This window comes from Rhinatrema bivittatum, chromosome 15 (assembly GCF_901001135.1).
Source record: "Rhinatrema bivittatum chromosome 15, aRhiBiv1.1, whole genome shotgun sequence".
Lineage (NCBI taxonomy): Eukaryota > Metazoa > Chordata > Amphibia > Gymnophiona > Rhinatrematidae > Rhinatrema > Rhinatrema bivittatum.
In genome coordinates this window covers 49,503,858-49,555,665 of record NC_042629.1, presented here as the reverse complement: position 1 = coordinate 49,555,665, position 51,808 = coordinate 49,503,858, and the positions used below count along the sequence as shown (strand labels likewise).

At 45.5% G+C, this 51,808-nt stretch overlaps 1 protein-coding gene across 2 annotated transcripts; it reads left to right on the top strand.

The window, feature by feature from the left end:
* The first annotated feature begins 2,537 nt into the window (after nucleotides 1–2,537).
* Nucleotides 2,538–30,456, top strand: CD101 (CD101 molecule). 2 transcript variants are annotated; one of them, XM_029578977.1, is made up of 9 exons: nucleotides 2,538–2,694; nucleotides 8,393–8,773; nucleotides 9,912–10,319; nucleotides 10,800–11,189; nucleotides 14,001–14,393; nucleotides 15,917–16,312; nucleotides 24,184–24,591; nucleotides 25,419–25,817; nucleotides 28,500–30,456. In XM_029578977.1, the coding sequence occupies exons 1-9, from the start codon at nucleotides 2,652–2,654 to the stop codon at nucleotides 28,745–28,747; spliced, it is 3,066 nt and encodes a 1,021-aa protein (XP_029434837.1). In that variant the 5' UTR covers nucleotides 2,538–2,651; the 3' UTR covers nucleotides 28,748–30,456. The 2 variants fall into 2 exon arrangements, with proteins under 2 accessions (XP_029434837.1, XP_029434838.1); XM_029578978.1 differs by having other exon boundaries at nucleotides 2,539–2,694; nucleotides 8,396–8,773.
* The last annotated feature ends 21,352 nt before the right edge of the window (nucleotides 30,457–51,808 follow it).

Sequence of the window (51,808 nt, the reverse complement as noted above, 5' to 3'; positions counted from 1 at the left end):
TCCTACGAGCACACAGAGAAACATTATTTACTGTCCTGTCTATGAAGATACAACCTAGGATTTACTTCCTTCTCAGGCATAACATTCCAGACTCAAAAAGGTTGTTTTCTGTCGTGCTTATCCTGTCTTTCCTCTCCAAGTAATATCCCCTGACTGCTAGGGCTAGCCCAGTGAGTTAGTGGCAGTGTTGAACGCTGTCATGCTTGAGACTGGGGCTGGTTTTCCAGGCATCATCTGGGGTTAGGAGTGCTTCAGAGACAGCGTCTTCAGGGCCCTGGGGAGGGCAGTCCTCAACCATCACGCCATGACCGCACCTAGCGACCAGATTGCTGGTCCATGCACCCCAGAGATCCCCAGCCAAGGCCTGTCACTGTGATGGCTAGGCTAAGTGGTGGTGGGGATTATAAAACAGGAAAATTAACTTGGGTAGTTACGAATGAAGACTCAGGAGTGGGGGGGGGGGGGGGGGGGGGGGGCGGCACTCAATAAAGGCTGTGGCTCCAATTACCTGGAGGCCCAAAGGAAAAGGAAGGAATCACCAGGTAGAAAAGAGCTGACCTTACTGCCGCTGTAGGTTATCTGTTTGCCTGGTAAGAGAAATAAATGCACAGCTGGGTGTGTTACGCTCTTTCATGTGAGTGCTGATACTTCCATTTTGGTAACACCACGGCAGGGGTAGGCAACTCCACACCTGGAGTGCCAAAAATGGGTCTAGTTTTCAGGAAATCCATAATGAATATTCACAAGGTACATTGGAATGCTTTGCCTCAATTGTATGCAAAAATCTCTCATACATATTCATTGAGGATGACCTGAAAACCAGATCCGTTTATGGCACTCCAGAACAGGATTTGCCTACCTCTGAACTAGAGCTTAGATCGTTTGACTGCTGTAAGGAGGCCCCCCCTACTTAGTTTCTGAAAGGAGGGGTGACCAGCTCCGGTCCTCAAGCATCACAAATAGGCCAGGTTTTCTTGATATCCACACTGAATATGCATGAGATCGATTTGCATGCACTGCTTCTCTTGCATGCAAATCTGTCTCATGCACATTCATTGTGGCTATCCTGAAACCTGGCCTGTTTGTGGCTCTTGAGGACTGGAATTGGCGACCCCTGCAATATGCAAAGGTGTAACCAGATGGCTGCATGGAACTATCAGGCCCATAACCTTAGGGGGTACTTTACTGCATAGAGTCTTACAGGGAATGTCATCCCCATCACAGCAAAGGACCCGCCATATCGTGCAGCAGAGCTCCTCTCACTGGTGGCAAAGAAACTTTTCAGCAGCTGCAAGTCAGCACCAGGCTTAAAAAAGATTTTTAAAAACAAAATAAAATGTAAAAAAAAAAGTCCCTGCTCCCAGGGAGGAGCGCCTTTGCTTGTTCTTTTCAAGGTAAATGAAGGAGACTTCAAATCATTATTCCCGCCAGTCCCCTCCATGGTCCTCAACCTTCTGAAACTGTTCTTGCCACACAGTAACCACAGTCTGGCTCTGCAAACCACCAACTTTCGCTTCCTCCTGATCCAAAGCTGATGAAGCCTAAGCTGTGAAAACCATCCTGGAGATACTCAGGTTCTTTCTGGAAATTTCTGGGTTCTCCTTTTACAAAAATGTCTGGGTAAAACAAATAAGCATGGGTGTAGCTTGCTTATTGCGGCGGTTACTACCCCTACTACCCCTAACTAATCAAGCTAGATATTTCAATGGTGGGGGTGGAAGGGAAATAGAACCAAGAGTTAAGAGAAACAGATAAGTATGAGAGAAAAAATGTGTGAAGCTTGCTGGGCAGACTGGATGGGCCGTTTGGTCTTCTTCTGCCGTCATTTCTATGTTTCTATGTAAGAACATAAGAACATAAGAAATTGCCATGCTGGGTCAGACCAAGGGTCCATCAAGCCCAGCATCCTGTTTCCAACAAAGGCCAAACCAGGCCACAAGAACCTGGCAATTACCCAAACACTAAGAAGATCCCATGCTACTGATGCAATTAATAGCAGTGGCTATTTTCTAAGTAAAATTGATTAATAGCCATTAATGGACTTCTCCTCCAAGAACTTATCCAAACCTTTTTTGAACCCAGCTGCACTAATTGCACTAACCACATCCTCTGGCAACACATTCCAGAGCTTTATTGTGCGTTGAGGGAAAAAGAATTTTCTCTGATTAGTCTTAAATGTGCTACTTGCTAACTTCATGGAATGCCCCCTAGTCTTTCTATTATCCGAAAGAGTAAATAACCGATTCACATCTACCCGTTCTAGACCTCTCATGATTTTAAACATCTCTATCATATCCCCCCTCAGCCGTCTCTTCTCCAAGCTGAAAAGTCCTAACCTCTTCAGCCTTTCCTCATAGAGGGGGGGGGGGGGGGTTCAGCCTTTTCCTCATAGGGGGCGGGTTTAGTAGAGGGCCAGGTGATCTCCCTTTTGGTTTTATCTTTCTTTTTATTTTGTGGCTCTAAGACAGACACCTCCCCACCTTAAAAAAAAAATGCTTTTTTGCAAAAGAGGAAACCGCAAGTGACAGCAGCCTGCTTCCTCGTCTGATGTCAGCCCGTCTGTGACTAGCTCCCGGCAGAGTTATAAAGACGAGTCAGCAGACGTTGCATGCGAAAAGAGATTGCAAAGGCAGCACCTGCCTTCTCCTCTGATGGCGGCTGCTCTACGCCTCATGACCTCACTCCTGGCACTCGGTAAGTCAAATGCAAGATCATGCGGGGAGAGGGCGGATAGAGCTGGGCTTTAGGTCCAGGTTCTGCTACCAATCACTTCTGCAGCAGCGCCACTCCATGTATGCAGTGCTGTGCAGATACACACAGGAAACCGCCCTTGCTCTGTGGAACTTGCATTCAAGTTCATTTCTGCTCTGCCCCTGAGGCTGCTCCTGCTGCACCCATTCACCCTCCCTTCTCTCAGTGACAAAGTGCATTAACTTCCTCAACATACAGACACAAGCATACACCAGAGAAACAGGAGCCCTGACTAGGGCCAGTGCAAGGGTATTAGGTGCTCTAGGCGAAACTTACATCCCGCCACTACCCACCCCATCCCATCAGATCCTCCCCACACACAATTACAAATTATGCTTTTATAATAACAGAATTTACATGAACACCAACATTTAAAGTACAGTATTCTGGGATAAAAATATCACTTACAACATACGTATTATGGGCCAGATTTTCAAAGGGGTACACGCGTAAGATACGCGCGTACCCCCCGAAAACCTGCCCAAAAGTTCCCCCTGCGTGCGCCGAGCCTATGTTGAGTAGGCTCGGCAGCGCGCGCAAGGCCCGGGATGCGCGTAAGTCCCGGGGCTTTCCTGGGGGGGGGCGTTTTGGGGGCATGTCGCGGCAGTGCATCATTTGGAGGCGGGGCTGTAGGCATGGTTCTGGCCCAGGGGCATTTCGTGGGCGTGGAAAAGGCCTTCGAAATGGTTCCCGAGCCTGGGAATCGCACGCCGGCGACCAGCCCAGCGCACACAAGTTACGCCTGCCTCGGGCAGGCGTAACTTGTGCAACAAAGGTAGGGGGAGGTTTAGGTAGGGCTGGGGGGGTGGGTTAGGTAGGGGAAGGAAGGGGAAGGAAGGGGGGGTGGAAGGAAAGTTTCCTCCGAGGCCTCTCCGATTTTGCACAGTCTTGCGTGCGCCGATCCTGGATTTTAACAGATACGCGCGGCTACGCGCGTATCTATCAAAATCCCGCGTACTCTTGTTTGTGCCTGGTGCGCAAACAAAAGTACGCCTGTGCGCAAATTTGTAAAATCTACCCCTATATTTACATGCAGTGCTGTAAAACCCTGCAAAAAAAATAAAAAAAGACCCTTGGAATTGGTATTAGGTCTATTGTAATGTGTGTTAGGTATGGGCTTGGCCCTCAAAAAGTCACAAGTAAAATGAATTACAATTTCAGTATAATAAATTCCCATACCAAAACTCCAATAACTACCAGCACTCAAACACTAGCAGCCCTACTTATGAAAAGACAACACTGCAATTCATAGACCAGGCCCTAAAATGCCAATACACCTACCAATAGTAAAACAGAAAAAGCCAAGCTGCTATAGATCCCTACACAGAACCTACACACTAGCAGAATACATCAGCTCAGTCACACATGCAAAATACAAACAGACCCTCACCAAATGCAGAATAAAGTGACCATAAAGTAGTAATACAAATATGCAGATAAAAACTGAATTGTAAACTGCAACAAGTCACACTATTTATGCAGTGCAACAATGAAAAATCAGAGACATTACAATTTCTCATAAACATCAAGCAATAACATCAAGATGTATAAATCACCAATAGAAGTAAAGCCATACTAATACAAAACTGACAAAAAGAAAAACATCCAATAATTTAAAACTCATATCAATTTTCCAAACACTAATAAAATATTTCAAAACAGCAAACACACCACCACCCAGTATTTAAAATTTTAAAAGGTTAAAAAATTCCCTGCTGTCCATACCTGGGATCTTTTGATTTGCAGATGTTCTGAGTTTGTCATGGATTAGCAGGGGAGAAGAGAGGGGTTGTTGCTCGCAATCCTTCTCCTCTCTTTCATACATACTCACATGCTCAATCACAGAACATGCTCTCATACACATACAGACACAGACATACTCTCACAAACACAGACACACACAGACATACTCTTACTCTCATAGACTCACACAAATAGACATGCTCTCATAGACCCACACACATCTCTCACAAGCGCACACACATACACACACACTGACATACTCTTACTCTCATAGACTCACACAAATAGACATGCTCTCATAGACCCACACATATCTCTCACAAGCGCACACACATACACACACACTGACATGCTCTCTCACACTCACTTCCTACCCTCCTCCCCATCAGAAGTACAACAGCAGCCTCCTCCTTCAGCCTCCACAGCAGCCAGGACTCTGCATCTTTCTTGAGGCCTTGGGGGCTGATGCTGCTTTGCTCCCTGAGCCTGAGGGATGCTGCTCTTCCTACACTTGAATGCCATGCGGAATGGGACTGATGCTGCCTCTTCCTGTTCTGGTTGCAACTGCGTGGCCTTTCCTTTTTCCTGCCCACACAGACTCACCACTTCCTGTTCCAGGCCGCGCGGTGTCACTGCCCCAAGATCCGTGGTCCTCTAGGCAGTCACCCAGTCCGCCTAGTGCTTCCACCGGTCATGGTCCTGATACCGAGCACTTTTTCCAAGTCACTTGGGTGGGGTGGGAGTGGGGGGGGGGGGAGGGGGCTAGCCTTCGCTCAGGTTTCAACCTACATAAATCCTCTCTTCATTGCCTGGTGGTAGCTGGAGAAATAAAGGGAATCTCCAGAGAGAAACCTGAAAATGTCTGGGGTACCATTGACAAAGGGAGAGGATAGGTCCTTTCCTTTATCATATACCTTGCATGTCCTTCTCAAAACCAGCAGCAGCAAATCTGAAAGGGACAGGCTCACTGCTCTCATAAGAGCATAGAGGATGGTGCTAGAACAGGCCCCTAAGGGCCTTCCAGTTTGCTCTGTGCACTGTCTTTATCCTCTCTCCAATTTGTTGTCTGCTTTCCATACACCTTCCATCGCTCTGCATTCTCTAACCTGACTCTGGCTTGAAGCAACACCCTCTGACCACCTCTCTTCTCCGCTGGGTGCTCTCTTATCAAGCATTCTTCATCCATTTGTTTCCATGGGTATCAGATAACCTCAGATGGAGTTGCATGTCATTAAACAAGATGATGGAAGTAATCAGTGAACAACTGGGTTGTTTTTTTTTCCCTCCAACAAATGTACAATTATGACAGGTTTGGCCTCCAAAGCCATGAAAATGCATCCATTTAAATTACACTTAAATTCCAAAACTGACTTGATCGCCAGCCGGCTCCTGGTGCCCAAGTTTATTAAATCGGATTACATTTTTTTGCTATAGCAGAGTATCTATATTTCCCTCTGTCCTTTTTCCTTCTCGTGCAGTAGGACATCCGTTTAGATTTTTTTTCCCCGAGTGCTTTAGCTAAAAGCATAGAAATATAGAAACATGAGAGCAGAAAAAGACCATGCAATCTACCTAGTCTGCCCATCTACCCCAACTGCTCAGCTCTACAATCCCTACCACTCCCTCAGGGATTCCCTAGGCTTGTCCCAAGCTCTCTTGTCTCCACCACTTGAATGGGAGACTGTTCCATACTTCCGCCACCCTTTCTGTAACAAAATATTTCCTTAGATTACTTCTGAGTCTAACTCCTTTCATCCTCATTCCATGATTCTTCAATTCCAGTTTCCTTCCTCTGGAAAGAGACACGCCTCCTATGCACAAGAACCTTAGAGGTATTTAAATGTCTTTATCATATCTCCCCATCCCAACTTTCCTCTGGCATATATATGTTTAGATCTTTAAGTCTATCCCCATATGCTTTACAACAAAGACCATGGACCATTTTCGTAGCCTCCCTCTGGATCGACTCCAACCTGTTTATATCCTTTTGAAGGTGCGGTCTCCAGAATTGTACACAGTATTCCATGTGAGGTCTCACCAGGGATATACAAAAGCAATATCGCCTCCTTCTTTCTGCTGCCCATTTCACTCCCTATGCATCCAAACATCTTTCTGGCTTTTGCCATCACTTTATCCACATGTGTGACCACCCAGGGATCAGGTACGATCACACCTAGGTCTCATTGTTTCATGCATAGAAACATTTCACCTCCTATACCCTACCACTCCCTTGGGTTTTTGCAGCCCAAATGCATGACTCTGCATTTTTTTAGCATTAAATCTTAGCTGCCAAACTCTAGAGCAGTGGTTCCCAACCCTGTCTTGGAGACCCCCCGCCCAGCCAGTCAGGTTTTCAGGACATCCACAATGAATATGCATGAGAGAAAATTTGCATGCACTACAGGTAGTAAGTGCCTCCCTGTGCAGGTTTCCCTCATGCAAACTTTCTCTCATGCATATTCATTGTGGATATCCTGAAAACCCGACTGGCTGGAGGGTCCCCAGGACAGGGTTGGGAACCACTGCTCTAGAGCATTCCTCAAGCTTCATTAGATTCCTCTCCACATTTTCTACTTCTTCCTGGCTGTCCACTCTGTTGCAGATTTTGATAGCATCCACAAAAAGACACACCTTTCTCTATAGTCCTTCTGCAATGTTGCTTAAAAATATGTGGAAAAGAATCAATCCGAGGACCAATCCCTGTGGCACATCACTAGTAACAACGCCCCTCTCCATGGAGTGAATTCCATCTGTCACCTCCCACGTAACCATTTTCTAACCCAGTCAGTCACTTTGGGGCCCATACCTAGGGCACTCTATTTATAAGTTGCCTATGCAGAACTGTCTCAAAGCTCTTAGTGAGATCCAACTCTCTGGTCACCCAATCAAAGAAATTGATCAGATTCATCTGACAAGCTCTACCTCTAGTAAAACCATTCGGCCTTGGATCTGCACTATCCTCTGTTTTAACAACAATTCCATTAATTTGCTCACCATAGAGGTTCCCAGCCTCCTCCTTCCTTCCACTCTAAAGAAGCAAAAAAAAAAAAAAAAAAAAGTCAACTAGCAGAGATGCCAGAACTTCTCTATGTTCCCTTAATACCCTCGGATATATGACATCAGTTTGAATAATTTAATTATCACGCCAAATATGGTGGCAATTGTAATAAAAGCCAACATATTGAAAAATAAGATTACAAAGGAAACCATGTCCTGAGAATTTCCCAGGAAACTCCCAACAGGCTTACCCATGCCTTGGAGGTTGAAAACAGCAGAGAATGTGAAGAGTTAATGGACTAGCAGGAGCCAGGTAGAAGATTTTTAGACTTGTGAACAACCCAGGTATACCAATCTGTGTAAAAACTTGACTCTGGTCCACAGCAATATTTATTGGCACAACTTTCGGCTGTGTCAGTCCATGAGGACAAACCCCTAATGAGAAACAAATGGAAAAAAATAGGACCCACTTTCTAATCTGGCCGATTCCGAGAATTATTTATTTATTTATTTATTTACATCTTTTTATATACTGACCTTCCTCGACAGATATCAAGTCGGTTAACAATACAGCAAATAAATCACAGTACAATCATAATAAAATGATCATAAAACTATAGATCTAATACAATAAAATGAAATCTAAAATTAAGACTAAAATACATTGAAACTATAACTCTAATACAATAAAATAAAACCTGATAAGCTAATGAAATTAATAACTACAGCCTAGGCTTAGGACTATCATGCATATGGAAAATGAGAATAAAACTAACATACCATAAGTTTCTACCCCAAATCGGCACTATTTTATACATTTTAATTTAAACTAATTAATATTAATATTTTTGCTTTATTTCTTTATTTATTTTTGGCTCACGTGTTTGGTTTTTTTCCCAAGCAGGATTGTGTGCGAGCCAGCGAGAAGTAACTATGGAAAAAGGACCCCTCTACCGGGTCACAGGCTATCCCATTACTATCCGGTGTGAGGTCAGTGGCTACCAGGGTCCCTCGGAACAGAACTTCCAGTGGTCCATTTACCGTCCCTCCGATCCGCAGAGGGAGATTCAGATCGTCAGCACTCTGAGACATGACTTCACTTATGCTTTGTATGGGGCACGAGTCCAGCGAGGAGACATTTACATAGAAAGGCTGAAAGGCGACTCAGCGCTACTCCACATCACCGACCTCCTGGATGAAGATGCGGGAGACTACGAGTGTCACACTCCCAGCACAGAAGAGCGATTATTTGGGAGTTACAGCGCAAAAATGACCCTTTTTGGTTGGTATTGACGTCTCCATAGGCGCGCCACCTAATCTGTTATGTTGGTGCACATCAAGGAGGAAGGCGGGGGTGGTGGTGGTTGGGGGAGGGGGGGGGAATTTACGCAGCATTAAGAGAAATGAATGGATCGAGATGTTTTGCTGCCTTAGTGCTAATTCCCCCTAGAATTCTGTAGTGAGTTACTGAGAGGTTTCCTCCCTGGTAAAGTTTCCCTCATGTGCTCCTAGAATCTTTTTGTCTCTCTTTGCCCTACGTCTCTCCCCAACCCACCCCAAAAGAATGACCAACTACTAGGGTATTAGGACTCAGGCTCTGGATCCTGTTTTTGGAACCTGGGTCTCTCTCAGTCACTGAAAGGCAGCTCTATATTTCACCCTAAAATCACCCGACAAACTGAAACCTTCTTTCTTTGTCTTCCTCCTCCACCCATGGAGGGTTAGGAACTGCAGTAATCTCTGTGACAGAGAGAGAAGAGCACAGGTAGCACCAGAATGTCTGATTAGCATCATCAGCCAGCTCCCATGTGTTCTGAGGATTTTCCCTCCTCTGTGATGGCTTTACTTCGCTGCAGATCACTGTGCTTTTACATTCTAGAAATCGAGAAAGGGCATCTCTAAGGGAATACCAGAGCAGCTTGGGCCACTGATGCCTTGCCAAGTTGGTACTGCAAGGGAAGCACTTCCCAACAGACACATCCCTTCACACAGACATCTCCCCAGTCACACACAAACACAAACACCGCCCCCCCTCACACCTACACACAGTCTCTCGCTCTCTTCCCATCTTTCCACACTCACTATTATCTCTTCCCAACTGCAAGAGCTTACAAAAGAAAGGATGTTTCTCATGGTCACTGACAGCTCTTCTGGAGAGATGCCTCCTGTCCTACCTTCTCAGCATGCAAATACCAGATGTACTCGGATACAATTCTTCATTTTTCAAGCATTTTTAAAATCACGCTTTTGGTTCCATTTACATTCCATTTTTAAATGGGAAGTAGAGGCCCTCAGTGTCGTTCCCCCCCCCCCCCCCAAACAAATAACCTTTTTAGTAGATTTGTAATGTTGAGGAAAGGGTAGAGTATTGCGTTGATTAAGGAGTAACTGATTGGTGATTTATTGCATTTGTAATTTAGTGATACCAGACACTCTAATGGCCATCATGGAACCTGGGACCTTTCGGAAGTTGGAAGGAGACCCCTTGGAGCTGACCTGTGAGGTGTCAAAGACAACGTTCCAGCACACCCACGTCTCTCTGGCGTGGTACCTACAGTTAGGAGATAACAGCACAGAGATCCTCTCCCTGTCCAGGGATTTTGTGCTGATGGCAGGAGCCTCATACGTGCAGAGGCTTTCTTCGGGCGACATTCGTCTGGACAAGATTGGGGATACTGTCTACAAGTTATCCATCAGCAAACTTCAGCCCTCGGATCAGGGACAGTTCTACTGCCAGGCTGTGGAGTGGATCCAGGATCCGGAAAGGACTTGGAAAGACATTGCCAGGAAACAGTCCAAGAGAGCAGTAGTAACAGTTACAAGCATAGGTAAGCCGCCGAATCCTCCTGACAGTTTTGAATTGTGTGGTATCGTCCATGCAGCAGGAGCACATGATGTCCCTATGTGATGCTGGGAGGCAATGTAGACATGGACTATTATGTTTGTCATTGATCTGCAAAGCTTTATTAACATAAATCTCAGTGCATATGAGAAAAAAGCATTATAAAACTGATAGAAAATTATTATACATGCACAGTAAAACCTAGCTAAAACTACAGGTGGGCATGCGCACTGATTAAAGAGAGGCAATCTTAGGACGGGAGGGAAACAGCACGTATACATGGCATTTTCAAAGTACATGGCCTCTTGTTAATTTTCACAAAGGGAACAAAGCATGTGGTTTCCCTTGGATAATAGCTAAAAGTGCCCAAGTATCTTGCGAAAAAAAACAAGCTCTTCATAATTGCCTCTCAAAATGTCTGAAACCATATCTTGCCTTTGCTTCTACTGTTTTTTTTTTCTTTCAGGTAGAGACTTTGCTGTCAACATGGATGCCGGTAAAAGCAGCCTCGTCATCGGAGACCCTTTTCACGTCACCTGTTCTCTGAAAGTCCAAGACCTGCCTGCCCGCCTGTTCCAGGTGTCCTGGCTGTTGAATAACTCTGAAATTGCCCAGCTTGACCCCCATGGGGTGCCCACCCTGATAAAGAATGAATATGAACTCAGAGAGAGACAGGGAGGGCTTAGTGTTGTCAGGAAAAGCAAAGAAGATTACGTCTTGAAAATCCACCACGTGGGGCTCTCAGATGAAGGACTTTACCATTGTGAAGTCTCTGAGATGGAGAGGACAGACACGGGATTTACAGTTACTCAAAGCAAAAAATCACTGGATGCCTTCTTAAGTATTAAGCTCCTAGGTTAGTACCCGTCCAGATAGATCTGAAGACCTCTGGGAATCTTGACTGTTGGGTAACAATTCCCAATGGGTGCCCAAAGAGAACATGTGTGCAAAGCTTGTAATAAAGCATTTAAATTTGATATGCTGCCTTGTCATGCAAGACCTCATGGCAGTTTACATAGTGAGCATCCTTCATGGTTTTTCCATAGATTCGTGAACCATGAAAAAAATCACTTTCATGCCTTTTACCCAAAAGGTGGCATATCAATTTGACCTACGTGGAATACATAGAGTTGGCTGGTTGGTCATTATTCATTCATTCATGTCCACTTCTTTGAGATTTTACTTCAAGAGGAGTTTGACCCCTCTAGGACAGGCCCGGCATGACTGGGTGTGCATTCCGTGCATTTGCATGGAGCGGCACACCCGGGGAGGCGGTGGGGCAGTGGTAGCAGGAGAGGCTGCAGGCTGCCGGTGGAGCCTAACCAGCCGGTGGCCGAAGAAAGAAGGAGCGCTGGTGACAGAAGGAGAGACCAACGCGTATGCCCGCGCACAGCTTCCATTCCCTCCCCTCCCCAAGCAGGAAGGTCGGGTACAGGAAGCAAGCTCTCATGGTGGTGCGAAGTAACATGCTGGTGGGGTTCCTACTCCCCACCAGCAAAAGCGATATCCTGCAGTGCTGCTGGCGTTTCCTCCAAGCTGGCTGCAGAAGAAGAGACCCTGCGGTGCCGCTGGCCTTTCCCCGGAGCCAGTAGCAGTTGAAGAGGCCCTGCTCTGCAGCCAGCGGCCAAAGTAGAGGTCCAAAATATGTATGAGAGAGCGAGAGATTGGCCCTGTGAGAGTGAGTGCCTGTGTATGAGAGGGTTGGTGTCTGTGTGTGTGTGTGTCTGTGGGTATGAGAGGGTGCCTGTTTGTGTGTGACTGTGTAAAAGCCTATTTGTGTATCTGTGTGAGAGCTTCAGTGTGAGTCTGTGTGAGAACCTGTGTGCCTGTGAATGTGTCTTTGTTAGAGCTTGTGTGTTTGTGTATGTTTTGTGCCTGTGAGAGCTTGTGTGTCACATATAGGCTCTCACAGGCTCGTACACATGCACACAAACATAATGTATCTATGAGGGTGAGGGAGAGGCAGCCTGTGTGTGTTAGAGAGGGAGTGTGTGAGAGAATGAATGTGTTACTGTGCGAGTGTGTGAGAGAAGATACATTTGTACGGCCCTACCTCCCCCAATCCATGACAATCTCAGGGTGACTGGAAATTAGAAGATTACAGGTAGGGAGAGCAGATTTTAAAATCCTTATTAGTTTTAATTATTGGGTGCAATTTGATGATTCAGCTCTTTTGAAATATTTTTTTTGGAGAGAGGATTTTTTATTCAGCATATTTTTTTTAATTTTTTTGGTGTTTGGGAAATGTTTTATATTCTATTCAGTAACTGGTTTGAAATATTCTTTTCATGAATTTGACTTTATTATTATGATTAATGTTTTATATTTCTTGATTTTATTATTTAATGTTTTCTGAAGAATGGTAATGTTTCTGTTTTCCCATTGTTGCTCTGCTTATAGAGGCTGACTTGTTGTGGGTTCCAGCTCATTTCTTCTCAGCACACTTCTGTTTATACTTTCTGATCTCTTTATTCTGTATTTGGTGAGGGTCTATCTGTGTTCTGCACATGTGACTGAGGTGAGGTAATTTGCTAGCATGTAATTTCTGTGTAGGGATCTATAGCTGCCTGGTTTCCTAATAAGAGTTTTACTGGTGTTCTAGGGCCTGGTGTAATATGTACAGTATAGTATGAGAGGTTTACTATATTGTAATGGTAATTTTGTTTATTCATGGCTTTCTGAGGGCCAAGCCCACATCCAGCACACATTACACAAAGTCTAATTCCAAGTGTCTTTTTTGCAGAGTTTTCTGGTTGGCACCACAGGAGTGCATGCAAATATAATATGCATGTTGTAAGTGCTATTTTTGCCTTGGAAGACTGTACTCTTGAGCTTTTTCATGTATTAAGTACCCGAGGCAAATTTGGGTTTGCCTCGGGTACTTAATACATTTCCTTATCCATGGGTTCGGGGGGGGGGGGGGGGGGGGGCTCGTCAGTTTTTAAAAATACAGATTGCAGGACGGAGCTGGGCTTTATTTGATGGGCCCGGGACAGGCACTGAATGAATCGCGGGGGAGGGGGGGGGGGGGTAGCACAGTAATTTTTCACACAGGGCAGCAAAAAAACTAGCAGCGGCTCTGCCTTCATTCTCAGCTACCGGTGTTTTTCTCTCCAATTTTTATTTCCTCACCCCCTTCAGTGCAACCACAGGTTTTGGTAAGGAGCCACTGACCTTGCTTCCCTTCAGAGCTTGGTACCCCCTGCAAATTCCACTTATAGGTGTCACTATTGGGCAGTGGTTAAGATTTCCTCCGGCTCTCCAGTGTTCCCCATGTCCAGAAGTCTAATATATGTCTCGTGCATGGCACTGCACAGCATTGTCACCATAACTTATCGTGCTGGCCTAAATTGGCAAGTTTGAAGAATGTCTTTAAGGGAGATATGAAAACTCTACATCCTGTTTAACAATAACAAGTATTCACAGACATATAAACAGATATATGATAAAGACCACATGTTCTATCCAGTCCACCCGTCCACACAATTGCTCGGTTCAACAATCCCTCCTACTCCCTCCAAGATCCCCTGTGCTTGCCCCATGCTTTTTGAATTCAGATACAGTCCTTGTCTTCACTACCTCATTTTACACATGTTTTCAATTATTGATCTTTTATTTCCATGCATTCCAGTAGACTAATATGGTACCCATGCTACTTCATTCACAGAGAGCAACTTGAAAGTGTCTCTTAGCAGCAGCAATCCGAAAATAACGGAGGGCGAATCTTTAACTTTTCACTGTGATGCGAGGGAAACCTCCAGCACTCTGTCCATGAGTTGGTATCTTACCAGGGGTAAATTGCAACGGGAGATGATAGCGAACATGGAGCAAGATGGCTCACTGAGTGTGGGCTCCTCCTACCAGCAGCGCCATGTCTACGGCCTCGTAGTGGTAGAGAAAATGAGCCGGAGCACATTCGCCCTTGGAATCTACAACTCCCTCCCTTCAGACGAAGGACGCTACACGTGCCAAGTGACAGAGTGGTCCTCGGAGGCAGGCGGCAGGTGGCGAAAAATGAATGATCAGTTTCAGGACACATCAGTAACAGTTGTTCCTCTGAGTAAGTAGAATAAATGTTTCTCTGGTCCCCATTTTAATTACTGCTTTTTGATGGTAGGAAAGCCTTCTAGTTTGGTACTTCCCAAACTTTTCTCTTTAGGACACACTCAAAAAAAATAAATTGCCCCCATCCGGATGCCTAAAAAGTATGGTCAGGCTTCCATAGTGTGCGCACCTTAAGCCAGACTGCAAGGAGGTGGTCCCAGAGGTGTGTTTAGGTTGGGGGGGGGAGCATATGGCGTTTAAGCAAGGACATATGCTATTTTTCCTGCCACCCCCCCCACCCTTCAGCAGCCTGCACAAAAAGAGCGGGGGAAAAATCACATTGCCGCTTTTCATGCACAAACTTCATGTTGATTTTCAAAGAGCAAGTACCCGCATTCTCTCTCTTTCAGTACTGGAGAAAAGTACTCGCACTTTGGAAGAACATTGGCCATTTGAAAATTACCCCAGTAGCTTTACCAAAAGGTGCCAAGTTAAAAACATTGGAAACCAAAGTCCTCCGTTTTTCTAGAGCACAGGCAATGGCAGAACCAAGCTTTCCCTCACTGTCCCTGCCAGTGTGCCTCAACCCTGCCCTGGAGGAAGCCTCTCAAAGGACAAGAGGCTTAACTTACTCTCCATGCCACCTCGAAGTCTGTGGCCGCTTTGCTGGCAGCAAGGGTGTCAGTTAGTGCCAAACTGTGATGGTGGTTTTTTGTGATGTGGCCACCTGACTGCTGAACTGAGACTGCCAGCTCATTTCATGTAGGCCGCTAAATGGCTTTCAGGTGATTATGACTGTCAATCACTGCCAGCCTAAGCCAAATTGCAACCTAATACTCAGAGACAAAAAGCTTGTGCCATCCAGCCCCCACCCCTGCACAGTTGCCTTTAACTTTATAACAATGCATTCAAAATTAAGGTTAAACACCATTTGCTTTGCATTCTTAAACCGATTAGAAATTGGTTTCTGAGCCTATTAGAGAAGAAATGTGAATGAAGACAGTACAGTGTGTTCTTCACAATATCAACTTGCCTGTTGGACCCACTGCTGGTCTTATTCCTGAGTCTCTTTTCTGCTTTGATCAAAGATATTTAAATATCCCTTACTCCAATTTTGTTTTCTCTATAAATATATGGGGGATGCCTCTGCAAAGAAAACCAATAATTATTTGCACTTCTTCTCTTTGACAGCTTGACCTGTCCTGCATTGTGTCAAGGAATTGTGAGCCGTGTAAGAACAACCAAGAAAGAAATAGCAAGATTTGCACTTAACCAAAAAGGACTAGGACAGGGGAGCCTGTAGAACTGTACTGCTTCTTGCCTGTGACAGTGCATGTGGGGATGGCTTAAGGAGAGAGGCTTATCTACAGCAAAACCTTGGGAGAAATGCAGGACCTAATCCCCTTACAAGAGTCAATTGCGTAAGAGAGTCGGAAGAGTAGCTAGACAGTAATTTCAGAAAATAATGTTTTTGTTTTAAACTTGGCAAAAGAAAAAAAATCCCATGCAAATCTAATTGATCTGCTCCTTTTTGGACAGGTTTGGGCCTAACAGCGACTTTAATAACCCGCACACCAGTAGTCCAAGTTGGAAGTCAGTTTGACCTAATGTGCCGAGTATCTGCTACTTACAGCATGGATGGTGTGCCAACATCCATAACTTGGCAATTTTTGCCAAGTGGAATGGCAGGGGATTATTATCAGACGCTGGTTCAGATTTCCCACAATGGTACCATTGAATGGAGCAAGACATACCAGCACTTCCAAACGAGGACCATGGTGACAAAATCCAAACTGAGGATCCACAGAGCCACTAAGAGGGAGATGGCCAGATACAGGTGTGAAGTGGAAGTAATGAAGAGGGACCTGGGAAACAGATGGATCACAGTAGCCACCGCCACATCCACCTCTTTGATGATAGAAGTTAAACCACAAGGTAAACTCAATTTCTGACATAGAAGCATAGCAGATGCGAGACAAGCATGATTGCCAAACTTGTCTGTATCTTCATTCTCTGCGGTTTCCCGTTAGATGCTGAACAGGAAACAAATCTAGTTGTCACATTACTTTAATGGCTCATCTTGAAATAAAGAGTTAGGATGGTACACATTATAAAACAGGTCTGAGAAATCACGTAAGCTGATTGATTGACTATCAGCCCAATTGTATGGTTATTAAGCATAAATAAACAATAAGGGCCTCAGCTCAAATGCAAGAAGTGGAGTGGGGACACCACAGGTGGCAGCGGTGGTGGTGGTGGTGCTGTGCTCGGGCCATGGAGACTGGGGGGAGGTGGGAGAGGGATGGAGGAAGGAACACTGCTGCTGAAGGGGCGACCCCCTGGTGTCATTAGAGTGGCACTATAGGGTTGAGTTTCCGAAGTCAAGTCTTTCTCTGTCCTTGGCCAACGAAAGGGGCATGTTTTGCCTAGTCAGTTGTCCAAGTGAAAATAATCAGAAAGGCAAAGTAAAGAATAGAAATTGCTTTTGTGTGAACAAAGGTTAATGTTTCAGAGTCTGGAGAACCATAATTTGTCATTTTTCTCTGACCCTCCTACAATATATAATACATTGATGAAACTTGCAGAGATCTTCTCAAATGTAAATGAAACCACTATAACTTGGCATTAAAATATACTGTCTAGTCTAATAATAGCACATACGGAATAAACCAGGAATCTAAAGCTTGCAAAGCTTGACCTTGCCAAATGGCAAGATGGTAAGGCACCCTGGCCACAGAAAGGTCTATAGCCAGGGCACCCTTTACCAGCAGATCCAAAAGGCCTCAGGACCTTAGTCGCAGTCACCTTACACTGGATCCTGTTTTGCTTGTACCATGGTAAAGAAGATGTAATCGCATGTTCCTGCCTCTTCATTCTCCCAGATAGCCGGAGACTCTTCCGCAGCCCCGCAGGAGTTGCTCGCTTTCTCCCCTCTATGGGGGATCTCCGGCTCATCACCCCTTCCCCACACAAATGCCTTTCTCTGCTTTCCAAAATCTGTAGCAATGGATTGTGGGCTGCTGCTGGCGATTTACGAAATTTTCTGTCAGTGTGTTTTTATACTGCTTGCAGGCTTATTTATTTGTTACACTTCTTGTATAACCCACAAAATCCAAAACTTGTGGATCTGTGCTGCTTACATAATTAAAATTCCGCATTTTCCACCCAGTAGATTAAAATTAACAATTTATTAAAAAAAAACCAAAAACATCCAGCCATAAAATTATACAACATATGTTTGTTTAAAGGGCCCATATGTGATTTGGGACAGATTATTTAAATCGGGACACCTCTCCGTCAAAGTCTCACACGTGTTGCGAGGATTCTGTAACTTTTTGTGTCAAAGAGCGCGTCTCTGAGCGGAGCAGATGGGGGCTGATTCCATCCATTCAACCCACGTAGCAACTCTTAAATCAAAATTTAACAAGCTCGGTATCTCAGCGGTAAAATCTAAGCTTGCTCTCTCTCTCTCTCCGGTCTTGCACAGCTAACAAGCTCTTCTGCTGGTCCATCAGACAGCCAAGATCACTCTCTTGTTTCGAAATAAACATTTATTATCTTACATTGCAAAATCCAGGCTAGGACACTTTGGGAAGAGAAGGAATGAGATGTGGGTGCTTTCAAGCTTACCTGAGTATCACTGAGGATTTCCAAATGTAACTGAATTTGGGGAAGGAGCTACAGAAAAATGTCATAGCCCTAGAGTCCCCTGCTGCTGATAAAACACTGTCTCAGGATGCTCCAGATATATACTTACTCCACGCCGTTCGCTTGGACTTAGGAAGAGGTTGCTTTTGACCCAGCCGATTCCTCCTCCTCCTTTTCAGCTCAGTCAGGACCAGCCTTAACTGGGTTTACAGCTCCACGAGGCTTTACCGTAACTAGCCACGGTGATTCCCCCCCCCCCCCCCCCCTCCTATCCAGCGCAGTCATCCTAGTGGCATTCCTCGGCCAGGGGCCACAGACCGTGGAATGCGTTACTGGGGCTCTCCCCCCTCTCCAGCCCTGTGAGCATGGCCTCTCAGCCAGCTTCACCAGCTCGGGCCAGCACAGAGAGAAGGAGCCGGGCTCAGAAGTCGAAACCCCGATACTCTGCACCACCGTCTGCAGCATCATCACGGGCCTCCTTCAGCTGACTCCGCTTTGGGTTTTTTTATGCTTCAGGTACCGCCTAGACTTGAACGACTTTTAAATTTTAAAGTTTTTTTTTCCCAAGGCTCCTGGTGCTTGTTTGGGGGGAGGGGGAGGGTACCACACACCATATGCACTTTAACCCCCCTTCCCCCCCCCCCCCCCCCAATCATTCCTGAGCCCCCTGGGTGCTTCCCTTCTAAGGGAAAAGAGAAGCCACTCAGAGGACAGAGACGCATGACACCTGGGGTCACGGAGCACCTGAACACTAGGATCTTTTTTGTTTTGTTGCTTGGAATTTTCCTGCACTCCCCACAGTACCTAAGATGCATTTTGGTCAGACGAAGCACTCCATCACATCTAAATATATTATTTATGTAGTACAATGCTGTACCAAATAAATCATCTAGCTACCAGCTCCATGCTGCAAAAGCCTCAGCACTGGAGCTTTAAGCCACTTGATTAAAGGCACAGCGCAGGATTCTAACAATAGCACTGGTCTGCGAAGAAAGCTCGTGATAACATTTATATAAATTATTGAAAGATGCTGTAGATAGGCTTTTCAGACCATATGGGTCCCCCTCCAGTTGAAGATAATTGTTAGATTAGTGTCTCATGAAAAATCTCATAACCTGCCAAGAATCCGTCAGAAAGACTTCCCGGTGAATAGCAAGGGCTGGATTTGAACCTGGGATTCCAGGTGATGCTGCCGGCCCAGAGACTGGTGGATCCATGAGTCAACCAAAAGAGAAATCTGATTACTTTTTAAAGGTAAAAGAGTAGCTTGATTCCTATTTTTTTTTTTCACTCCCTTGTGATTAAAGTGACATAATTCAGAGGAGACAGAATCAAGGCACAAAAGATTTTCCTTCAGTAGCCCATCCCCCTCTTTTATTTCCTTCCCTGCTGCCTCCATACAAAGGTAAACCCTAATTTGTGCCTGATCACTCTTTCGGACACATAATCTGCAATCTGTAACTAATTATGTTTCCCTCCTTTTAATAAATTCTGGTTCTTCCTTATTAAGCTGGGTAGAGAGGGACACAATGATTGATGAGGAATACTGAGATTTCTCCCTCTTGGTTTACTGGACTGCAAGTTTGGATAACAATTAGCTTCTGCATTGGCCCTTCACGTGGACATGATAGTCGGCGTATGGAGATAAAGTACTGCATTTTATTTTATTAGAGTTCATTAAAAATTAAATTAGAAATAACTCAGCTCTTTAAACTTAGCTTCTACCCCGGGGTAACGCCCAAACTCAGGCCCCCAGCGGCAAGTGGGAGCCCCTGTGTTTGACTTTGAGATCCAGCTCCCACGCCTGGGATTGCTAGGGCTGTGGGTGGAAGGGTGTCTCCGCCGTCAGTGAACAGCGACACCTGCTGGCCGGTGGATGGATGCGCCAGGTTCCAGAGGGAGCCACAATTGGTTTGTCTCTCTCAGCCAGAAAGCTCTCGCTGCAAAGAAGGGATTAGGCGGGAAAGGGAGTAATATTTAAAAAAAAAATGATGGTAGGGGGAAAGAAGGACCACAGTGTAATAGCAGCAATGTCTGCTACTAATAGTGCTATTATTAAACATTTATATAGCAGTATTAGACACATGCAATGCCTTACATCACATAGGGCCTCATTTTCCATCCGGATCACACGCGATAAGGGACGTTTCGCATACGAAAAGTCCCTTATTGCGTGCGATACCAAAATGGGGGTGGAGTCGGCCCCGGAAGAGGAGGAGTCGGGGCGTCACCGGGGCCGACTCCGCGAAGACGCCGCGGACGACAAAAAGGTAAGGCCCTTTTCACGTCCGAGTTCGCGCCCAATAGCTACACCTTCTATGGTGGCGCAATTGGGTGCGAAGCAGGCAGCGATCGCACCGCGACGGTGCGATCGCTGCCGGCTAGCACAGGCCCGCCCCCCGTTTCAGCCCCCCGCCCCTCATTCCCTAAAGTATCGCAGGCCTGTGCTACTTTAGAAAATGAGGCCTATAGAAAAGGCAGTCTGTGCTTGGTGGAGTTTACAGATTGGTCAAGACAAGAGGGTTCAGGAACTTCACTATTATAAAAACTGGCTAAAGGAAGAAGGCCATGATCAGGGAGAACCAGTTTTTTACTAAATAAAAAATAAAAAAAGAAGTGGGAAATAGGCAGGATTTGGGCTGCTTTAAACAAAAAAAAGGTCTCTGCCTACTGAAGGTCTGAATAAGAAAAACAGGCAATAGGATGGATGGGTTAGGGGCAAGAAAGGAGGGAAATGAACAGATTAGCATTTCAAAGTCTGTATTAACTATTCTACCAATTAAGGTAAGAAGCTACAAACTGGAAAATAAACTCCTGTAAAACAGAATTTAAGACAAATTAGCAAAATTATCAAAGCAGATGCCATCTCTGGACTTGAACAGCACCAATGCATGTGCCTGACCTTCGTAACAAAGTCAAGATTTAAATGTCCGACGTGTCAAAGCACGGAAGCAGAATCTGAGGGAAGTACAGTTTTGTAATCGGGGTGAGACAGCCCCTGCTGGGAGCAGCAAGGTGAATGCACAGCTCCCATGGTCTTCATGCTGTGCTTCCAGCCTCTCCGGGAGGCACGCCACGTCTTTTCTCAGTCACTTGCTGAGCTGGGGGTCCAGGGACAGCAGGTTTTACTGCCCATCTGCTGCAGGGGCTCAAAAAAAAAAAGGTGCACAGTCATTCCAGTCTAAACATCTTTGTCTGCACTGCACAACGGAGTCAGACTGAAAAGCGAGCAGAACGGCGAGGCCTTTGATCATTTCCTGTGGTGGAAGGCCAGAAACAGGCACTTGCATAGCCTTTGGAAAGAAAGTCCCCGTGCATTTCTTCACGCAGCCACTCCCTGCCCCGTTATGCGTCCAACCGATTAAGAGCAGCAGTAGGGCCTGGATTGTGCTTTATTTGATTATCAGTGGATGTGACTTGCTGTCGGGCTGAAGACCTCTCTGCAGAAAATATGAGTCCACTCCCGTTTTTAAAGTACAGTAAAAGCCCCATTATCCGACATGCATGGAGCATAATGATTTTTTTATGAGTCTATTCCCTAAGGACAGGCGAGACTACTGTAAGCTCTTCCTTTCTACGATGACATTAAAAGTTTCAATAGATGTCTATTTTATTTCTGTATATTATGATTGTGTCGTTTGTTGGTAGATGATTTAAGGTCATTTTGTGCATTGTTTAATATTATTATGTATAGCTTTTATTGCAAACAGCTTGGATGTTCAACAAATGGCATCTCAAGATTAATAAATAATAATAGTCTATGCCGGTTATCAGAGAGGCCCCTGCTTCGTGCTCCAGGCAGCAGCCTGCAGGGGACAAGAGGAGAAGGGGTGATCCTTGAGTGGGCAGTGCACAGAACAGAGCAGAGCAAAGCCTGTATTCACCACCACATAGGAGAATGAAACTGGGACTGGTTCAGCGTGGCCCCCGAGGACCTGGACCCGTCTGGCAACCTTACCGTAGTATATCTGGCCCTGAGATGTCGTTAGGGGGTATGATGAGAAGGGTGCCCAGCTTGCATAGCCAGAGATGCACAAAAAAAAGTCTGCAAAACTTAAAAAAATAACTTAAAAAATGCACCTATGAGAGCCATGAGGAATGGAGGCAGAGCCCTTCAACGCGCTCCTTCTAGCTGCAGCCTCCCGGTCTCTAAGGTCCTCATTCAATAATTGCAGCGGAGAGCGGCACCGCTGCAGCGTCAGGGGAAGCACCCTGGTGGCTGCCTGAGTATTCGGCTTCTGCCTGGTGTCTGTGACCCCCTTGGAAGGAGTGCGTGCTGCTCCCAGCACTTTATCACTCTCGCCACCATGGGCAGCGCTCTTACAGGCCGATACAGCATCGTGCGCGGGAAAACGGGTGCTCAGTGTGGGGCGCCCGCTTTCCTAACGCACAGCCCGGCCACCTCTCCTGGGCGCCTGATACTGTATTTAAATGAGGGGCTGTGCTAAAAAGGAGGCGCTAGGGACAATAGCACACCCCTAGTGCCTCCTTAGCAGCGGAAACCCAGGAAGGGTGGCTGTCAGCGGGTTTGGAAAATGGACACTTGATTTTACGATTGTCCGTTTTCCTAACCTGACCCGCCGGCACACTTTTTTTTTTTTTTTTTAATATTTTTTTTAACCTTTTTGGCTCCTCTGACTTAATATCGCAGTATTTTCTGCTTTTCTGTACACTTTTTCGGGCTGCTCAGTGTAAAATGTGTGGATCGGGCGCACATTTTGTTTTGTATCTGGGGCGAATGGCTAATAGCCTCATCAACATGCATTTGCATGTGATGAGCGCTATTAGTTTTGGGGGGGTTTGGATGCGTGCTATGGACGCGCCGAACCCCTTAGTGTATAAGGGGTAGTGGACGCGTGTCCCAAACACGCGTCCAACAGCTGGTTAAACAGCGTGCTCAGCTGAGCGAATTTAAGTGTTTCGGCCTGTTAGCAGGAGAAACCTGTTATTTTTTTAGGGCAAGATAAACACGAGCAAAAGCCTCTGGGGAGGAGTGCTGGGACAGGCTCGGATTTTTAAAGAGCCAGAGCCCCTGCCATGGTACCACCCCCCCTCCTGTCCATGTGCTGGGGAGTGACCCAGTGTTATAATCAAAGACCTGCCCCTGCACCCTTCCGAGGGAGGCCTCCCATCTAACCCAGAAATGAATACGTTTTGCCGGTGACTTTCCTACCGGAGTTATGCCATTTTTCCAAGGCAAAAACCAAAACGTGCAAATGTCCTTGTCATGCGAAGGAAATACGCCGGAAAGTCGTAAGTGCCTTCTTACCTGGGTAAACAGAGTTAAGCCCCCAGTGTCGGCCATACCCGGGTAAGTGAGACTTGTGTGCACGCAATTTTATCCACATAGAAAAGTCCGGGGAAGTAGGAGTAGTTTCGAGATTTGTTTGGGCATGATTTGCATACACTGCATCTTTAAAACGTGTGTGGTATGCAGGCCGCCAATGCCCTTAACGTTTAGCCACATAACGCCAGGATATTCAGACAAATCTCTTGGGCTTGAAAATCTTTTTTGTTTTATGAGGGCACCTTAATTTAGGCACCCTATTGATAATGTACCCTAAAATGTCAATTGCCCAGCAGCAATACTGTGCACTGCTGCACAGGAAAGCCAGATTTAAACCTGGACCCAGCTCCCAGTCATTGGCCCCCGGGGCTGGCGGAGGAGCAGGAACCCTGGCTGCTGGGCATTAGTGGCAGGCTACAGGCCAAAGGAAGCCATGGTCCGAGCCTCTCTGCCAAGAATCACTGCTGGGAGGGAGGGCTAAATAGGGGGAAATGCTGGTAACTGAAAGGAAGGTTTAAAGCGCCCCTACAAACTGCTGGAGCCATAATATCCATTAAGCAGCAGTGACACTGCAGACCATAAATACAACATTTAAAAAAAAAATGCACATGATCATCTGATGGCATCTGTACTGTTTATGTAGCTGAATTTTGTGAAATTCTTCATAATTCCCTAGGATTCCTTGAATCTCCATCGTATTTTGTAGAATTCCCTTTATTATTACTTTAGGGTGGTCCTTCCCGTTGGAATTCATGACAATACTAAATCCGCATCAACTGTTTGCTTCTGCGATTCAGGCCAAGCCTGTTCTTCCATGCACTGGTGATGCAGGCACTATTTTAACCCCCTCTTTCCTTCATTCCTGACACAGAGAGCAGTCTGCAAGTCAGCACGGAGAATAAATACGTGGAGGTGAGCTCAGGCAATGCTGAGGTGGAGATCGGATGCGAAGTTCTGGCTGTGTCCCAGGCAGACCATCAGCTTGCAGTCGCCTGGTATGTCCAGTTGCCTTTGGATCCCGGGCATGCGCTGAAAATCCTCAGCGCGGGCTACGATGGCGTGGTGACCTACGGGCAGAATTTCAGCTCTCCAAGGTTAAGGGCCAAGTACCAGAACGACAGGGTCTCCCAGACACTGTACCAGCTGAGGGTTCTGCAGACAGACAACAGTGACCGCGGGACGTACCACTGCACCGTGGAGGAGTGGATGTGGTCTGAGGATGGGTGGCACAAACTGGGACAGAAGGCGTCTGGCCATACCACCCTAGAGTTTATTGCAGGTAAAATTCCCCTGCTGGAAGGCTCAACTTGTTTGTATCTTGTAGTGGCCTCTTTTGCTGAAAAGAGATGGTACCTTACGTTTTCAGAGTGAAGGAAGTACAGTTTGAAGAAAGGCAAGACAGTTATGTTTATAAAGACCAGCATTGTAAGAGTATTGCAGATGCATGGGAACTAAGGTATCTAATGGTGTGGTAGCATGGTTCTTATTTATAACTGATATATACAGTTTTTTGAATGGATCGGGATTCTAGATTTCACTACTTGCCTTTCCAAACCCAAGTTCAAGGCAAATTACAGTCTGGTACAGAAGATATTTGCCAGCCCTAGAGAACTTACAATCTAAGGCTTGATTTACGAAAGCTTTTTTCCTAAGCAGGATTTGAACCCTGGCTTCCATGGTTCTTACCAATACTGCTCTAACCACTCAGCCACTCCTCCACAACACTGGATCCCCCCCTCCACATAATGTCTCATTACAACATTCTTCATTACATAGGTAGTTTCTAGGAATGGGGCAGTGACAAAGCAAATGGAAAGCTGAAACATTATCTGCTTCCATGAAAAGTAAAGGATATGTTTCATGCTGCACAGTTTGGCTAAATGTACACAAATACACTGCAACTGTGAAAGCATGGTCCAGGTGCAAAGGTATGCAAAGCATGGCACAGAGTTGCAGAGAGGCACAAGTGTGGTACAGGTGTGCAGACATGGCACAGTCAGAACATAGAGCAGTGAACACATTGCACGGGCAAGGGGTCACCTTACAGGAGCCCAGACATGTTATGCAGGTCACTAAGCAAAGTTGTTTACTTCTACTCCTTTCCAGAGGACAAGTTAAAGGTGAACAGAGCAGACAGCAACATTACAGCCAAGGAAGGCACAGATGTGCAGGTGAATTGCAGCTTGGAGAGTTCAGCCCATTCCAGTTCTCTGTTCTCAGTTGCCTGGTTCCACAGGAAAGAAGAATCCACAGTGAAACCACTGCTTACAATCCAGCACAATTCCATGGTGGTTTACGCCGATGGGGATGAGGGGACAGCTGAGAGGCTGCAGTTCAACACCCCATCCCCTGGCAGCTACAGCTTAAAGCTAAGGAACATTGCGATGGAAGACGGAGGCCTCTACTACTGCCAAATCGACGAGTGGCGGCTGGGCCCCAACGGGGTCTGGTCACAGGAAGGATCGGCTTTTTCTGGATACACAAGGCTCATCACACTCCCACCAGGTAACAAAGCTAAGCAGACCGGGGCATGACAACATTTGCTGGCAGTTGAATGCATTTAAGAAGGTGGTTTAGTAAGAAAAAGAATGAAGTTGCTTACACCGAAACTGAGGACAGATAAGGATTATCTGCCCAGTTTCATTCCTGGTGCAATGCTACACACCATGGTTGATCTCTGGCTTTCTTTGCAAGTAGGGAATCCTTTGTGCTTATCCCACGCTTTCTCGATTTCCCCCCATTATAAGTGATTACATCACCATGCAGTGGTCTGTCTAAAATAGGTGGGTGGTCTCAGTCCATTTTCTAGCCCCAAAAACAGCCCCAAAACTAGCATCACAGTTGACAGCAGTTGTTATCCAAGTTGGCATTCAAATGGAGAGGCCAAAGGTTGGAAACAAAATTTGATCTTCCCTTCAATCCTTTGAGATGGTTGTTTCCCACAGCAGGGCTGAGACATATTACTCCTGGAAGAATTCTGCGCTACTGCAGAGCGCAGAATTTGCATAGAATTCCCCCTCCTTCGCAGAATTTCCATTTTCTATGCAGAATTTGGTGAAGATAGAGCAGGCCCCAGTGAGAGTGAGTCTGTGTGTAGAGGTGTGTGTGTAAGACTGTGAGGCTGGGGGAAGTGAGAAAGCATGTTTGAGGGTGCGTGGGTGTGGGTGCCAGAGAGGGAGCCTATGGGAGGAGATTGTGAAGGAGTGTGTATGTGTGTGAGATTGAGAACTGGTGTGTGTGAAAAAAGGATTGTGTGTGAAAAAGGGATTCTGTGTATGTGAGGGAGTGAGCGCGCCTGTTTGTGAGAGAGGGAGCCTTTGTGAGGATGCGTGTTTTTGTGAGAAAGAGAGCCAGTATGTAAGGGTGTGTGAGAGAGGGAGCCAGTGTGCAGGGGTGTGTGGGAGAGAAAGACATAGGTAGCCTGTGTGAGGGTGCATGAGTGAGAAAGGGAGTCTGTGTGGGTGCCTATGCAAGAGAAAGAAGGAGCCTGTACAAGGGGTATGTGCATGTGCGAGAGGCAACCTGTATGAAGGGTGTGTGCGCGCAAGCGAGTTTGAGAGAGAGAGGGAACCTATATGAAGGGGTGTGAGTGTGCGAGAGAGAGAGGGAGCCGGTATGAGGGGGTGTGTGTGCATGTGTGAAAGGGAGCCAGTATGAGCTTGTGTGTGTGTGTGTGTGTGAGCACGTGAGTGAAAGAGAGAGAGGAAGCTTGTAAGAGGATGTGTATGTGAGTGTGTGTGAGAGAGAGGGAACCTGTATGAGGAGGTGTGTATGTGCACTAGAGAGAGGGAATGCGTGCGTGGGTGTGTGTGTGAGCCTTTGTGAGGGGCACTACTAAGAGAGGGGCAAACTGTGGGAGTGGAGATAAGAGTGGAAGGGTTGAGCCTAGAGGGGGAGGGGAGAGATAGTGGCAGGTGGAAGAGTTGGGGCTTGAGAGGGCAAAGTGAAAGGATACTGGCCAGGGGAGTAGGGAGAGAGGGTGGAAGAGACAGACACTCATGCAGTGAGCTTCTAGGGAAATTCTGCTCAAAATATTTAACTCTGCATCTTTAAGTAATAACTTTTTTCTGTACTACATTTTACTTAAAGACTGTCATGTATATTGTTATTTTGACCAGTATAAATAGGCAGAATTTTAAGTTTTTGTGTGCAAAATTTTAGTTTTTTGGCACAGAATTACTCCAGGAGAAACATATGGAAGTATTGTGAGTGCAGAAATCTTCCACTTCCACTGCTGTTCCACATTATGGGCCGGATATTCAGAATTACGCAAGCGCGTCGATTTGTGCGCGCAACCCGGTACACACAAATCTACGCCAGATTTTATAACATGCATGCACAGCCGCGCGCATGTTATAAAATCTGGGGTCGGCGCGCGCAAGGTGCACACTTGTGCACCTTGCGCGCGCCGAGCCCTAGGGGAGCCCTGATCGTTTTCCCTGTTCCCTCCACTCCCCCCCCCACCTTCCCCTCCCTTCCCCTATCTAACCCGCCCTCCCAACCCTACCTAAATCCCCCCCTACCTTTGTTGTCCTATTTATGCCTGCCTCTGGCAGGCATAACTTGCGTGTGCTGGCCGGCTGGAGGTGCACGATTCCCCCGGCACGGCTGCCGTGCCAGAGGCCTCAGTCTCGCCCCGGACCGCCCACGCCCCCTTCCTGCCCCTTTTTCAAAGCCCCGGGACATACGTGCGTCCCAGGGCTTGCGCACATCGTTGAGCCTATGCAAAATAGGCTCAGCATGCGCAGGAGGGTTACGCGCATAACCCTTTGAAAAACCGCCCCTATATCTATTTTGGGGATAAGCATTCTCACTCCATAAATTCACCAGAAAATGATCTAATCTATTCGCAATTCCACTTGTTTCTATTGTTTTCATCTCGATGTTGGCTAGGTTAGGAATCTTCAAGCTGCATGCTGTCCTATGACTGGCTTTCTCTCTTTTAGGAAGTACCAGAAGATGTTTAATGCATTTGCATGTCAACCCTCAATATGGCTAATCATGCAATATTATTGTATATTTTTCAAGGAAAAAAGAAACTGTATATACTTATATTCTTCCTGTTATAGTTCATAATTATTGCATTCCCTTCACTACAGAGGCAACCATGCTTTAGAAAATCTTTAATGTACCTAGAAACATATATGCATCCATTAAGGTCAATGCTTTGTTTTATGTTTTTGGCAGAATATTCAGTCCTCGGCCATGTCTGTTCTTCACCATCTCTGTTCAACTTCATTTTAATATGCCCCCTTCTGATCTTCCTTCTAATGAGTGCTGCTCTCATTTACATGTGTGTGAAGTCAAGACATAGAAATAAGAAAGAGATTCAGCTGAAGAATGGCGAGGGCTTGTGGATGGCCATGACAGATCCCATCAACCCAGCTAAGACTGATGAAAAGGGAAAGTCTGAAGAAGAAGATGAGGAGGATTAGGTCATTTGATTGCTGGATGGAGCTCCTATGATGTGGCCTACCAGTGTTTGTCAACTGTCCAAGGAAATGCATCCAGAAGACCATCTCATAGGTCATCTTGTATGTGGTCACAGGATTATTATGCATAACTCAGTGGGGCAGTTTCAGCTTCAACCGCCATAATCAAAATTAAATATGGCAAACAGTGAACTATTCAAAATGGAAGATGGACAAACTAATAGAATAAATCTGAGCCCCATCCAAACTGGGCCGTGGGAGAACTCTGTGTGTGTGTGTGTGAGTGTGTGTGTGTGTGTATCACATAATCAGAATCTGAGCACCGTACAGGACAAGTCATGAATTGATTCAGATAAATCCACATCATTTGCAAAAGGATTCAGATCTCCTTTTTTTGCCTAGTTTGGATAATTTTTTATCCTGTTCAGATGCACACGTGTGCAGATTTGCACCTACAGTTGCTGTTTTTGGAAGATGTGTGTTACCTTCCAATATGGTGAATATTCACATAGATCAAAACCAGTCAGCAAATCTGCATTTTTTAAAAAAATGTAAATGTAAATCAGTTTTGAACCAGGTCAAAGCTGAGACTGAATAGCCAGGGAAATATTCAAAGCAAGTCAGGGAAGAGTCATCAATCCCTACTTTTCAATGAAGTAGCTTGTTTAAGTACACACCATTATCTGAGCCCTTGTTGGGTCATATTTCTTTTGTGTACATTAAAAGGTGAATTTTAAAAGTCTAGCACCTGTATAAATTAGAGGATACATGCACAAGTTGGGCTTACGCGTGACAACCGAATTTTAAAGTCACCCAGGTGCTTGCACATCTCCTGCTGCGCGCACATCCCACTTGATTTAAAAAAGGACTGAGGTATGGACAGGGTGTGAGTGTTTCAAGGCATGGTCATGTGAAAGGATAATTTTAGGTAAGCTAGCCAGATCCCCGGAAGACTTTGTACTGCAAATAGAGAACTATGGATCAGAACAGACTCCAATGACTGATGAGTATGAATCGATATATTGCATATAATTTAAGTACCAAGATTGTACAAAGGCATGACACTGTCACCATTTGTTCCCTTCATTCCTGAGACTTCCTGGTACCAATGAGCTGATAGACTGTCAAAATAACATTTGCTGGGAAGATCAAAGGCTAAGACATCTGGTGTCTCTAAACACCTGGAAAGATTAATTGCTAAAGACTAGTACTGAGCTGATAATGAGTTAAAACATTTGGTGTCGTTTACCAATTGGGAGATCAAAAGACTAATACTGAAATGCCTTCCTGAATAAAGTGCAAATTAAAACACCTAACTTGCAGGAGGATATATAAGGCATAGCATTTGCTTATTTTAGTTGGATGAGCTGAAATGACCAGAGAGTGTGTCTTTCAGAATCCCTGAGCTCGTAAAGTCTTCCAAGTTTGTATGAACACTGGCTTATATACAAGGAGGATGTATAAGGGAGGTGGTTTTTTTTGTTCTATATTGTTATTTGATTACTGTTCTATCTTTATTTCTGTCTGTTTCCTATGTATTGATTTGTGTACAGCTTACTTGGATACTATATTCAATTTTGATATTACTTTCTTTGCTGATTTATTATCCATATATTTACAACATTTAGTAAACTAAGTTTTGTTTTTGCAATATTTGTTTATGCGTGTTCTGTAACATAATATACCTCTCACGATCACTGCGTACATTTGATGTCAGGACCAGTATATTATGTGATAGTAAAACTTTATTGAATATATATATTGTTGCAATTATGTTTAGAAAAAAGAAGGGTTTACTACAATACATGCCTGGTTGGTATCCTGCAGTACCATGGTTTTCTGTTGCACAGCCAAGTCTCGTGTTACCTGTGATCAGTGGGGAAAAAGGAGATGAATAAAGAGGTTGGATCTATAGAAGTTAAAGTGGCTAAACTTTTAGAGGTAATACGGTTGGAGAAAATAGATGTGAATGGGGATAGGGCATGTTGGTTATTACTTCAGTCTAATGTTTTATAACATTATGAGAACGAGAGATTGCATAGCCAGATTGCTTTTCTTGAAAAAACAGAATAGCGAGTGTGAAGCTCAGTTAGTAGCTTTAAGAACAACCCTTGAATCAGCACAGACGCAACATGATGTAGCAATGAAACAGGCTGCCGTAGTTCTGCAAGATTCAGCAACATGTAGGGGCACCGGTTTTAGCTCAAAGAACGGAGCAGGGGTTACAAGTATCATCAGCAAAAGTGGCTGCTATCATTAGGGGGGATGATATTTGGAAAATGTGTGATAGTGAGGAGGGGACACAGGAGGAAGCATTGTGGGGTAATTCCACTAACAGATTACACCCCCGGTAGTTATTAAACATTAAAAAAAATGAAGCTGTAGAGTCTTCTGAGGAGGAAGAGTCCTGGGCTGGGGATACAGTGTCTAAGGACGCGGGCTCAGAATCGAGGAAAAAGGGGGGGTAAGACAGCAACATGGCAGACAATAACCACAATATGCACTTCAGAACAGCACAGTCAGCAGATGGACTCAAACAGAAAGATGAAGAAAATTTAGGGGACTGGTTGGTGCGTCTTGCTGAATAGGGTGGTGCCTCAGTTTGGCTTAACGAGGAGGACATTGCACTTCTAGGACTAAGGAAGGCTTTGTTTATGAGCGCTCTAAACAAATAGAAGCTGTACCTGATGTTGACTCCCTCCCATGTTTAATCAATGTTATTGGTATGGCCCTGAGAAGTAAATACAGGGACTCAGGCGATTGGCCTGGTCCCCGGCAGCCAGAGACATGGAAAACTATTTCTGAAGGGACAAAGGTCCTCAGGAAATTGAGGCTACAATTAGCAGTGCAGAAAAACCTGTCACTTGATGAGTATGAGGAGATTCGGTTTACATGCAGTGATGTGAAGCCTTTTGTGCAAACGGCCAGCTCAGCATGGGTAGGTTTAGCTTTATCTTTAGTTTGGGAGGTGGCAGATCTGGAGCGCAACAACACGGTTAAAGAATTGATTACTGAATTAGATGTCCTATGTGCACTGGGTTTAGATGATGGCACTGGAGACTGCATTGAAGGGGGAGGAGTCCGAAAGGGCGTTTTTCCCATGGAGATGGAGGATTTGCATAGACCGGCCCCCTACCCCTCCTTATTCAGTGCAGGATCATTTGCATAAGCTGCCCTTTCAGCCCTTTCGGGATCAAATCTGGAGTTCCCTTCTCCGGATGGGTGTTGATGAAAATGATATGGATAGGTTACCCACTGGACAACTGATGCAAATGTTACTAGACAGGCAGGAGACTACGGGCACAGGTGGTCTCTCAGCCCCCCCCCCCCGACTCCTGGACTCAGGTAGCCTCCAGAAGGAAATTGTCCAAGCCTCTGTTGCCAGAATAAAAGAATTTCCCCCTGCAGGAGATCAACGGCCCCATATGAATGTAATTGTTTCATGGAAAGGAGGAAATCGGCAACAAATTAATGCTCTGCTGGACACAGAGGCGGAGGCCACTATTGTTAGAGGTGACCCACAGATACAGGGGTCAGCGGGTGCAGGCTGGCAGGGTACGGAGGTTCCGTAATAACAGGTGTGCAGATTCTAGCGCATTTTATTACTGAGAACTGGATATAGACCGTCTCTTCCTGTCATCATTGCACCCCAGAAAGATTGCGTATTAGGTACTGGTTTTATTAAACAGTTTGATTGAGAAATACAGCGGGGACGAATGGCTATTTGCTGTTTGTGTAGGCTATTTGCCAGATCCCATATCTCTCCCACAGCCCACTGAGGTTCTGCATTCTGACCAGTTTCAAACAAAATGCTCCACAGCAGTTCTGCAGATTACTATTAATGAATTAAGGGAGGCTGGAGTAGTGATACCTGTGAAATCCCCTTTTAACAGTCCTGTGTGGCCAGTCTTAAAACCGGATGGATCATGGCATTTGACTGTAAATTTTCATAAGTTGAATGCGGTTACACTACCATTACATGCTGCTGATCCCTCTAATGCTGATTTGGTACACGCAATACAGGAACACAATGGTACCTGATATGCTGTGATAGATATTAGCAATGCATCTTTTAGTATTCCCCTTGAACCATCTAGTCAGGAAATGCTGGCTTTCTCCTGGCTCGGGCAACGATATACGTTGTTACATTCACCCTCTGCCACAGGGATACATACATAGCCCAGCCATTTGTCATGAAAATGTTGCACAGACCTTAGAAAAGCTGTCATCCCAATTACCATAGTCAGTTAAATTATACTATTATGCAGATAATATCTTATTGCAAGGGACAGATTCCCAGGAAATTGCAGATGCATTAGCTTTAGTGTGTCAGGTGTTGGAAAAGGATGGGTGGACTGTTATTCGGACAAAAATACAGGGACCTAGTCAGGATGTAAAATTCCTGGGTATTTGCTGGCAAGCAGGTAAAAGATGTATTCCTGACTCAGTAATTAATAAGATGCAACAATTGGCAACTCCAGCTTCACAGAAAGAAGTGCAACGAGTTTGTGGTATTTTTAATTTCTGGAGAAATCATATACCTCATCTCTCTCAGTTACTGCGTCCTCTATACGCACTTTGTAAAAAGAAATGCGTTTTTCAATGGCCAGAGGAAAAGCAAAAGTACTTTTGAGGCTGCAAAACTGGCAGTGTTAACAGCTCAAAATGTATTTGCTGTAAAGGAAAATGCTCCTTTTATTCTGGAAGTCTCCATATGTCATAGGGGAGCTGACTGGTCTCTTTGGCAAACAGATGAGACTGGCCATAAAAATGCCATAGGAGTTTGGGGAAAAAAGTGGACCCCTGCAGCTTTGCAATATACAATGTTGGAAAAACAAATATTAGGGGTCTACTGGGCTTTAATTGAAACCAATCAAATTTCAGGAGAAAGAGTTATTACTTTAAGAACACAGATACCTATTATGACCTGGGTAAATGAAGAAAACACTACTGCACTAGCAGGCACTGCTCTTACAGCGAGTCTGTTAAAATGGAAATGGTACATTGCCGGCCGGGTCCGAGGATCTTCCTCAGGCTTAACTAAAATACATGAGGAAGTCATGGATGCCCCTAGTATCACGGATGTACTCCCAGTATTTTATAGCAATCCACCTCAGAGTCCGGTTTTAGAAGCCCCAGCGTATGATGCTCTGACCCCAGAACAAAAGTTATTTGCCTGGTTTACTGATGGCAGTTGTCGATACAGTCAAGGACAAAGGAGGTGGAAAGCTGTAGCAGACCCCCCCTGCCCTCCAGCTACATAAATGCAGGGAAGGTGTAGGACAAAGTAGTCAGCATGCGGAATTAAATGCAGCATCACTGGCTCTGCAAATAGCACAAAATGATGGGGCTAGCCCTTGTTATCTATATACAGATTCCTGGGCAGTTTTTAAAGGGTGGCAAAATGGCATCAAGACACTTGGCAGATTAAAGGCAAAGCACTTTGGGGTAAGGACTTGTGGCCTGAGATTTGGGAACTGTCTCAGAAAATACAAGTTCTTTATTAGACGTGTAGATGCACATGTAGGCAGAGATGATGGAGGGAGCATTCATAAACAGATTGCTGATCAATATACAGCTGTTCGTACTGTTCGCATTGGGGAACACGTGCACGAAGCATCAGGTCATTTGGGTGCAGATAACATGCTGAAATGGGCACACCTTAAACAACTTCCTATAACCAAAAACTGAAGCAGAGCAAGGAGTCAGAGATTGTCAAAAGTGTCAGAAAGAGAAAGGACGACTTCCTGCACCCTCACATGGACTAGCACCTGGAGCCACAAAACGGGGTGCTTTACCATGGGAAGTTCTGCAAGTAGATTATGTGGGCTCACTGCCATCTGGTAAACATGGGCGTACGTCTATTTTGAACATAGTGGATACTTGTCCTGGAGCCTGTCATTTGTTTCCCTTTAAAAGAGCTACTACAGCTAATACTGTCACTGCTTTGAAAACTGTTTTTCGTTTTCATGGTTCTCCACTAGAAATTCAATCTGATAATGGGTCACATTTTTCTGTAAAAACAGTGCAGACTTTTGCCGCCTCTTTAGGGATCTATTGGCTTTCCCATATTGTTTACCATCCCGCCTCAGCAGGGTTGGTGGAACAAACAAAAAGGGTTGGTTAAACAGCAGGTGCGAATACAAGGCAATAACTCCTATGCTGGGTGGGTTTCTAACTTACCTATAGTTGAATCTTATTTAAATGCTAGACCCTCTGCACTTAATGTTCTACATTCCTGGCAACAGACTAAACCTAATAGCATCGCCGAGGCGAAAGCTGATCAATCCTTATGTGAGGGACAAACAGTGTGGGCCCGCTTTCCACTACCATCATCTGACTGGGTCAGAGGCCAAATGCTTTCTTTGGGTCATGGACATACCGCTTCAGTGCTTATTGAAGGTTGAACAACACCTGACTTCCTACCTGTATGTCACCTGAAGGCTACAGAATAACAAAGGCCAAGTGTTCACCAATAATGTGTTCTGATGATTTTACTGACATTAGGTGTCTTTTCCTTTCTACTTTTTAAATTATATATGTATGGGATTGGAAACATTTGGTAACCAATTCAGCAAGTTTCAAATTCTAAATTTGCTCTAATATTGGTCTTAATACACTTTTTAAATTTAATTTTATCTTATTTTATTTAATGTTTTGTATTTTGTATCTTTAATTATTGATTATTAATGTCTTAGAGCTATTTTAGACTTATTTTAAACTACATCTATTTTAGTTGATATTAATCTATTGCTATTTGCATTTTATCATGTTATTGTATTTCTATTTTACCGATTGTACACCATTGTGATGGTTTTATTACTGATGTGACGGTTTAAAAAAACCAAATAAACCATAATATCACGTTATGATGAAAAAGGATACACATTTATTCAACGCCATAAATGCTCTGAGAATATGCAAGTGAAACAAGATGCATTCTTGCATCTGAAGACTTTAGCAGCAAAACAACTGAATTTGTCTGATATGTTCACCTCTTCCTCTCTCAGTGGAAGCAGGATTAATTTCTTTAACTAATCACCCGGTACGTCTCTTAGCTACAATACACAGTAAACTAAATTTTGTATTTGCAATATTTGTTTATTCGTGTTCTATGACATAATATACCTCTCACGATCACCGCATACAGGTCAAGAGATGTGCACATAAATACTAATGTGTCCTTGCATGCGCCCAGGTCCACTGCTATGTAATTTTACTTCTGCTAGGGAGGAGATGTAAGTTTAAAAAAATAATAAAAACAGCCATTTCTGCCATGTTTAAAGGGTCTGGGGTAACTGGGGGAAGTGCAGGCTATCAAACCAGGGCAGGTTTGGAGGACCTAGCTCTTAACTGGGTGAACTGGTGGACAAACTAGTAAAAGTGGCAATGGCATGGATACTGGCCCTTTATAAAATACCCTGTCTTAAGTGGTAGAATCAGGATTTGCATGCCTAGGCAAGCAACCACCTAAAAATTGGGCACATATGTGTGCACGACCAGGCTATTTTATAACGTGCATGCAAGTTATAAAATGTCCGCTTTCTGTATGCGTGCCGAAGCACATGGGCCAAAGTGCACCTGTGTGCCGGTTTGAAAGTTACCATCCCTGTCTTTGCCCTGCTAGCCTTTCCCTACTCTTGTGCTTCTAGCCCCAGACCCTACCCTAGCCATGCTTCTGTCCATGACAATGGGAAAAAAGAGGATGCATCTGGGGAAAGAGATGGGATTCTAGGACGCCATAAGTCCTTATTGGCGACAGGCCAAGTATTCTCACAGGTGTGTGCTCTTTATTTTTCCATTTCTCCCAAATTTGTCCCTTACTATCAGTTGCACGGGCACACACATATCTCCCACAATAGTTCTAGGCATGACAACAGCAATTTTTTGGCCAACAGACATGGACACCCTGTGGTTGACTTTTGGATGTCTTTGTTGAGTGACACTTGGGTGCCTCTGCCATCTTCTGTGGTTGCTTCCATTGTCTGTGCAAATGGATTAAAGCAAAATCCTCCATGCTTGCAGCATCACTGGATGAAATGAAATGATAAAAGACAGCTAAATCAGTGCCTTTTAAAATTCTAGTGCACTGCTTTCACACTTTGTCACCATTCAAAATACTATTCCTTTTGTAGAAGGGGTTGGCTGTAACATTTTTGCCATGAAAGTGACTGGGCAGATATGCTCTTTCACATTCTTCAATATTATTATAAGGAGCAAGGCTCTGTTTTCTGGATAAAGAAATATAAAATAGTCGTCACAATGTTCGGATCTTGGCAACCAGCACTGGCAGTGATAAGGATAAGGAAGAACAAATCACCCATGCAAGTGCAGTTAAAAATAATATATATTTTTTGTTTCCAGAGATAATCTCTTCCGTAGGCAGTCATTTTACTGTAATTTGTTTTAGTTTTCCATTAATTGCTTGCAAGTGAGCATTGCTCATGCCAGAAACTGTTACCTTGATAATTGCTATTTATGACAGAAGAAATTATAACGTGCGGTGCATGTAGAAGGAATGGCTGCCTCGAGAAGGTTCTACAGAGTCTTTTGATTTATGATAAGGTTATTTAATATCTGTGGAATGAGGCATCTGTTAGGAGGGGGACAACGCTAATTGTATTTAGAACACCAGCTTTAAAACAGTAAAATATGCGGAATAATTTTCAAAAATGCTAATAAATGGTTTTTCATAAACACAGTTGCGTAGGCCTTGTGTCATGGAATACTAGGTGGTTGCAGTTAGAGCTGTAGGAACAATGTGTCTTATATAGGGTTAAGCTCCATGTTGTAAGGCACAGCCTCTCTGGGTTGATCCACGTTGGGTAGAAACCCTACCCATGTCATCAGGGAGAAGGCTGAGCCAGTCCTGTTTTTTTTTACCCTGTTGCTACTACAGACTTGCGGTCTGCCTTTCTTGGATTCTGGGAGTGATGAGAACGTCGAGTCCATGGGGATTAGCTCAGCATGTCCTTTAAGACATGGATAAGGTTTTCACTTGACCTAGGTCAACCTTTTCAGGTCGATTACTCTCAAGGTCTTCCTCCATTGTAAATTTTATTTTATTGTAATCTTTCCTTTCCTAGCAAAACTGAAACTGCAAGTTCCCTAGATGGAATGGAACAAAACAATAACGAATCAAACTCTCAGTGTTGAGGAGGACCAAGTGGCAACCCTAGACAGTAACACTAGCCTGGTGTATCACTGCAGTATTCTCGGTCTGCTTGCTTCTTCATTGCTTGGCATGTTAAAAATCGTTTCTGGTTTGTGTTTAACTCATGTGCGTCTACTCTATCCGCATATGTACAATGCAGTGTACACCACTTTTGCTTTATCCACAGTCAAATTCTGTTTCCTTTTTTCTTCTTCTCTGTGTCCTCACTTTATCCAGGGCCACCAATAAACACAGTAGCTTGATCCAAATGCACAACACCATGTAGCAATTTCCCTGTCATTTATAAATGATAGCGCATCCCCAACATTGAATGACAGCTGAATGGTGCTGACTGAGCACCGCAAATCTTCGTATCAATGAAGACTCTTCTTGGGATGCACACAACCACCTGAGCTATCAAACAGAAGGAGACCAAGGCTAGTCTTGCCTTTCTGATCACCCCACCCCCACCACTACCACAATCACAGCTCCTGGTGCACTGTGGCAGAAGCAGAACTACAAATACCACCATGCAGTGTGATAAAGGTTCAAAACCCAGGAATGGTCAACAGACTCTGTTGCATGTGCCGGCTGCGGCAGGCCCGCAGCCTGGCCCTCTCACCTTCCATTGCTGAATCCAGTGTCTGGTTCTACATCCCTTGTGGTGGTGGGCCGCCAGCTCCGCCCTGGGGCCACCCCCGGTGATCCAGCTACTGCGACAAGCTCCTGTGTTTTGCGGTGGGCCTCTCTGCGTGGCCCGCGGAGAGACGCCGTCATTGAGCGCTGCACCCCTCCCTCAATTTATGAATTCCAATTTTCTAACCCATGGCTGTGTGCAGGTTAGGAAAACGGACGCTCGTTAATTGAGCGTCCGTTTTCCTTCCCTGACCACTGACAAGATTTTTTTTTTATAATGCTGCTTCCTGTGGTTCCTCCTACCTAGTATCGGGACGATACTAAGTAGGAAGAACCACAGAAAAATAGTATTTTTGGCTTTTTTGTGGCGGCTTGAAGCGCAAGAAAACTTAAAACCAGTTCTGGTTGGCGTTGTTTTGCATTTTAAAATGTGCGCATCAGGCACACAGTGATTTTTTGCATCTGGTGTAATAGCTAATAGCCTCATCTACATGGCATTTACATGTGATGAGTGGTATTAGCTACGCGCTGGTTTGGACGCACTAATCCCATTCTTGCATTGGGGTTGGGGTGGGCTCCTGTGTGCCCGATGCCATGGAAGCATATGGCGCCACGCAATTTATCCCTAGCACTTCCATTTTAGTCTGGCAGCTCATTTGTGTACTGCATCGGGCGCCCGGGAAAGGGGGATGTACGCACGTTGAAAAAATGTGCGCCCAGTTTGGACACACTTTTTTTCACACTTGGTATTGCTTCGGCCTGTCTGACTGGAGATAAAATGTACTGTACACAATATAATGTTGTGCAGGGTGCTTTTCAGGCATGGAGTTTATTTAAAAGAGTACTAGAGCCAGAAATCTTACGCCCAGCCTGGGGAAGCTTCATTACCACAATGAAAGTCTCTCTTTTAGGGTCCTTCCCATTTTGTGTCCATGGGAAAAACGCTCAGGACACCGGACAACCAATAGCAGCAGTAACGCTGAAGGGTAGAAGTGGACCTATAGAAAGGGTAATTTTCCATACTTCCTATTTCACCTCCTTGTGGAACAGGGTCACCAGCAAATTCTGAGTCCTCTGGGCCAGGCCATGCCGATCCTGGTGTTTTTTTTTTGTTTTGTTTTTTTAATCATCATGTGACTTCTTTACAACCTGTAGGGCCAGTTCTCTAAGAATAGTGGGGACTATAGGTGCAGAGAATTGGTGATAATGCAGGCTGTAAATTATTTTAAATAGGCAAGTAGAGATGCAACAGGGCAAAACCCAGGAGTGGTTTGGCCTGTCCCCTATGACATGAAGCTTGTTGACAACCCTAACTCTGGAGTCACAGGAAGAGCCCACCCCACCTCCTCTTTAGAGACCCCTGACGCTGTCCATTGCAATAAAAAAGATTAATACTAAGCAATGCCATTAGTAATATGTATTATGGATGAGGAAAAATAGATGCAGTAATGGATCCTGCACTGGTCTCCAGTTAATGAGAGCTTTCAGGAAAGAGGTAGCATATATATCACATTAATCAGCAAGCCTGAACAACCTGATTACAAGCAGTAGCGTTAGGATTTTGCCTGCTATAAAGCCTTATCCTACCTTTATGACATCTTCTCACCAGCAGAGGCTCTCAGTATGCCTCATAATTATTCATTAGTCAAGCTCTTCTTCACTGCCCTTGCCATGCCCAAGTCCCAGCCCTATGTAAACCTGTCAGCCATAATAGCTTTGTCTTCTCATGGTGTCACTTCTGGCTCCGAAAACTGACTTATTCTTGTCTTGCCTTGTGGCTTCCAGGCCTTCTTGCATTTAAGGCCTTTGGGCCTTCTTGCCTTGAGGCCCTCGGGCCTATCTTGCCTTGTTCCCTGTCTTGAGGACTCTTCCTATTCTCTCTTATATCCTGCCTTGGGGACTTCAGACCCATTCTGTCTGTTCCAAGCCTTGCTGTCTTAGAGCTTCTGTGTTCTCTGATAGGTGTTTCCCTTGTCTGACTTGTCTAAGTCCTGCCCTAGTCTGCTTTTTTGATCTTGTACTGTCTGTTCCAGTCTCTAGTCCTGCCTGTACCAGAGTCATATCCTTGCCTTAAGAACATAAGAAAATGCCATACTGGGACAGACCAAGGGTCCATCAAGCCCAGCATCCTGTTTCCAACAGTGGCCAATCCAGGCCAGAAGAACCTGGCAAGTACCCAAAAACTAAGTCTATTCCATGTTACCATTGCTAATGGCAGTGGCTATTCTCTAAGTGAACTTAATAGCAGGTAATGGACTTCTCCTCCAAGAACTTATCCAATCCTTTTTTAAACACAGCTATACTAACTGCACTAACCACATCCTCTGGCAACAAATTCCAGAGTTTAATTGTGCGTTGAGTAAAAAAGAACTTTCTCCAATACGTTTTAAATGTGCCCCATGCTAACTTCATGGAGTGCCCCCTAGTCTTTCTATTATCCGAAAGAGTAAATAACCGATTCACATCTACCCGTTCTAGACCTCTCATAATTTTAAACATCTCACTCTTGTCTAGTTCCAGGTCCTGCTTAGTATGAGCCTTGCCTTGACCTGTCAAGCCTTGTCTGCCTTGTCCAGCCTGCCAAGTCTGCCCCATCTTTCCTGCCTTGGTCAAGTCTGGTCTCCAGCCTGCCTTGTCCAAGTCTTGCCTGTGATGTACAGCCGCTGCAGAGACCTACTGGCTCCCAGAACCCAAGGGCTCAACTCGTGGGGAAGGAGGCTGGCAAGGCAGCCAGCCCTTGTCTTGTCCCAAATCCTGCCCTGAAGTCCCATGCCGCTTCCCAGGTGGGTTTCCCGGCTTCTGGGGCCCGTAAGAACAAGCAGATAACAACTGAGGCTGTTCTATGGGTCACTTAATTTAGGAAGCTGAATGGTTGTACTGGTAACTGTTTTGAAGGTAATATCCAAAAAGGGTTTTAGCCACCCAAGCATGGAGTTAGGTGGCTAGATCCCTTCTATGAAAAGCACCCTCTTGTACAGCGGCTCTCTAGAGAGCTAGACTGAATCACTCTTAATGTAGGCACTTGCGGGGAGGGGGGAGAGCCTAGTTTGGTCAGGGTAGAATATCATGCATCTATAGCCAATATTCCAATGTAAAGGCATAATTTTCCCTCACCTAATGTTATAATTAGTGTGGTTTGGGTGGACCCTTGGACACTGTGGCAGCTGACCACGCCCACGGGGGAAGGTCCCGTGAGGGGCACCAGGTCAAGCTCAGCTGAGGACACACAAACACAGAGACTGATCTTTTATTAAACAATGTGGTGAACCCACCAGAGGTGGCAGTGGTGAGTAGTTGAAGTAGCCCGGCTGGGCAAGTATCCCTCAGGCGCTGGAACAGAGACTCCTCCGGTAGCAGTGCTGTAGTGGAAAGAACTGAGAATAATGAGTACAGTGGAATATGCACAAGCCCCAATATGGAGAACCCCAGGATAAGGGAGAGCAGGCCCTCGAGGAGCGAGTACCTGATCCCTGAGAGCTGAGAGGCTTGAAGGTATTGTACTCACACAGCGGTTCCACGTAGGAGATGGCACCAGGGCTGGAACGGGGGCAGGACCTCGAGGAGCAAGTACCTGGTTCCAGGGAACAGCTCTGAGGTGAAGATGGTAGTACTCACTGGTGTTGAAGATAGCGAATCCTTCCAGGCAGAAGAGAAGGTAGGAGCAGGCAGCGAGTCAGGGAACATGGGCCCTCGAGGAGCGAGTACCGGTTTCCTGATAACAACGTGAAAAGCAAGTGAGGCCCCCGAGGAGCAGGTACCCCGTTAGCGTTAAGAGTCCAATAGAAGATTGGAGGCAGAGTAGCTGGGTACCCGTAAGGTATCCCTTGCTAACTCAAAGGCTAGCAAACAAAGAAGGCTTTAAATATCAGCATGACGTCATCACAGGGGGATGCCCCAGAGGTTCGCGCCAAGTAGGAAATAAGAGAGAAGGCCGCGCTGCGTGCGCGCCCTAAGGTACAGGCGGAGCATGGCCGGAGGCAGCGCCCAAGCTGGTCCGGGGACGCCGGAGAGGACGGCAGGCAGACGCCGCGGCAACCAGGCGTCCTTCAACAGCAAGAGGAGGTGCCAGGAAAGAAAGGTAGGCGGAGTGAAGCCATCTGGAAGGGACAGTTGCAACCCCTAAGCCCATTGCAAATATAGCAGGGGGCAAAGTAAGCAGATACTTTCGTACAGTCTCCCCCACCGTTAGTGAATTTCCAGGCAAACTACCTGGACAGCTTAAAGGGATGCAAGCACATGAATACCTGCATACTTTGCAGCTATGTGGCTTGTTAAAGTTGCCTCCACCCCAATGCTTACAGAAATTCCATATCCCACTCATTAGAATAGTGATAGGTTTGCTTGCAAAATACAAAAAGGTGCAGATTAGCTGGGCTTGAAAATAAAAAAAAGAAAAGAAAAACAATGATTCCTTAGCTCTTAATGGGCAATTTTCCGACAGTCTGGAAGCGGAGCTCAACTTAATGGTTTGATTTGTGCCTAATCATAAAAGAACATTGGCTTCCAAGCACTCGCTGCTCGGTGTGATCCTTGAATTTCTGCAGCTGTCTGTTTTTTGCTTTGATTTATAAGATAGCACGAAATTCAGTTGGCTCGTGTAGTCACTGAGAAGCGAAGTGAAGCCTTGGGCCAGCCCAGCCCTCAGCTTTCCCTGCTTTTGCAAGTAAGAAGACAGTTCTGTGCAGCAATGACCACGGACTGCTTGGGTCCGATTAAAGCTTGGGGGGGAGGAGGGGGCCAGTGGTGCTATGAATGTTTCCTCCATTGACACAAAAGCAAGCAGCCGATAGGTTCCTGTGGCCTGACTGACAGGAATTTTCCCTCTGCAGGAAACTCGTGCCCTTGGTTTTGTGGCTTTGCATGGTGCAGGGAGCTGGGGAGCGGGGCAGACACATCTCTGCCTTCAAGGCCAGCTTTGGTGCTTAAACCTCAGCAAGCTATTTGTCAGCGTTGTCAGGAAGCTAAGGGCCCAAGAGGCAGAGCGGATTGAATAGCTGTTGACATTAGGACAACAAGAGCTTGGAGAAACAGAGAGGTTTCACCGTCTTGGTGAGGCCTTCCAGTGCACCAATCAGGATTCAGGACTTTGAGGTATTGCACTCTTATGTCTAGCATACAAGGGGATGAGCCTGTCTCCTGGACCTTTTTTCCTGAGTCCAGATAGGTTACTAGGAGGATACCCCTAGAAACTGAACATTCAAACCGGTAAAGGTATCTGGGCAAGCGTCCTCTTAATTTTCATTACTTCTGAACAGAGGAATAAATGGCTATGGGGTTATCATCTGCTTGGCTAAGGCTCTCTGCTTCCTTTAAAGGCTCTGCTGGACAAGATACTGACTTGTGATGGGCCCTGCACCAACAGGTAATTATGTGGTATAAAAGAACCCCCAAACTATACCTGTAAACCACTGCAATGTTTGCTGGAGTATGCGGTATAAAAGTAATTTTAAGTAAATAACTTTAGCTTATATGTAAACTCGGAGAACAACATAACCTGAAAAATCTGAAATTCTGTTTACTTTCACTTCCATCGGGCATCTCTACCAGCTTCCCAGAAAGATGTGGGGTGAGCAGGAGTTGTTGTGTTCTTGACAGGTGCAAAGGTTGAACCACCGAGTGCAGGGCTTTAAGGTGAATCACGGTTTTAAGGCACGACTTGTGATGAGTGCAGATGAGGAGGAGATGATCAGCTTCTCGCCATTTATACATGAGTCTAAACGGTTAATCTGCTTGTGCTATACAATATAAACTCTGGATTGAGACTCAAACAAACAAATTCAGAAAGCAATAGCAGATCAGAGCATGGGAATTGCCTGCTGTATACGACATCTAATGCATTTGCGAGTGCACAGTACATTACTATCATAATATTTTAGATATTTACATTGTTACTCATATAATACCAAAATTGCAAATGGCGCCATGCAAGATAATTCATGTGGCTTCAGAGCCCTACCCAAAGAGATTCCAATTTAAGATGTGGGATTTAAATTACTCACCTTTTACAAACGTGAGATCAATTACAGTTCAGGCACTCTAGTTATTTCCCTTCCCAAGAGGGCTCACAATTTTAAGTTGTACCTGAGGCAATGGAGGATGTGACTTGCCCGAGGCCACAAAGAACATCTGTGAAAGAAGAAGGCTTTGAGCCCTGGCTTCCCTTGTTCTCAGCCTGCTGCTCCAACCACTAGGGTACGCCTCTACTCCAACAGCGTGAATGAACAATGCATGTCTGAGACTTCCTCAAGGTCAGCAAATAGATTCAGGCATCCATGTTTTGTATAATACATTTCCTGAAGCCTCTTAGTTGTCTTGTCTATCTTGACAAGACTGTAAGCTCTACAGAGCAGGGGCTGTCTCTTGGGTGTATCTGCACGGCATTGCGTATGTCTAGCAGCGCTACTGAAACGATAAGGAGCAGTGGCAGAGGCAGTCTCCATGACTGCAGCTCTGTCCTCCAACCACTAAGCTGTGCTGTCAGCCCTGCTGGTCTTTTGCCCTTTCCGAGATTGTCTGCTGCAAAGTGGGCTTGTGACAGGTGCCTGGTTTTGATTGTAAATGTTATTAACCTTAACATAAGGCTTGAGGGTAACCAGTGCGGAGAAGCAGTGATTACCATAAGAAAACTGCTGGGCAGGCTGGATGGACCATTGGCCTTTTTTTTTTGACCCGTCATTACTATGTTATTTATGAATCGGTGTGCCAAAGGTCACCTGCACCTGCCGTCAGCCGTAACTGCACCCTCTGCATTCTCATTCCTCTCACTTGGGAGGAGGGGGGTGATTTTGATTTGCTTTGCATTCCTCAGGACGCCACGGCCTTGAGACTGAAAGAGGAAGAGGCCGGTTCTGCAGTATTGCACTGATGACTCTTGTGGCGCTGCAGGCACTGACCTGTCCTTGGCAGCTGCTGGTCACCGAGGCGGTTTGGTCTCTTAAACAAAAACCTTTCCATCACATGTGCTGTGAGCACCGTGTGGCCCTCCGCAGCTGGGGCAGGGAGACCTCATGGCAGCCCAGACCAGAAAGCAACTCTTATCCTCATCACTGGGACTTCCAAGTCCTGATCCCCTGCTGCAAGAAGCTGCTCCCATTGGAAGAGGAAGACAAAGCTTCTATCAGGACTAAAATATAAAATATATTTTTGATGTTTCCTGCTCCTCCTTCATAATAAATCTCCTCTAAGAACTTCCCCCAAAGGGCTAGGTGCTACCATGTGCTCTGCCAAAGCCAACCATTGAAATTTGGTGTTTTGGGAACGGACGTCAGCAGAGTTCAGAATATCAGCATAATGTGCACCTTAGGAGGTTTCTTGGATTTTTGGGTTATGTTACTCTTTCGGTTAACATATAAGGCAGTGAGATTAGTTGGTTTCTATGGGCAGTGTTGGGGGGTGGGGTGGCAATAGACTAGGCATCTTTGCCTAAAAAACAGGCCGATGCAATTAAGTGCGCCCAGCCTAGAGCACAGTTTAATGAGTGGTTGGACGCACTTTAAGGACGAGCGTCCATAACCACCGATGCAAAAGGGGATCAGCGCATTCAAAGCATGCGTCCAAACAAAGGCGTAGCTAATAGCGCTCATCACATGTAAATGCCATGTAGATGAGGCTATTAGCTATTACCCCGCAATGCAAAAAATCCCCATGAGCCCAAGGCACACTCTTAACCTGTAAAATTTTACGCCTGCCTGGAGCAGGCATAGTCTTCCCGCACATCAAGAGCTCAACTTAAAAAAAAAAACAAATAACTGCTTTTATGTGGTTCCGTCCTACTTAATATCATCGTGATACTAAGTAGGAAGAACCACAGAAAGCAGCATCATGCAAAAAAAAAAAAGTCTTGACTTTTAAAAAAAAAAATTTCAGGGTGCACAATGTACACACTTCAGGCTGTGTATGTTGCACGTGCGTATTGTGCCAGTAAAATAGCTGCCACAAGAAAAAATGGATGCTCTTAAATTGAGCATCTGTTTTTCTAATGCGTGCACAGCCACGTCTCCTGGGTGCCCCATGCTATGGACGCACCAGGGATGCACAATTTATTCCTAGCATGTCTTTTTAGCATGGCAGTTCACTTACTTATTGCATTGGATACCCAAGAGAGGCGATTGTGCGCGCGTTAAAAAAAAAAAAAAAAAAACGTGCGCCCAGTTTGGACGCACATTCTTGGTGCGTCCGTAGTGTATCGGCCTGCCAGTGTTTCCCAACCACTGTGCCTTCACATCAGATCAGGTGTGCCACGGAAAAGCCACCACTACTCAGATCCAGACCAGCATTTGGGCTCTGCTCTTAGCACCTCGCAGCAACAAGAAACTCCTTTCTGAGACCATGTGTAATGGATCATAGGTGCCTCCTCTTCCTAGGTACAGGACGAGCCCCGGACCATGGTGATTAATGGACAGCAGGCAGGCGTGGTTCGCTGGGCCCCACTTTGTGCAACGCACACCCAGTGCACACAGCACTTCCTCATCTTCCCTGTCCTGAGCCACCTCCTTTAGATCCTTCCAGCCTCTGTCTTATCCCCAGGCCAAATGAGACAGGGAGAGCGAGCACTGAGTACCAGACGACTCACTTTCAGGTGGATGCAATATCACCTGAAAAATGTGCGTCCAAACCGGGCACAGGGTTTTGAATATGCGCACATCCACCTCTCCTGAGCGCAGGATGCAATAGGCAAATGAGCAGTGGATAATTTGTGCGTCCCTAGCACTCTTCAGCAGGCGCCCAGGAGGGTGGCTATGCGTCCACAACAGCCTGGCCAGAGCTCTCCCCCTGGGCAGGACTGTTCTGATATGGTCCTTTTCATTGACACTTGTCAGTAAAAGGACCAACCCCCTTTCGGGACAGCCTTTTGAAAGGGGATTGGTCCCTTCTCAGGCATGTGATATTTTACTAATGCAACTATACTAACAGGAGGAATCACAGAAAGCAGAAGTTTGGGGGTTTTTTTGTCATGAGCCTTTGAGTACGGCATGCATTAACTCCTGCTCCTAGGCAGGCATTAAATTTGCTGGGTTAAAATGGGCACCTTGGCCGCGCGGCAGTTTTTGGCATTGCGGGTTAATAGCTAATAGCCTCATCTTCATGGAATTTGCACGCAATGAGCGCTATTAGCTACGTGCTCAATTGGACGAGCGTTTTGGACGCGCTAATCCCCATACTGCATCGGGCATGAGTCTAGCGCGTCCAAAATGTGCATCCAACCACATGTTAAGCTGCGGGCTGACCTGAGAGCCCGTATTGTATTGGCCTGTTTGAATGTTGGGAGCAGCAGCTCTGGCAGCTGAGGTAACTTAACAGCTGCCCAAACCACTCAGACTTCTCTTTTCTCCTGCACTTGTATGCAGAGGCACTTGGTACATCGGGACGGGTTCCTGTGTCTCTCTCCCTTTTGTTCAGAATTTGGAAGAGAGACTAAGAGGCTTTCAGTCCTTCTCTGGCTCTTTTTTTTTTTTGACTCATGAGTCTTCTCCATGTCCGCACTGCCTGCTCCATGGAGGTTGGTGTGAGTCGTACAACAATTTTGATAATGCAGGTGCGCCTGGGGGTGTGAAAAAGTTGGGAAACGCTGCTCTAACCAATGCGGTCAGGTGGCAGGGTGTTAATCCCCTCCCCCCCCCCCCCCCCTATATTGTACAGGTTCTTAATATCAGCCAAAAGACCAAGAAGGGACCATCCTAAGCTCATGGCGTAAACCTTACACTTGCATCTTAACCCGAAAGAGGCCTGCTTTCTGAATAACAGGGCGATTCATCATGTTCCTCAGCACACGCCCTTTAGTTCAATGTGACTGGCTTGCTTCCCGGCTATTGGTAGCTGTCTGGCATGCCTCGGCTCCAGCTATTTCTGCGCTCTTGTCACTGCTTCAGTTTCTCTGCTTGGAAGACACAAAGCATCCCCCTGCACTTCTGTGTCGTTTGTTTCCTGAGGAAGTTTCTGTCCTGAAGCCTGCCTCCACTGCATTGGAAATCCCTTCATCTCCTCCTGTCTGGCTCCCCCTCCTCTCCTTCCAGAAGCCACACAAAGCCCCTCAGCAGAGGATAGCGCGTCTCCAACCACACCTCACTAGTTGGACATCAGTGGCTCTCTACTCTATGAAGAAACTCTGTGCTGACAAATGCAATAAAGCTCTTGCTTTATCAGAGTGTGGCTTGTGTCTGTACACCGCCGGCATGCGGTTATTACTGCAGTCAATCACGCTGATAGCAAATCCAGAAAGCGGCAGCCGCGCTGGCCTGCTGCCTGTAAGTTTCCTTGTCCTGAAGCGGCGTGACTCTTAAAATCCCCACTAATGGAGCAGGGACATGACATATGCTTACTGGAGGTGCATGAGACGTAGTACAAATTAGCTCCTGGGTGCTGCCAGGCATGTGTTATAGCACAACACATATTGCATTAGCCTTTGTGGGAAAAGGATGCTGGCACTGAAGTGCCATTTGTTATGGGTTTTCACCACACTTTTACTGAATGCTGGCTTCACGCTGCCTGTCTTTCTCCGTGAAACCTAAGGATGAAGGGGTTGTTTTTCAGTGGCAGGGTCTGCATCATTTTCATACTGGGGTCTCAATGTGTGCCACCCACTTTCCCAGGTCTCATGCCCGCAAAACTGGAACAAATTTCACCTTGGTTCAAAAGATGTTCATGCTTTATCCAGTGTGGTGAATATGATTAGTTTTTGGGGTTGTTTTTTTTTGACAGGCATGGAAAGAATAACCCTCTCACCCCCTCCAAAGCAATGTGAGAGGGAAGCTTTCTCTGCTTCTACCTGTGCTGTACCTATCCTGTAGTAGTATGTGTGTGCGTGTGCGTCTGTATACAGGGCTTGCCCTGCTGCTGCTTGTGCTGCATGTGTCCTGTGGTTTGTGCGCATGTGTGCATGTGTGTGTGTAGAGCTTGCATGGCTGCTGTACTGTACTGTACCTAACCTGTAGGTGTGGTGAGTGTGTAGGGCTTGCCCCTGCAGCGTGTGCTGCTGCCCGTGTTGTTCCTGTTCCGAGGGATGGCCGGATTACTTTGTTTACAAGCACTGTAAATTTGGCAGCCTTGATTTCTGGTGACAAATGTACTGACTAGATACAGTAAAATGAACTTGGCCCAGCTGGAGAAGGTTTACAGAAGGCCGCAGACCTTGGAAAGATCATGCTGGTGTTTTTAGCATTTGGACCGAAACTGGGGACAGGTTCTTGTGTTTTAATGTTTTCAGTGCAGTTAATGTAATGTCATATGAACTCCTTTACGGCTACTTAGTACTGGCTATGAACCATAAAACATACATTTCACAATTTTTTTTTTCTGGGACACCTGTTTTACAACAAACCACCAGAGAAGCACAGGTTAATGTTCAAGGTGCAGAATGACACACAGCCTCAGGCTGGAAGCACACCTAGAGGTGACTAAAGTTAAACAAACTCTCACAATGTGCAGAGCAAGCTGCTCATAGAAGAGAGAGAGAAAGGAGAGAAACTGACATGGTGCAGGAACAATCCCTGGTATGGATGGCTACCAAGAACTTATCCAGCTAAGTAGGAACTTATCAGGGTACATCCCAGATGAGTTAGCCAGATAAGTCTTACCTGGCTGACTCGCTTAGCCAGATTTTTCTCAATATCTACCTTGTCTTATTTAATCACAGCTCCTTAAAAGCACCAAGTGCTCAGGTTTACTCACTCCACCATGGTCTGTCTGAACATAATCTGGCAATAATTCTAGGAAGTGACATTTAATGATGCGGCAAGGAGCTGAGAAAGGAGGAAGGGACCGATGGATCCTCCTGATTGCAAAAATTGCTGAAGCTTCCATATGAGCTCGAGGAAAATACAATAATGGAAAACCAGCATAGGCATGATAAATGGCTTGGGTTTCTTTTCCAGTTATGCTGATAAAACGATGGGGTTGAAAGTTGGCCTGAGCCAGTCCTAATGCAAGAAAAGGGGTGCAAATCCATGTTAGATGCCATTGTTTGTTTTTTTTTTTCAAAAGCTTGTGAAAATAAGGAAAACTATAAGGTTCGTGAACTGCATTGGACTCAAACTGACTGAGTTGCTCGAGCCTCTCTCTTCTCTCTGCCGGAAGTCTTCATTGAAGATCAGCGACAGACCGCCTACCCCCCCCCCCCCTCCAGGACTCTTGTTAATGGAGGAGGGGGCTGCTCCGTGCTCATACTGGGTCCCAAACAATCCTTACTCTGCCGCTGGGGAGGGGATATAAAATAAGTAGGGGGGCTTAGAAATCCCCTGATAGTTGCAAATGAAGGTTGGTGGTACCAGATTCCCAGCCCTGGTTCCGACTGAGCTTGAAGAAGAAAGGAGCAGGAGGAAGCTGCTGGGTCAAACAAATAAATAACGGCACATGCCACATCTGTACAACAAGGAGGTCCAAGCAGCCGCCAGACTCTTTGGAATAGTGAAATGTTTTTACAGTAGCACCTGGTACAGTCATCCTTGTAAATGATGGCAGAGAGAGAGATCAAAATGGTTCACGCAGTCTGCCCTGTAAGTATCTTGCCTTCCTTTTCTGTGTTTATTACAATGAACAAAAATGGGAGAAAAATCAGTGGGAAAAATAAAAAGACTCTGTTTTTTTTCCCTGTTTTTGTTCCTTATAACAAACACTGACAAATAGCCAGGAAAAATAATATATAAATTGAAAACGAGTAGGGGGCAAGTCTGTCTTGTGTTCACTGGTGATTACATGTGTATTTCATGCGTGGGATCATGTTTTTTTGTTTTTTTTTTTGGGGGGGGGGGGGGAGGGAACAAGGTGTTCAGATCTTACTGAATTAGTTTGTTGTACATTGTAAATCTAATTTGCTGTCATGCGCCTTGATCTCTTTGGTTGGAAAGTTCTGATGGAAATAAATGATGATTTACATACAATCTGAACATAAAAATTAATGTTGCTGGAAGGATTACTGCCCCATACACTGTACATAGTTTGTAGCTGTATGTAATTATTTTAATATCAGCAACCAACATACACCATAACCCTTTTACAACTCACCGTAAAAAAATTCTGCCCTGAAACTCTTACCTCGTTACTATGTCTGCTTAAGGAAAAACTCAAAGTTTTAAAATCTAAAGAAACAAATCTTTAGCGGCTGGAGGAGATGGCAGGTTGCCTTATTTTGTCAGGAAGTGTTGCGGTCCTGCCCGCGAGGAGCGTGGGCAGGCTCCTTACCTCTCGCTGCCAGTCGGGCCGCAGACACCTCTACCTTCGCGGTAAGCATGCCGCCGTCGCCGGGCTCTTCCCTGGCTGCCTCCGGTCTTGCGCGGCAG

Bases quoted from the DNA above. Each gene is read 5' to 3' on its own strand.
- CD101 (XM_029578977.1), top strand. From the start codon at position 2,652: ATGGCGGCTGCTCTACGCCTCATGACCTCACTCCTGGCACTCG. The intron at 10,320-10,799 runs GTAAGCCGCCGA...TTTTTCTTTCAG, and splicing joins AGTAACAGTTACAAGCATAG to GTAGAGACTTTGCTGTCAAC. The intron at 24,592-25,418 runs GTAAAATTCCCC...ACTCCTTTCCAG, and splicing joins CACCCTAGAGTTTATTGCAG to AGGACAAGTTAAAGGTGAAC.